Source organism: Lissotriton vulgaris, unplaced genomic scaffold (assembly GCF_964263255.1).
Source record: "Lissotriton vulgaris unplaced genomic scaffold, aLisVul1.2 SCAFFOLD_9369, whole genome shotgun sequence".
NCBI lineage: Eukaryota > Metazoa > Chordata > Amphibia > Caudata > Salamandridae > Lissotriton > Lissotriton vulgaris.
In genome coordinates, this window is record NW_028254685.1 from 1 (window position 1) to 62,156 (window position 62,156).

General features: G+C 47.0%; 1 protein-coding gene across 2 annotated transcripts; it reads left to right on the forward strand.

Annotated features, from left to right (window-relative positions):
- Positions 1-9,242: 9,242 nt before the first annotated feature.
- LOC147659459 (uncharacterized) lies at positions 9,243-45,922 on the forward strand. 2 transcript variants are annotated; one of them, XM_086951740.1, is made up of 5 exons: positions 9,243-9,772; positions 34,555-34,651; positions 37,817-37,907; positions 39,654-39,804; positions 44,599-45,922. In XM_086951740.1, exons 1-4 carry the CDS (start codon positions 9,557-9,559, stop codon positions 39,784-39,786), a joined length of 537 nt encoding a protein of 178 aa, XP_086807866.1. In that variant the 5' UTR covers positions 9,243-9,556; the 3' UTR covers positions 39,787-39,804; positions 44,599-45,922. The 2 variants fall into 2 exon arrangements, with proteins under 2 accessions (XP_086807866.1, XP_086807865.1); XM_086951739.1 differs by lacking the exon at positions 9,243-9,772 and adding an exon at positions 29,676-29,951.
- Positions 45,923-62,156: the final 16,234 nt, after the last annotated feature.

Consider the following 62,156-nt stretch of genomic DNA (forward strand, 5'->3'; position numbering starts at 1 on the left):
CCATGATGTGGGTTCATATTTCTGGACTTCTTCCTGATTTTGTTTCTAACTTCTCTCATAGGCTGTTGGTATCCTGCCTATTTGGTATTGTTTGTAACTTAAGAGTTACTTGCAATGGGACGTCTTCTCTGCTCGGATGCACCATAGGAAAGATGCCATGTACCAGAGTAGGTGCTCTGGGTAGTAAGGAGTAGATAGCTATTTTATGGTTCTCCTTACTGAGCTTATAGCATTGTTTTAGTCAGTAGACTCAAGTGAGCCTCATATCCTGGGACATGGAAAGGATGCTACTGATTTGAGTTAATTATTTTCATTTAGGTCTAGCGGTGCCCATTATTGTACAAGCCTATCCATTATCAAGTGGTTTTACTGTTCTTACCTCTAGGCCTTCGCGCGATATTTTGAAGGTGTGTGCTTACTCATTAGGTTCCTTCATCTTGGCATGCTATCATGTTAATCCCACTGATTTTCCATCTTTTTAAGCTGAGTTGCTGTTAATAATACTTGTTTTTTTAATTCCATTCTGAGCCCCCCACTTCCTGTGCATGCTAACTGCTCTACTTGCACTTCTCTGTCCACTGCTTGCAAGCGTCTTTCATATGTACCATCACCTCTCACTCTGAATGGCATCTTCTTCTGCTTGCGATACTAAACTTCTATATTAGATTCTTGGTATATGTTACCTTTGCATGCCAGACTGTTTCTCCTCCTGCCTCCCTGCATGCCAGTTTCTCTCCGTCTACCCCCACATTATGTGCAGATCACCGTTATGTGTCAGCCAGCCATTTGTGCTAGACTAACTGGCGTTTCCTCTGCCGATCTTTAAGCTAAGGTGAAGTTACTGGATCATTGGCGCACATTACGTGGAAACGGCCCCTCTTTTCCCTATTGTACCTTTTCTTTTAAAACTATAGGTACGTGAATCAACAAAAGCTCCTGCCTAGCCAACACTGTTGTGTTTACTTTTGATGAACAGCAATATCAATGTGGATATTTGTCCTGATAAACTGCCAGCGTCATGCACTGGAGTACGTTTTAGAGCTGCTATTAAAATCCCGCTGGTTCACAGAGCTGGACAGGAAAGTGATATTATTTGTGGGTAGTTCTTATAAATGCATGTTGTTTGCTACTGGAGTCTAATTCCCTATTGGCAATGGATCATAGTGACCTACAAGCTATTTCAGAAAAGGCCAATGTCTGTTAGAAATGGTTTGTTGAGCAAAACACAGTAACCCTTGCTTGTTTGAGCGGACTCTTTTGCCTTAAATAAGGTGCATGACAGCACACAGGATGCTAATATAGCTCTGAAACTCAAACGCTGAATCCTTGCAACGTTGCTGTACTTTGTGACCGTTTAGAGAGCGGCAGGTTTCAGCTCGGCTGTCTTCTGGTTGAGGCAGAGTTAATACCTACATTAATCTGCAACTCAGCACTTGTTTGTCTAGTTGGCAGACTCCGCTGAGAGGCCAACATCTGAATGGGTGCGTGCGAACAGTCAGATAGCCTGTACTTCTGCCACACACTTTTCTTTCTAATGCTTACGGAGCAGGCAGCGCTAGTCTCTCACTCGCCTCTCTGCATGCATGCTTAGCTTCCTTTGTTACTTTCTCTTGGCCGGACTCTACCGCCCTCACTCTACCACTCTACCACCCTTCCTCTACCAGTCTACCGCCCTCACTTTACCGCCCTCACTCGACCACTCTACCGCACTCACTCTACCGCCCTCACTCTACCACTCTACAGCCCTCACCCTACCACTCTACCGCCCTCACTCTACCACTCTACCGCCCTCACTCTACCACTCTCACTCTACTACTCTACCACCCTCACTCTACTGCCCTCGCTCTACCACTCTACCGCCCTCACTCTACCTCCCTCACTCTACTGCCCTCACGCCATCTACGGCCCTCACTCTACAACTCTACCGCCCTTCCTCTACCACTCTACCGCCCTCACTCTACCGCACTAACTCTACCACTCTACCGCCCTCACTCTACCACTCTACTGCCTTCATGCCCTCACTCTACTGCCCTCACTCTACCGCCCTCACTCTACCGCCCTCACTTTACCACTCTACCGCCCTCACGCCCTCACTCTACTGCACTCACTATACCACTCTACCGCCCTCACACCCTCACTCTACTGCCCTCACTCAACACTCTACCGCACTCACTCTACCGCCCTCACGCCTTCACTCTACCGTCCTCACTCTACCACTCTACCGCCCTCACGCTACCACTATGCCGCCCTCACTCTACCGCCCTCACTCTACCACTCTACCACCCTCACTCTACCGCCCTCACTCTACCACTCTACCGCCCTCACCCTACCACTCTCAGGGCTCGACAAATCCACTCGCCCGCTCGCATTTGCGAGGGAGAATGAATGAGGGCGAGCTATTTTTAGGTCCTACTCGCCCTTTCTGGCGAGTAGGAAGACAAACTAACTTTTGTCCTCCGTCTTGGAAAACGGAGCAAAAGTGACAATATAACAAGATTTAAAGACATTTTTATTGCTCACAAAGGGGCTAAGCAATAAAGATGCCTTTAAATCTTGTTAACTTGTCACTTTTGCTACGATTTCACAGACAGAGGTCAAGTAGGTTGCACTTGGGTCGAGGGGATTTTCCAAGTAACTAGACCTGCAGGACTAGTACAATTTTTCAGATTTGTCGAGCCCTGACTCTACCGCCCTCACCCTACCACTCTACCGCCCTCACTCTACCACTCTACCGCCCTCACTCTAAGACCCTCACTCTAACACCCTCACTCTAACACCCTCACTCTAACACCCTCACTCTAATGCCCTCACTCTAACGCCCTCACTCTAACGCCCTCACTCTAACGCCCTCACTCTAACGCCCTCACTCTAACGCCCTCACTCTAACGCCCTCACTCTAACGCCCTCACTCTAACGCCCTCACTCTAACGCCCTCACTCTAACGCCCTCACTCTAACGCCCTCCCTCACTCTAACGCCCTCCCTCACTCTAACGCCCTCCCTCACTCTAACGCCCTCCCTCACTCTAACGCCCTCCCTCACTCTAACGCCCTCCCTCACTCTACCGCCCTCCATCAGTCTACCGCCCTCCATCACTCTATCGCCCTCCCTCTATCGCCCTCCCTCTATCTATCTATTGCACAGCATCACTGAACGCCACAGAATCACTTGTCGCCAAAAACAACATCACTCAGCGCCACCACAGCATCAATCTGTGAAACCATTCAACAACAACTGGTTCAAATATTTTCTTTCAATGTTTCAAGCTTTATTACAAATGTCATAAAAAGATGTTAAATGTTTTCACTTCTGTTCTTGTTAAAACATTGTGATTTGTCAGATCAATACATGTAAGACAGGGGAAAACTAAACATGTACCTTTACTAATGCTATAGATGTAACATTTGCTAATTTTATAACTATTGGCATTTCTAATAACAAAATTAATACTTTTATATTTTGAAAAACATAAACAAAAATTAAAAAATAATTACATTTTCCACACCAAAAGCTCACACGTTTCTATTGCGAGACCTATTGCATTTCCAATGCTTGTTTTTATTTCAGATTACACACAGCAGTGGGTAATTGATATAATTGGAGTGACATATAACAGTAGAATGTCTCTTTTTGCGCTGGGAGTTGAGGGTTCTCAAATAATTGTTTACATTGCATCTTAGTGACCCCTGAAGAAGGAAGGGCAAGTGAGCCCGAAATGCATTTGGTCTGAACAGTTGAACTCGAGTTATGAAGAACAGTGAATTTGTTTATGTTATGAAGAAAAGCCTGAAGGGTACTGTGGAATATAGTGTTGAAAAAAGTAAAGCATGGAAAATGAATGGACAAAACTGAATTGCGTATGGATTAAACGAAGACTAAACCTGAAGATTTCACTTGAACTCTGTCGACTGATTATGTACTGGTTGTATGTACTGGTTGTGTATCCTGGGTTTGGGAACCTGATGAGGCTCCTGTTTCTAGAAACATATTGACAAAGCATTTTCATATCCATACGTCCAATAACTTACATCCCCAGCCACTGTGTATTTCAGGCGACATTAAAATAAGCAATTCTGATGGATATTTCCCCCCATCCCGGGGCGCCAAACTGGGTCTGGAGATTTTGTTCCTAGCAATTCCTTTGTGCATTAGTAGATGGGGTTGTGCCGCTCCGTGTCGACTTTCTACCACCCTGGAAATGGCAACAGAGCCACATATAATTGGCACCTCTGCATGCTGACGTTAAAACCTTTTTTTCACGCCTTAAGATGTGATTCCAGAGATCACTCCCTCGACCTTTCTGCTACTTGACAGAATTTTTTTGTCAACATTTCCAAGTGTGCAAGGGATATATCTCCTATAAAGACTACAGTGTAGCAGGGATTTCTGCTCATATACAGAACTGTGCATAGAGACTTGGAACCTCAGTGAATTAGGGTGTGCCAAAACTCACCTCAGCATCCAAAATCCCCTACCAGACTAGCTATCAGTGTCTCATTGGTTCTTACCGACCCCCAATGATTCAGACAACCCAGAACATGGACTTAGAACACCTCAAGAAACGTGGAACACATGAACACTCTTTCGTTATACTAACATATCAATCCAGAACGAGGAGTCAATGAGGACACGTGCGAGTTTGAAATGTTTATTTCTAATGCAGTGTTCTCAAGCGCAGTATCTTAGCTAATACAAGCAAACATATTATAAGGAACAAGGTTAACAGCATGGTTACTATTCCATAAAATACAAAGGGTGAAAGCATGTTAAAATGCTAAAGGGAATAGGTCTAAATAGAACCTCGGTTTACCCTCCCTAGCTAGTATATTATATTATATCTACAGAAGGTCTCTTCGGGTTTGGAAGGGCGGGCCCATACCATTGGGTTCAGCAGAAATGGATCACATCATCTCCAGCACCAGCTCTCTGCATACGGATATTCATCAAGTGTGTGTGTCCTGCTTCACGCAGTGCCTTATTAGTCGCGCCTAAACCCAAAGTTGGCCGCAGCTGCATCCATATTATGTCTACTCTGTGCAATGATCAATCCAAACAATAAGCACTGTCTTGAGATAACCTTGAAGGCCTCGGCACTCACTGTACAGACATAGCATACCAAGCAAGGCTGATATTATAAGCAAACACGTTATTCTCGTGTAAAGCAAAATACCTAACTAGGCGAAAAGCTATAATAACAAAATGTGTTGTGTGCAGAGGCAGCAGGAAAGGAAAAATGGCGTCTAAATTTCTAAAAAGCTCATGCTAACTTAGCACAGTGCAAAGGTGAAACCAATACACAAGACAGCAGGATTTAAACTTTGCAAGGACTGTCACAAACAGATATCTGTGACCGACTCCCACCTGGTTTGTCTCTGGTGCCTGGTTTTTATTGCCTAGTTTTTATTGCACAACTCAAAGTATATATGTTGTTATCGGCTTTTTGAAAGCATAATACAGCAACACAGATTGCATTACTGTAAAATATGGAGCAAGGTGTTTCCATGGACCATCACAAATCAGGTATATCTTTCTTCTGCTTATCATTAGATACAGCTTGAACCCCAAAGCAAACAAGCATTTGCAATGCAATAGGTCTCGCTTTTACGCGACTTTAAGCTATTGGCATTGTAAATGACTATGCCTTTTATTTATGTTTTAAAAGGAAACCAAAATAAAAGGCATTATCATTTGCAATTTCAAAAGCTCAAACTTGTTTTTAATAGGCTTTTGTGCTTTTCATTTTGCCGTTAGCAAAATACTTTTACCCTACATACTCTCCACGGTCTGCACACATGCCTTCCAACACTTATCACTGCACTGGCAGTGTTACAATAATCTTCTAACGGAGCATCACCCCACGGGGTAGCGTACTACCCATTTGCTAATACGCTTCTGCAACTTTAATTTTTCCCATAATAAATAATTTTGCCTTGTTTAAACTACCAAACAGGGGAACGGAGGAACAATTTTCTCGCTTGCATTGGGGCACATTGCGCTTTTGTCACAGCTCAGAGTTAAGTTAAGGGAGCCTCTCTGATGGCGTTTGTGCCGCGCTGTCCTGAAAATTTTTTTTTCTTGGAGCCTTGGTTTATTAATATGTGGAGGAGTTGTTTTAAGATAATTCCAGTAAAAATGGGAGTGCTTAGTTGAAATGCTTGGAATGCATTACAAATAATGGCACTATGTTTTATTGTAATCTCTTGTTAAAATAGTGATCTATTGATAAGCACAGCTGACCTGCTTAATCCGCTGACACTGACCGTGCTAATATTCATCGCAGACTGCGGTTTTCTGGATCAGGGACGCCATGTTTAATGGAGTAAAAGGCTCTACATTGGATAAACCACATGATTGTTAATTTTGATCCGGAAACACTGGGTCACCTCAGAATGTCATGGCCCAGTCTCCAGCCCCTGACATTTATTCCCTCAGTTCCACTGTGAGTCTCGTGCCGCTCCACTTCCGTCATTCGGCACATTAGCTGATGTACGAACATGACTCATTGTAGAATGTTGGAATTCAAAGTCAAGGCAGTGTTCCGTTGAGGTAAACAAAAAAAAAAAAAAACGAAAATCAGTGTTGAATATTTAACAGTTTTCCAATATGAGCTCGTTCAAGATGGTGGACGGACTTACAGTGCCCTGTGGAATACCCGTGCCAGTAGCTGTTACTTGTGAGTACAGGCGGGAGAATTCACAATGTGGCACCTATTGCTGGGATGAAGTAGGAGATGGGGACATGTCCCCCTCCGGTGCGCATGAGCTCCCTCTGCATATGAACCCTCATGCGCATATGAGCCCCTCCGGTGCAGACGAGACCATTGTTATGCGTGTGCTGCCCCTCCTGTGCGTGTGGCGCCCCTCCTGTGCGCGTGCTGCCCCTCCTGTGCGTGTGACGCCCCTCCTGTGAGTATGGGCCTGTCCTGTGCTTGTGAGCCCCCGTGTGTATCTCTACTACACTCTACTACACTCTTCTCACTCTACTACTCTCTACTACTCTCTACTACTCACTCTCTACTATTCACTCTCTGCTACTGTCTCTGCTACTCTCTCTACTACTCACTTTCTAATCACTACTACTCTGTACTACTCACTCTCTACTACTCACTCTACTACTCTCTACTACACACTCTCTACTCATTCTCTACTACTCCTTACTCCTCACTCTCTACTCATTCTCTACTACTCCTAACTACTCTCTCTCTACTACTCACTTTCTACTACTCTCTACTACTCACTCTACTACTCTTTGCTACTCACGCTCTACTACTCACTTTCTACTACTCACTCTCTGCTACTCTGCTACTCTACTCATTCTCTAATACTCTCTACTCATTCTCTACTACTCACTACTACTCTCTCTATAACTCTTCTCTCTAATACGCTCTACTTCTCACTCTACTACTCTCTACTCACTCTCTATTACTCTTGCGCTACCTCTCGCTCTACCTCTCTGTCTGCCTCTCTCTCTACTACTCTCTACCTCTCTACTCTCTACCCGCACACATATGCGCACACACATATATATATATATATATATGCATTTATATATATATATATGTATGTGTGTGCGTGTGTATATATATATATATAATCTGCATATCTATATAAATACAAATATAAATACATGCATACATATACATATATGCATATGCAACAGGTCTCGCATTTGCCAGAGGTTAAGCTATTGGCATTGTAAATGACAATGCCATTTATTTATCTGTATTCAAAACCAACACATAAATACAAATGTTGTCATTTACAATGCCAATAGCTCAAACTTTTCCAAAGGCGAGACCGTTGCATTGTAAATGCTTGTTATATCTATGTTCCGCATTTTATTTACGAGTTTACAGATGCGATTTCCTGCAAAATCATCCATGCCAGTGGTTGAGTGCCATCATTTCCTGTGAGATCATGGATATGCAAATGAGTTCTCACACCCAAGAACTTTGAAAGCTGAGGGCTTTGCATTTGCTGGGAATCCATCTAGGAACTGCAGTGCCTCTTCCAATGGCTTACTAGGAAATGTAATTAAAATTTCACTGTAAGTTGTACCAGACGCCAAACAGCCGGCGAAAGTCATGTATTTGAGGGGTAAATATATTTGCATGTTACCACTTTCGAAGACTTGCTTTTGAAGCAAGAAGCTGGGCTGGAGGGAGTGACATTGGGAGACCAAAAACATTTCGAGGTGACCTTGAACCCCTTGCAATCTGAAAGGAAACCGAAAGGGCTGGAAAAACCCACAGGAAGGGGAGGGCCGGGGCAGTGGTGGGGCCCCGCCTCTTCGGTGTTTCCCTTCTCTTGAGCTTTCATCCAGTTTCGTTTTTCCTGAGTTTCGTTTTCTTCCTCTCGTGGCCGATTCCCGCCCCGAGTTTCGTTTCTTCTTCTTCACTCATCCCTGTTGTCACTTGGTTGGGGGAGGGGTGGGAGCGGTGCAAGGCGAGACCAAACATCACTTTTAATTAATTGGAAGATTTACTACTGAGGCTGCTCCCACTCGCCAGACTAGTGGGTGAGACAGTGACAGTGAGTGAAAACGTGTGAGACCCCATTCGAGTGGTGTCTGATCAGCAGCCTGTGATTCTGGGCGAATCACGCCGCCTCCCCGCGCCTAAAACACACGAATGCGTCCTCGTGCAATGCACCTGGTGCTCCTGTAAAGCGCCCCGATACCTCCGGGTCGAGTGAGCGCTATATAAAACTGCAAGAAAAACATACGTTTGTGAGACCAGTGAAGACAAGTGAGACTCCACTGCGGTCTGAGGCCAGTGATTATGAGTGAGACTCCACTGCAGTGTGTGAGGGCAGTGACAACCGCCCGTCTGTACCTCGTGTACTCAACCCCCCGTCTGTACTCTGTACCCCGTCTGTACTCTGTACCTCGTGTACTCAACCCACCGTCTGTACTCTGTACCTCGTCTGTACTCTGTACCTCGTGTACTCAACCCCCCGTCTGTACTCTGTACCTCGTGTACTCAACCCCCGTCTGTACTCTGTACCTCGTGTACTCAACCCCCCGTCTGTACTCTGTACCCCGTCTGTACTCTGTACCTCGTGTACTCAACCCCCCGTCTGTACTCTGTACCTCGTGTACTCAACACCCGTCTGTACTCTGTACCTCGTGTACTCAACACCCGTCTGTACTCTGTACCTCGTGTACTCAACAACCGTCTGTACTCTGTACCTCGTGTACTCAACCCCCCGTCTGTACTCTGTACCTCACGCACTGAACACCCCCAGTCTGTGCGCAGTCCTGGGCAGGGCCCCATGGCCTGCACCGTGTACCTGGTGCTTTGCTGCCCGTACCTCAGATAGTTAATACTCGGGCTGCACGTGCCCCGAGCTCCGTCCTGACATGTGATCTCCCGCGACGCTGCCCCATCGGGGATTTTTGGAGAAGGAGGGGTGAGGCCGGGGGTGGATCTTAAATCTTGGATGAATACAGCAAGGCTGGGGTGGTAGCCTTGGTCAGAGCTCCACCCCAGCAGCGCCTGGCATCAGCCCAACCACTGCCCCCCTCTGCCGGCCGCATCCCGACCTCATCACCGCGGGATGAAGCCCAACGCCAGGGTGTCCCTGGCCGTCATCAGCGCTAGCGCCCTGGTCCTCCTCTCGGCGCTAGGCTTCGTCATGTACTGGAGCCTCACCTGCGAGGGCACAGACGGGGGGGACCGGAGCCTGGAGCATCGACTGCTCCAGGAGCTGCAATCTAGCGCTGCGAACCTGGAGCGCGCCCACCGGGAGCTGGGCGCCTCCCGCAACCAGACGGTAGGTGCCCACCATATACTTGTATCTCTGTGCGCCCCCATCATGGCCACGCCCCCAACTGACCCCATCTCGGAATGCAATTTAATGTAATGCCAGGAAGAAACCTCAGGCGGTTGACGCACCTGCAGCTGAGATCTGTGTGCACCTGCAGAGAGCAGGTCTGACACCCACAGGGTCGCTCTGAAGACACCCTAAGCCCTGGGGGGCGGGGGCCCAGTCTGAAAGTCCCAGGCCAGAGGCCCGGAGCACTGTATGCATTGTCACCGTATTAATGGTTAGTTTAAGATTTGTTTTGATCTGAATAATGGAAAAAAAATATGTAAAAATAAAAATAACAAGAAAATCACGCATTAGTAATAGATATCAATATGAATTAATAAATATACCGATTGTTAAATAAATAAGTGATATAGAACTAGATAATATGAAATAAGATAAAAGAGAACAATTCATGGAAAAAAGGAAAGAAGAAGTAATGAGAGAGAAGGAAAAATAAAAATAAGAAAGAGAGAAGGAAATTAGCAAATAAAGACAAGAAAGTAAAGATGTTTAACTAAATAAAACAGATCATGAAATGTGCTAATGTCTTAACACCGAATGAGATAAAACCATCCGTCTGGAGGCTAACATTGGCGTGCTCCTATATCGATACCACAATATGAACTAGGAACATATAACCAAGGTGCACCAATGTGGAGCAGGGAGGAATAAAATATATACTTACTCACCCGGATAGCAGCCTAAGCTACATTGCCCAAAATGTGTACCTATAGTCAGTCAGTCAAATAACTTTATTCGGTTTAAAAAAAACATAAAAGTAAGACATTCGTACACAATATATACAAATATTTAATGTCAAGTTAATACAATAAAATGTTATTTGACTCAAATAAACCACAATTTCTCATAAAATTATTAGAATACAGAACTCTAAAATTCTACAAATATAAATGGGAGACTTCAGTTTTGTTTATGATTCATACCGTTTCCTTATTATGAAAGCATTCCTGATAAAATGTATGACTACAGTGCAAATTGCTTCATTCGATAAGGATAATAAAAGATCAAAACCCTCCTAGTAGTTACAAGGACAAGCTTTTTTTTAAAAAAGGAATAAGAAACCGGGCCCCTGGATCCCTATAAAGTGCACAGAATAGAATAAGGTGCAAGGCGCTTTGTTTTGTTGAACTGTCGCACGGACAAGGAGGGAGGTTATTGCACCAACCGGCCTGTTTGGGGAAGGCCATTAAAAAGTGTAAAGTGCAGAGCCGAAATCTAGTCAAGAAAAATCAAAAATGTGCGTTAGTGGTAAAAGACAGGTAAAATTGGGGATGCAAAAAGCGCTGGTTAATGTATGGTTGCAGCCCAACTATCCTCCTGGGTTTATCATGCTCTTTGCGAAATGCATTTTTAATGGTTTGTTTCGCGTTTGAGTCATGCTGTCCGGATTGTCATAATAATGCCCAGGCCTATTTCTTTGAACTTTCCCTGTATATAACGGAGCCATGGAATGGCCTCGGCATTGTCCAACGCCATGCATTCCCTGACCATCTCTTTTGTTAGCGTTAAGTCTTCTGACAGCCAAACCTTCGCCCAGAGGATTAATGGGGCAATATTAATCCGATCCGCAATAAAATCAACCCCTAGCTCAGTATGACAAAATGCTGAAGGGGCGCTTTGGGGAATCATCAGTAGTCTCTTTAGGAACTTATTCTCTAATATCTGGAGTTTTGTGCTTTGATAGTATCGACATACTCCCGCCCCATAAGTGGCAATAGACAAACATTTTGATCTATATAAAGTTACCAGTTCCACTACCGGCTTATGGCCCAATTTACTCGCAAAGCGGGAGAGACTCTCCACTGCACGGCTAGTGTTCTGGACCCTGGATGTAATAAGCTGTTCCCAATTCAATTTTTCATTAGGTTCATTTTGCCATAGAAAGTATGATTAGTGCTGCAGAAAGAAAAATTAGGGCACATTTTGAGTGACTTCTCAAATCCTCTGCTACTTCATTAAAATTTTTTGACATGCAGTCTCCCAAGATGGCCACCAGAGACAAAAGAGCCCAAATGTAGCCCAAATATCACCCAGATGTAGCCCATGTATAGTCCAATGACAGAATGTCCCAGAGTGTTCTAAAGAACAACTAGAGCGCTAACAGTCTTACTTATGACAAACGTATGGCACACCAGAAGCCATCTTGATTGGAATGAAGTGGTAAGTCTGAAAACATTTAATTTAAAAAGGAACAAAATGAGGGCGTTCATTTTGCCATAGAAAGTATGATTAGTGCTTCAGAAAGAAAAATTAGGGCACATTTTGAGTGACTTGTCAAATCCTCTGCTATTTCATTAACCCCTTCAGCGCTGATGACAAGGCCAGCTCGTCATGGGTGTTACCTGCCCTGCGCTTATGACGAGCTGGCCTTGTCATGAACAATGGGAAATAAGAGCAATCAGCACCCAGCGGGAAAACCCTTAGCACCCAAGGTGTTAAAAAATTCTGACATGCAGTCTCCCAAGATGGCCACCAGAGACAAAAGAGCCCAAATGTAGCCCAAATAGCACCCAGATGTAGCCCAAGTATAGCCCAGTGACATAATGTCCCAGAGTGTTCTAAAGAACAACTAGAGCGCTAACAATCTTACTTAAGACAAAAGTATGGCACACCTGAAGCCATCTTGATTGGAATAAAGTGGTAACTCTTAAAACATTTAATTTAAAAAGGAACAAAATGAGGGGGTATTTTTTGCCATAGAAAGTATGATTAGTGCTGCAGAAAGAAAAATTAGGGCACATTTTGAGTGACTTCTCAAATCTTCTTCTATTTCATAAAAAAATTCTGACATGCAGTCTCCCAAGATGGCCACCAGAGACAAAAGAGCCCAAATGTAGCCCAAATATCACCCAGATGTAGCCCATGTATAGCCCAATGACAGAATGTCCCAGAGTGTTCTAAAGAACAAATAGAGCGCTAACAGTCCTACTTATTACAAAGGTATGGCACACCAGAAGCCATCTTGATTGGAATGAAGTGGTAAGTCAGAAAACATTTAATTTAAAAAGCAACAAAATGAGGGGGTTCATTTTGCCATAGAAAGTATGATTAGTGCTTCAGAAAGAAAAATTAGGGCACATTTTGAGTGACTTCTCAAATCCTCTTCTATTTCATTAAAAACATTCTGACATGCAGACTGAAACATGCACTTTGAATACCAGCAGCAGACGTCCCTGGTGAGCAGTAGCTTTACTACAGTGGTCTAATGAGCAACTAGTGTGCTAACATTCAGAATTTATGGCAAATGTGTGACACATCTGAATGCCTTCTTGATGGAACCAAAGTAAACAAACATTGAAAATGCAATAGATCTCGCCCTCGTTTAAGTTAAAGCCATTCTGTTTGTAATGAGGTGGCTTTTTAGCTTTGCTTTTATTAGTGTATTTAAAACTTTCATGTAAATAACATGCATATGTATGCATATATGTATATGTATGCATGCATTTATATTTGTATTTATATAGATATGCAGATTATATATGTTTATATATGTATGTATATATATATATATACACACATACATATATATAAATGCATATGCATATATATACATATATATACGTATATGTGTGCGTGTAGAGAGAGGTAGAGAGGTAGAGAGGTAGAGGTAGAGAGGTAGAGGTAGAGAGGTAGAGGTAGAGGGGTAGAGACTAGTAGAGAGAGAAGTAGAGAGAGGGAGAGAGTAGAGAGTGAGTAATAGAGAGTTGAGAGTGAGTAGTAGAGAGTAGTAGAGAGCAGTAGAGAGAGTAGCAGAGAGTGAGTAGTAGATAGTAGTAGAGTGAATAGTAGAGTGAGTAGTAGAGAGTAGTAGAGAGTAAGTAGTAGAGTGAGTAGTAGAGAGCAGTGGAGAGTGAGTAGTAGAGAGTAGTAAAGAGTGAGTAGTAGAGAGAAAGAATAGTAGAGAGTGAGTAGTAGAGAGTGAGTAGTAGAGAGTAGTAGAGAGTGAGTAGTAGAGAGTAGTAGAGAGTGAGTAGTAGAGAGTGAGTAGTAGAGTGAGAAGTAGAGAGTGAGTAGTAGAGAGTAGTAGAGATAGTAGTAGAGAGTGAGTAGTAGAGAGTAGTAGAGAGTGAGTAGTAAAGAGAGAGTAGTAGAGAGAAGTAGAGAGTGAGTAAGAGAGAAGTAGTAGAGAGTGAGTAGTAGAGAGTAGTAGATAGTGAGTAGTAGGGAGTGAGTAGTAGAGAGAGAGTAGTAGAGAGTAGTAGAGTAGTAGAGAATGAGTAGTAGAGAGTGAGTATTAGAGAGTAGCGGAGTAGTAGAGAGTAAGTAGTAGAGAGTAGTGGAGAATATTCCAAAGTTTGGCACAGCACCACTTGCACAATAAGTCCAATCAAATCATATCACTTAGAGTCGTTATTGAAGCGCTGAATCTTGGTGTATATTCAAATGCTTTTATTTTCCTTAAATATATGTACCACAGCCAGCCGACGCGTTTCGTTCTGTACAACAGAACTTCTGCAGGGCGTTCTTATTTCCTTCAAGTTATGTCGGTATCCTGTTGTCATATAACTAGATATTTCTTCCAAATGTTAGACGAGACGTAAGTACATTATTTTTTTCTTTATATATATAATTTTTATTAGGAAAACCTCAGTCGTAGCATTACAGGAAATTGCAGGCACAGGCCAAGGAATCATCGGACAACAACAGAAAGAATTCAAGCCTCGCACAGCGAAAGGCAACAATACTGTAAAGTTCGACGTAGCCCTGTAAATCAGGATTGATGAATTAATTTGTCCACAATGTTCCAGGATGTGGGAGGATTCCAATTTATAATAAGGGTTTGAGGATCTTATAGCATGCGATATTGCAAAAATCAGAGACTGAGCAAATCTCAGAACAGGATAATAGTCTTCTATGGGGGTTCACAGAATGGGAAACAAAATCAGGATGTAAGGTAACAACCACTATGTACTGGACCACCGCGTCCTACTCACGAAAGCAAAAGGCCGCAGCAAAGTTATATAGGTACACGTTACATGAGACTCCCCAATGAAACCGGACCCCAATCCCTCATCTAATAGAGAAGTATACAGGAAATGGAGAAAAAGAATACAGAGAGAAGAAGAAAAAAGGAAAAAGTAGGGCCATAGAAACAAAGAAAAACATAAAACACACCCCGTACCCCAACCCCCCACCCTGTATACCAGCAGAAGGCCACGGCCCACCCCCCCCTATAGGCATGCCTGTCGCCCCAGTGAAAACCCCGAAAGTGGGAAAAATTGGAGGAGGGCCTTAGCTCCAGCCCCAAGCACACCCCCCCCCCCCACACCCAAAAGCATAAGCCCACCAAGATGAAAGGTGAGCATCAATGTACGTTCATCCCAACCCCCCAAGGTCTCAAGCACAAGCCATGTTCCATTTCGGCACCAGGGTCACCCAGGAAGTATCATGAACAATCAGCGTTCAGCCCTGGCCAGTCCGAGCAGCAGTCGACAATCTCCCCAGTACCGAAGCAAACAAACTCAATGGTCCAACAGTATCAGTAGGGGCCGCCCTGGCCCTGGGCAAATACCACGACAATGACTCAGAATCAATCCTCCAGGGTACATTTATCATCATCGATAAGGCAGGACGCTGGTGGTTAGGAAGCGAATCAACCGGCAGGGTTGAGAAAATGGCAGCAGACACACAGTCCCGGTCATTGTGTTCATTAATCCCGCAATCCAACACCACACATCCCTGGGAGTCCTCGGCAACAACAACCTGAAGTGGGTCGGGCATCCAGTCCTCCGTGCAGCTGTCCGCATTTATCAGTCCTGTGGCAGGAGAAGTGGCCGACTGCGAGGCATTTATGACCATCCACCGACTTTTCAGGGCTGAGTGTAAGTCTCTGATAGCCAGCAAAACTTCTCTCACTGTAGGTGCCATCCCTCCTCCGCCAACGTACACAGAGCCTCTTCTCCCCAGGGACAGATAGAGAGCCGGCTCGACAGGCAATCGGGATCCGATTAGCAACTTTCAGTAAGCGAAGGGGTCATGAGGTAGCACACTCGAGCCCACAGACACGCACAATGTCGCTCTCCGCTTACCGCACTCCTGCTGAAAGTCCGGTCTGGGCAGTTCACCCTGCCTCGCAGCCTATTGTCTCCACAATCGCAGGCACCAACAGGAAATCTGTGCCGTGGAGCTCGGAGGTCCAGCGCCGCGACGCGCCTGTTACCCTCAGCAGTGTGCAGTTTCAATTCCCAACTCGGGGCACCGGACCATCATGGCCGACCGGGGCCGATGTTTATCACTTCCGAGCCGGCTGCAGCGCCACCCGAGGTCCCGGCTCGCCAGCAGGGAAGGCCGGAAACTTCACGACGACGGTTCTCGGTCGTCCGGGGTGGTATACGAACCGGAGTTGCACGATCGGGCCCCGCCTTCGCTCATCTGCACGGGGCCACGGCTGGGATGCAGGATCATTAGCAGGATGTTGCGGGAGGCGAGGGCGAGCGGCGGAGCCGGGCGTCTATGCGGCCATGTTGGCCGCCGTCTTGGCTCCTCCCCCCCTAAGTACATTCTTATTCAAAGTGACTAAGTATCAATTTTACCCACACAATTCGGGCAGACTTGAGTAATTTATAGCATCCTCAAAGTCAGTCTTGCAAAAATTCCAAAGTATAGGACATGATAATCCATCCAAATGTTTCTCAAGAAAAGTCATTTTCAATCGTTCGGAATATCGGCGTTTGGGCAGATATGACCCAGCGACCCCCAGTATGCAAGGGGAATTAGTCCCCCTCTGCAAACGCGCCAGTGTCCTGCATTGCAGAAAGGTGTAAAAAGGGGCATAGCCTCATTACACCTCTGTGCAATGCAGCCCCCTGGCGCATACTGGAGGCTCCAGGTGGGCTAGTTGGCCCCCAGGGACCCCTAGTATGCAAGGGGAATTAGTTCCCCCTCTTCAAACATGCACAGGGGCTGCGTTGCAGAGAGGTGTAAAAAAGGGTGTGGCCTCATTACACCTCTCTAAAATGCAGCCCCCTGGCGCATACTGGAGGCTCCTGGTGGGCTAGTTGGCCCCCAGGGACCCCCAGTATGCAAGGGGAATTAGTTCCCCCTCTGCAAACTCGCCAGAGGGCTGCATTGCAGAGAGGTGTAACAAGGGGCCTAGCCTCATTACACCTCTGCAATGTAGCCCCCTGGCGCATACTGGAGGTTCCAGGTGGGCTAGTTGGCCCCCAGTATGCAAGGGGAATTAGTTCCCCCTCTTCAAACATGCACGGGGGCTGCGTTACAGAGAGGTGTAAAAAGGGGAGTGTCTTCATTACACCTCTCTGCAATGCAGTCCCCTGATGCATACTGGAGATTCCTGGTGGGCTTTCAGGTCTTATAAAGTTAGGAATTAGCATTAAAAAAAGCTTTGAAATTCACTGAAAAAAACATAGGTTTCAGGCCTTATATAGTTAGGAATTAGCATTTTAAAAAACCTTGCAAATTCACTGAAAAAACCATAGGTTTCAGGCCTTGTATAGTTAGGAATTAGCATTTAAAAAACCTTTGAAATTCACTGAAAAGACCATAGGTTTCAGGCCTTATATAGTTATGAATTAGCATTTTAAAAACCTTTAACATTCACTCAAAAAACTATAAGTTTTAGGGGTGTTAGAGTTAGCTGGACATTTCACTCATACAAAACCATTGAAATTTCTCCTATATAGTTAGTTGTACTAACTATATTTCGCGCACCCGCAATCCACAGCTGATGATGTCACATATTACATCATTCATGACATGGTCAGTGACATCACTGATGACATCTCAAATGACATCACTGATGACATCACTGATGACATCATCCACGTGACAATCACATACACCTTTTCATACACTAGTAACATCTTTCATCACTCTTTGTAAAATACAGAGTATCATATTTGAATCCATTGTCACAGCAATACAAGTATCTAAAAACCCACTCAGTGATTCATAGATGTATGCACACATCTAACTACCTGTAGATTCACTCATACATACTGTCAATGAACAATAGAAAACTATCAAAAATACTTATACACCTAAATCGACATTACACACCAGCACACATCCTATTCACATATGAAGTCATCCTACTCACTTATGCAAACAATGGATCATACTTACATATTTACTTAGCTACACACTTATACAAACACAACTTCATCTATTCATTTAGATAGTAAGTCATACTTAGTGAATTATAAAATCATTATTACAAGTATAAGGTTATCCATACAGTCACTCACACAATCATTGAGTCTTATGTATACTTATTTATATACAACAACTGACACATACACTGCCTTTTATTTTTCTAGTTTGTTGGACATGTACCATTGAAAAATATATTTGCTCATCACCACACCCATAAAGATATTCACTCACCCAAGCAACTGTTAGAACATGTACTTTTAACTTCATATATCTAGTGAATCAACTATTCACACATCTTTGGGCAGTCACACACCCCCCCACCGAACCCCACACACATTCACTCTCCCATACAAATACTCAGTTAACTAAACAATAACTAATATAGACTTTCACATAGCTAGTAACCAACTGGAGAACCAGTTTACACAACTGACAAAGTGATACAGATATTCAAACAGTTTAGTCACTATTCACTATATTTAGTGAGACACTATAAATTGGTCAAGTAAACAGTCAATTACACTGCTACTAAATCCTCCATCCAAATATTTATTTTTATATATCCACTCATTCTTCAATGCAAATTGCTATATATATAATGCATATTTAAATAACGAAGCAAACCACATTCACTGGATGATGTCATCAGTGAGGTCATCAGTGATGTCATTTGAGATGTCATCATTGATGTTACTGACCATGTCATGAATGATGTAATATGTGACATCATCAGCAGTGGATTGCGTGTGCGCGAAATATAGTTAGTACAACTAACTATATAGGAGCAATTTCAATGGTTTTGTATGAGTGAAATGTCCAGCTAACTCTAACACCCCTAAAACGTATAGTTTTTTGAGTGAATTTTAAAATGCTAATTCCTAACTATATAAGGCCTGAAACCTATGGTTTTTTCAGTGAATATATATATATATATATATATATATATATATATATATATATATATATATATATATATATATATATATATATATATATATATATATATTCTGCATATCTATATAAATACAAATATAAATGCATGCATACATATACATATATGCATATGCAATAGGTCTTGCATTTGCGAGAGATTAAGCTATTGGCATTGTAAATGACAATGCCATTTATTTATCTGTTTTCAAAACCAACACATAAATAAAAATGTTGTCATTAACAATGCCAATAGCTCTAACTTTTGCAAAGGCGGGACCGTTGCATTGTAAATGCTTGTTATAGCTATGCTCCGCATTTTGTTTACGAGTTTACAGGTACGATTTCCTGCAAAGACATCCATGACAGTGGTTGAGTGCCATCATTTCCTGTGAGATCATGGATATGCAAATGAGTTCTCACACCCAAGAACTTTGAAAGCCTGGGGGCTTTGCATTTGCTGGGAATCCATCTAGGAACTGCAGTGCCTCTTCCAATGGCTTACTAGGAAATGTAATTAAAATTTCACTGTAAGTTGTACCATTTAACCCAAATTCTACAAACATTGCAAAGAATGAGACGCCAAATAGCTGGCGAAAGTCAGGTGTGTTCCTTTGCTTGTTGGCTCAGTGCATTTGAGGGGTAAATATATGTGCATGTTACCACTTTCGAAGACTTGCTTTTGAAGCAAGAAGCTGGGCTGGAGGGAGTGACATTGGGAGACCAAAAACATTTCGAGGTGACCTTGAACCCCTTGCAATCTGAAAGGAAACCAAGAGGGCTGGAAAACCCCACACGAAGGGGAGGGCCTGGGGCAGTGGTGGGGCCCTGCCTCTTCGGTGTTCCTCTTCTCTTGAGCTTTCATCCAGTTTCGTTTTTCGTTTCTTCTTCTTCACTCATCCCAACTTGTCAGTGGCGTGGGGGAGGGGTGGGAGCGGTGCAAGGCGAGACCAAACATCATTTTTATTAATCGGAAGATTTACTACTGAGGCTGCTCCCACTCGCCAGAGTAGTGTGTGAGACAGTGTAGTGAGTGAAAACGTGTGAGACTCCATTCGAGTGGTGTCTGCTCAGCAGCCTGTGATTCTGGGCGAACCATGTGACGTCATCTCCCCGCGCCTAAAACACACAAATGCGTCCTCGTGCAATGCACCTGGTGCTCCTGTAAAGCGCTCCGATACCTCCGGGTCGAGTGAGCGCTATATAAAACTGCAAGAAAAACATACGTTTGTGAGACCAGTGAAGACAAGTGAGACTCCACTGCGGTCTGAGGCCAGTGATTGTGAGTGAGACTCCACTGCAGTGTGTGAGGGCAGTGACAACAAGTGAGACTCCAATGCAGTGTGTGAGGCCAATAATGAATACTAGTGAGACTCCACTGCAGTGTGTGAGGCCAGTGACGACAACAAGTGAGACTTCACTGCAGTGTGTGAGGCTGGTGATTATGAGTGAGACTCCATTGCAGTGTGTGAGGGCAGTGGCAACAACAAGTGAGACTCCAATGCAGTGTGTGAGGCCAGTAATGAATACTAGTGAGACTTCACTGCAGTGTGTGAGGCCAGTGATTATGAGTGAGACTCCAGTGCAGTGTGTGAGGGCAGTGGCAACAACAAGTGAGACTCCAATGCAGTGTATGAGGGCAGTGGCAACAACAAGTGAGACTCCAATGCAGTGTGTGAGGCCAGTGATGAATACTTGTGAAACTTCACTGCAGTGTGTGAGGCCAGTGATTATGAGTGAGACTTCACTGCAGTGTGTGAGGCTAGTGATTATGAGTGAGACTCCAATGCAGCGTGTGAGGGCGTTGACAAGTAACACCATTGCAGTGTGAATGCCCAGTGATTACAACTAGTCAGACCTCACTACAGTTGTGAGGCCAGTGATTGTGAGTGAGGCTCCAATGCAGTGTGTGAGGCCAGCGACAATAACGATTCAGACACAATTGTAGTGTGTGAGGTCAGTGATGACAACCAGTGAGACTTCACTGCAGTGTCTGAGGCCATTCAGGATGAGTGAGACTCTACTGCAGTGTGAGAAGCCAGTGACGACCCCTCGTCTGTACTCTGTACCTCATGCACTGAACACCCCCGTCTGTACTCTGTACCTCATGTACTCAACACCCCGTCTGTACTCTGTACCTCATGTACTCAACACCCCGTCTGTACTCTGTACCTCATGCACTGAACACCCCGTCTGTACTCTGTACCTCATGTACTCAACACCCCGTCTGTACTCTGTACCTCATGTACTCAACACCCCGTCTGTACTCTGTACCTCATGCACTGAACACCCCCGTCTGTACTCTGTACCTCATGTACTCAACACCCCGTCTGTACTCTGTACCTCATTTACTCAACACCCCGTCTGTACTCTGTACCTCATGTACTGAACACCCCCAGTCTGTACTCTGTATCTCATGTACTGAACACCCACAGTCTGTACTCTGTACCTCATGTACTGAACACCCATAGTCTGTACTCTGTACCTCGTGTACTCAACACCCCGTCTGTACTCTGTACCTCATGTACTCAACACCCCGTCTGTACTCTGTACCTCATGTACTGAACACCCACAGTCTGTACTCTGTACCTCATGTACTGAACACCCACAATCTGTACTCTGTACCTCATGTACTGAACACCACCGTCTGTACTCTGTACCTTGTGTACTCAACACCCCGTCTGTACTCTGTACCTGATGTACTGAACACCCACAGTCTGTACTCTCTACCTCATGTACTGAACACCCATAGTCTGTACTCTGTACCTCGTGTACTCAACACCCCGTCTGTACTCTGTACCTCATGTACTCAACACCCCGTCTGTACTCTGTACCTCATTTACTCAACACCCTGTATGTACTCTGTACCTCATGTACTCAACACCCCGTCTGTACTCTGTACCTCATGTACTGAACACCCATAGTCTGTACTCTGTACCTCATGTACTCAACACCCCGTCTGTACTCTGTACCTCATGTACTGAACACCCCCAGTCTGTACTCTGTATCTCATGTACTGAACACCCCCGTCTGTACTCTGTACCTCGTGTACTAAACACCCCGTCTGTACTCTGTACCTCATGTACTGAACACCCATAGTCTGTACTCTGTACCTCGTGTACTCAATACCCGTCTGTACTCTGTACCTCATGTACTGAACACCCACAGTCTGTACTCTGTACCTCATGTACTGAACACCCACAGTCTGTACTCTGTACCTCATGTACTGAACACCCCCGTCTGTACTCTGTACCTTGTGTACTCAACACCCCGTCTGTACTCTGTACCTGATGTACTGAACACCCACAGTCTGTACTCTGTACCTCATGTACTGAACACCCATAGTCTGTACTCTGTACCTCATGTACTGTGAAGAACCGGGTTTTAGAACCCAGCGGCGCCAGGGATAACTTTATGCCTGATGTCTTCGGATTCCCCTGCCTCGGCAAACAGAGACACGGGACACTTCTTGATGACGTCAAAGACCGAATTTATTGGCTGCAACCAGGAACAGAGGTCTACGTAGCACAACATGGGTGGTTCGCTAGAGACTGCACAAATTCATAGAGCGGAGCATCATCTTTTATGCTAAAAATCACATTCCTGACTAGCATCAATTACATACAAACTGACCAATAGAACAAGCATTTACAATGCAATAGGTCTTGCATTAGGAAAGTTTGAGCTATTGGGCTATTGGTATTGTAAATGACCAATTTTTTATTTATGTGTTGGTTTTGAAAATAGCTAAATTAATAGCTTTGTCATTTACAATGCCAATAGTTTTAACTTTTGAAAATGTGACGCCTATAGCATTTGTAATGCAATATGTGTTGTATTCATGACTTAGATGTATTGATATTACAAATAACAATGGCTTATACATTTTTTTAAATAATTAATACTTAAAGAAAAGTGATTGTAATTTATAATGGCAATAGCTTAAACTTTTGTAAATAACTTTTGTGAAGATTATGTTCAGTGTATTTTATTGTGACAAAATCCAAGAACAGAAGTGAAATATTAACATCTTTTTGTGACATTTGTAATAAGGCTTGAAACATTGAGAGAACATATTTGAACCAGTTGTTGTTGAATGGTTGCACAGAATGATGCTGTGGTGGAGCTGAGTGATGTGGTGGTGGCGACGAGTGATGCTGTGGCGTTCAAGTGATGCTGTGGTAGCGCACAGTGATGTTGTGGTGCCCCTGAGTGATGCTGTGGTGGTGCTGGGTGATGCAATAGATAGAGTGAGTGCGATAGATAGATAGATAGAGTGCGATAGATAGATAGAGTGCGATAGATAGAGGGAGGGCGATAGATAGATAAAGTGAGGGCGATAGATAGATAAAGTGAGGGCGATAGATAGATAGATAGATCGATAGATAGAGGTGTAGAGAGAGGGGTGTAGAGAGAGGGGTGTGTAGAGAGAGAGAGAGGTGTAGAGAGGGAGAGGGGTGTAGAGAGGGAGAGGGGTGTAGAGAGAGAGTGGGGTGAAGAGAGAGGGGTGTATAGAGGGGCGTAGAGAGAGAGGGGTGTAGATAGAGGTGTAGAGAGAGGGGTGTAGAGAGAGGGGTGTGTAGAGAGAGAGAGAGGTGTAGAGAGAGAGAGGGGTGTAGAGAGAGAGTGGGGTGAAGAGAGAGGGGTGTATAGAGAGGGGCGTAGAGAGAGAGGGGTGTAGAGAGAGAGAGGTGTAGAGAGAGAGAGGGGTGTAGAGAGAGAGTGGGGTGAAGAGAGAAGGGTGTATAGAGAGGGGCATAGAGAGAGAGGGTTGTAGAGAGAGAGAGAGGGGAGTAGAGAGAGAGAGAGAGGGGTGTAGAGAGAGAGGGGTGTAGAGAGAGAGGGGGTGTAGAGAGAGAGGGGTGTGTAAAGAGAGAGGGGTGTAGAGAGAGAGGGGTGTAGAGAGAGGGGTGTAGAGAGAGAGAGGGGTGTAGAGAGAGAGGGGGTGTAGAGAGAGAGGGGGTGTAGAGAGAGAGGGGTGTGTAAAGAGAGAGGGGTGTAGAGAGAGAGGGGTGTAGAGAGAGAGGGGTGTAGAGAGAGAGGGGTGTAGAGAGAGGGGTGTAGAGAGTGGTGTAGAGAGAGAGAGGGGTGTGTAGAGCCCACACTGATTGAACTTCACAGCAAAACGCGCCATTAATAGTACACTCTCGAACACGGGTCGTTTCTCAATACATTCACGACCCTTAGGGCAACCCATGTCATCAAGGAAGTAAGTCCCTTTTTCCATTTCACATTATTTACTTTATCTTGCAGTCACTCTGATTGTTTACAATTTACAGAGGTCTTGTTTTGTAGATTTTTCATGCTACGCATGACTCTTCCACAGAGCATGCACTGAACGGAACCTCTAGATGTCTAGATGATGTCAGGTCATGAGTGGGTGTTCATCAAAGGCCTCCATTAAGCAAGGCGTGTTTCATGAAGGGATGCAGATTGAATGCTCATGCAATTATTGGCCTCTCAGAGCGATGTTCGATTGTGTGACACAGCGCGAGTCTGTTGCATGTGTTGTTAGTCTTTGTGTGTGTGTGCAAGGGCATAGTGAAGGGGTGACACAGGTAAGAGTCTGAAAAAGGTCAGAGTGACCAGACCGTGATGAAGAAAAGGGAGCTGATGTGTAAAATATGCAGTGGCGCATTTCAGCAAAATATGGATGCAACCGAAAGAGAGAATGCATGGAAAGAAGGAAGAACTGGAGGGAATGTTTAACTCCTAATCTGCCTCCGACTTCCACAGAACTGTAAAATTCAGTGTAACTGAAACATCTTCTATTCTTGTTATTCACAACGTTGTGACTGGTGCTACTCATTCTATGATACTGGCAGTAAGCATTGGTAAAGTCAATAGATCTGGCTTGTGTTAGGTGCATGCCATTGTTGTGCGATATATCATATATTTGATGCAATTAAAGAAAACTCTGGTACTAAATCATGATCACGGGGCGCACTGTCTCAAGAACAGGATTTTAAAAGCTTTTTGGAAAGTAATTCTCGCTATGCTTTTGTTAGCCATGCCCCCTTTGGACACCCAGCCCCCACCTTTTTGATCCCTCTTAAAGCACTGAGAATGGGGGCAGGACAGAGATCACTTAACCGCATGCGTGCGGGCGTTATTTTTGCCGTACGCGGCTTTTTTAAAAAAGCCGCGTTACATGACGAGCTCAGCTCGTCATCAGCACACGACCACCGTGGCTGATGACGAGCTGAGCTCGTCATCAGCATCGAAAGGGTTAAAATTCTAAAAATTCCATCTGTGGAAGAAGCCTTTACTTGTACATTTCTGGCTGGGCTCTATGTTGACCAGGGTGCATGCAGCTGGGGGCAGCACTGGCAGTGATTGCACACTGGCATCACCATGTCTCTGCGAGGCAATATATTACGGTTGGTAACTTTAGAAAAACATGGAGCACCCACGCCAGTCAGTTCGCTGTTTTCAGTTAATTATGGGGCAATTACTTGTCATTTCCAAGTTTCCTTCTAAAGGGAATCGGGTCTAAATGTGGGACTTTCGTACATGACTTATGCTGGCAGCATAAGTTAAAACTTACCAGGCCCATTTTTGTTGCAAAAGATAGGTGTTCGACAACATCCCTCCTGGACGAAAGCTAATTAAAGAAAAATATTAAGCAATGTTGGCAATAATATTATAATAATATTGTAAGTTACTGTTGTACTTATAAGCATTTTGGTAGTGCATAGTGATGCATAGTGAGGTTGTGGTGCCCCTGAGTGATGCTGTGGTGATGCGATAGATAGATAGAGTGCGATGGATAGAGTGAGTGCGATAGATAGTGAGGGCGATAGATAGATAGAGGGAGGGCGATAGATAGATAGAGGGAGGGCGAAAGATAGCTAGAGGGAGGGCGAGAGAGAGATAGAGGGTGTGCGAGGAATGGAGTGTGGGCGATGGATGGAGTGTGGGGCAAGGGATGGAGTGTGGGGCGAGGGATGGAGTGTGGAGCGAGGGATGGAGTGTGGAGCGAGGGATGGAGTGTGGGGCGAGGGATGGAGTGTGGGGCGAGGGATGGAGTGTGGGGCGAGGGATGGGGTTGTGGGGCGAGGGATGGAGTGTGGGGCGAGGGATGGAGTGTGGGGCGAGGGATGGGGTTGTGGGGCGAGGGATGGAGTGTGGAGCGAGACTGTCCCATTGTTCGGGTGCTCGAGGCGAGTTTGGGGATAGGGAGCAAGATTCTGCCCTGCCAGAGAAGACGGCACCTGACTCCGACCGAGGTTGTCCCGGCCTCGGAATGAGATCGACGGGTGTACTGAGGCCCCCCTGTTGACAGCCTCTCCACACTGTGCTTTCAGAGGGCAGGGTGGCCAGACAGCATCTGGAGCCGGAGTTCTACTGCCTAGTGCCGCCTGCAGACCACCCGGCGCTGCACAGGGTCTGCAGCTGGATAACTCTTACTAAGCGACCTGGATAAAAGGCGGAGTGGCGCCTATGACGATCACCTTACTCAGCTCACTGAGCAATCTTTGGCTGTAAAAGTCTCTGCCTCGGATTGCACAGGCGGATCTCTGCAGCAGGAGCACGAACCCCCAGAGCTGTGTTATATTGCAGGATTCCGGATCTATGTAGCGGGCATATTGTTCATTGAGCTGTCTCACTGGGAATCTCACGCTCTGCAGAAGCTGCACTAACACACTGAGCTATCCCACTTGCATTGCACCTAGTGGCTAGGTCTCTGGGGAGGGAGCGTAGACCGGTTGAGCTGCCTTCCTGGGACTGGAACCTGTACACTGCACGCTCTGCAGCAGGTGCATGACTCATCTGAGCTGTCTCACTAGATTAGGGACCCGAGCACTGACTGTCGCATCTACATCTCTGCACACAGGTCTTTAAAATATTGAGCTGTGTGACTGAGGTTGGAACTGGCGCCCTGCTTCATGCACACGAGCTCCGCTGAAGCATTAACCCACCGAGCTATCTTACCTGGACTCCCTGCTGCACGTGCACACAAACCTCAGAGGGTGCATCCGAGCTGTTTTCATTGGTTTGCAACCTTTCATGGTAGTTGCACTGAGATTTCTGCAAGGGGTGCATTAACCCCCGAGCTGCGTTGCTAGCAAAAGTTAATAGCTGAATTGTAACAAGGAATAATATAACTTTGCAAAGTGTTCCAGGGCAGCGCGTGACTGACAGTCCTCAAATGAATCACTTTCTGAACTGCAGTTCTCTTTGCCGGGTGCCGTCTGAAATCACACCCAGCCTTCACTGTATGTAACCCTGTCTTGAAAAACAAAATAAAAGGGTTGAAATACCTCTTCTCCCATTGAAAGGCGGCAGCTGCCTTGCCAGCGTTAAGGCGACCAGCATAAGAACCAAAAACATGCGTTGGTGTGTGTGAGGTCAGAACACCGCGGGAGCAGACGTAACAGTAACACACACAGACGCACAGAAACACAGACACACAGAAACACAAACACCCACACACAGACACCCACACACAGACACCGAGGCACACACAGAAGCACACACAGGTATACACACAGAGACACACCCAACACAAACACACACACACACACAGAGCGCCAACACAGACAGCCAGACTGTAACTCTGTACCCAGGAACAGCATTTCATGGGAAGTTCATCGCCTGTTACTAGAACCCTATGTAGACCAATACAACTAAATACATTTTAAAAAGAACATTCGAATGAAAACAGGAGCTAAAGAAAACACAGGCACATGTTACACCTATGTCACACCTTCTGGTAAAACTCCCCGTGATGAAATGCAGTGACAGGAAGCAGGTGCTCGCAGCCTCTGCTTGGCAGAGACGCAGGCCCCGGTCCAATCCCACTTTCCGTTGTCCAGCCCACCAGAGATGACCAAACAAAATCCAACATTCCTGTTCGAACTCATCATAAAGACCTCAACCCAAATCAATGATTAAGCCATAAAGGAAGGAACAGAAGCAGATGAGAAGCAAGATAGAAGGGTGTGTGCGTGTACCATAAACTCAGCAATGTCCTGCTCTTTGATCTCTATCTGACCTTTTGCTTAACAAGGAACTGGCTCAGCGAGGTCAGCCTCGGGCAAGGGAGTCAGTTCCAGGTCACATAGAAGTCAGCTAAGGTGTACTGTCCCAAAGACTCGTACATACCACTCATCATTTGCGGTCCGCTGACACCAAAATCGACTATATCCGACGACCTTCGAACCACAGACCCTCCGGGTCACAGAACCACAACTGAACACCCCCGTCTGTACTCTGTACCTCATGCACTAAACAACCCGTCTGTACTCTGTACCTCATGTACTGAACACCCCCCGTCTGTACTCTGTACCTCATGCACTGAACACCCCCGTCTGTACTCTGTACCTCGTGTACTGAACACCAACAGTCTGTACTCTGTACCTCGTGTACTGAACACCAACAGTCTGTACTCTGTACCTCGTGTACTCAACACCCCGTCTGTACTCTGTACCTCATGTACTGAACACCCATAGTCTGTACTCTGTACCTCATGTACTCAGCACCCCGTCTGTACTCTGTAACTCATGTACTGAACACCCCCCTCTGTACTCTGTAACTCATGTACTGAACACCCCCCGTCTGTACTCTGTACCTCATGCACTGAACACCCCAGTCTGTACTCTGTACCTCGTGTACTGAACACCAACAGTCTGTACTCTGTACCTCGTGTACTCAACACCCCGTCTGTACTCTGTACCTCATGTACTGAACACCCATAGTCTGTACTCTGTACCTCATGTACTCAGCACCCCGTCTGTACTCTGTAACTCATGTACTGAACACCCCCGTCTGTACTCTGTAACTCATGTACTGAACACCCCCCGTCTGTACTCTGTATCTCATGCACTGAACACCCCAGTCTGTACTCTGTACCTCGTGTACTCAACACCCCCGTCTGTACTCTGTACCTCACGTACCGAACACCCATAGTCTGTACTCTGTACCTCATGTACTGAACACCCACAGTCTGTAGTGTACTGAACACCCCCATAGACTGTACTCTGTACCACATGCACTGAACACCCCCGTCTGTACTCTGTACCTCGTGTACTGAACACCAACAGTCTGTACTCTGTACCTCGTGTACTGAACACCAACAGTCTGTACTCTGTACCTCGTGTACTCAACACCCCGTCTGTACTCTGTACCTCATGTATTGAACACCCCTCCGTCTGTACTCTGTACCTCGTGTACTCAACACCCCCGTCTGTACTCTGTACCTCGTGTACTCAACCCCCCGTCTGTACCCGTCTGTACTCTGTACCTCGTGCACTCAACCCCCCGTCTGTACTCTGTACCTCGTGTACTCAACACCCGTCTGTACTCTGTACCTCGTGTACTCAACACCCGTCTGTACTCTGTACCTCATGTACTCAACACCCGTCTGCACTCTGTACCTCGTGTACTCAACACCCGTCTGTACTCTGTACCTCGTGTACTCAACACCCGTCTGCACTCTGTACCTCGTGTACTCAACACCCGTCTGTACTCTGTACCTCATGTACTCAACACCCCCGTCTGTACTCTGTACCTCACGTACTGAACACCCCCAGTCTGTGCACAGTCCTGGGCAGGGCCCCATGGCTTGCACCGTGTACCTGGTGCTTTGCTGCCCGTACCTCAGATAGTTAATACTCGGGCTGCACGTGCCCCGAGCTCCGTCCTGACATGTGATTACCTGCGACGCTGCCCCATCGGGGATTTTTGGAGAGGGAGGGGTGAGGTCGGGGGTGGATCTTAAATCTTGGATGGATACAGCAAGGCTGGGGTGATAGCCTTGGTCAGAGCTCCACCCCAGCAGCGCCTGGCATCAGCCTCACCACTGCCGGCCGCATCCCGACCTCATCACCGCGGAATGAAGCCCAACGCCAGGGTGCCCCTGGCCGTCATCAGCGCTAGCGCCCTGGTCCTTCTCTTGGCGCTAGGCTTCGTCATCATGTACTGGAGCCTCACCTGCGAGGGCAGCGCCCCCCCGGCGGGCACAGACGGGGGGAACCGGAGCCTGGAGCAGCGACTGCGCCAGGAGCTGCAATCTAGCGCTGCGAGCCTGGAGCGCGCCAACCAGGAGCTGGGCGCCTCCCGCAACCAGACGGTACGTGCCCACCATATACGTGCCTCTGTGCGCCCCCAACTGGCCCCATCTCGGAATGCAATTTAATGTAATGCCAGGAAGAAACCTCAGGCGGTTGACGCACCTGCAGCTGAGATCTGTGTGCACCTGCAGAGAGCAGGTCTGACACCCACAGGGTCGCTCGGAAGACACCCTAAGCCCTAGGGGGGGGGGGGGGGGGGGCAGTCTGAAAGTCCCAGGCCAGAGGCCCGGAGCACTGTCTGCATTGTCACCGTATTAATGGTTAGTTAAAGATTTGTTTTGATGTGAATAATGGAAAAAATATATATGTAAAAATAACAAGAATTAGAAATGCAATAGGTCTCGGATTTTTTTGAGTTGGCGCTAATGGCATTGTAAATGGCAATGTGTTTTCGCCATGTGTTATGGAGTGTATGCATGTGGTGTGGAGTGGAAAATGTGTGTTGGATTGGAATAGTAGGAATGGTGGCATGCTGCGCTTTAGATGAATATGTTTAAAAGTTAAGTGCAACACACAAAAAAGATAGATTAGGGTCAGAGGCCAACATTTAAAGACTAACTGGAATATGTAGCCCCAAACTGACATGTACATACAAAATATACTCCAGCGTCTAAAAGATAAGAGAACAAAAAGAGGAAGTTCTTACTAAGAATCAAAATTGTGAAATGGCAAATAGACATAAAAATGTATGTATATGGATTCCCATCATTCACCAAGCCTGGTGATCAGCTTCATCATTTGGGTATCCTTTGATGTAAACAATGACAGACTAGCTCTATAAATATCAGAGCTTACGAATGTCTGAAAGGTATAATTACCAAGATGAGCAAGATAGAAGATGTGGGAACAAGATTTTTTGAAAGATGCAATCTTTTAAAAAATCTTTAAAAAATCTTAAAAAATCTTTCAATCTTTCAAAAAAATCTTTCAAAAAAAATCTTGTTCCCACATCTTCTATCTTGCTCATTGCCCAAAATGTGTACCTATAGTCAGTCAGTCAAATAACTTTATTCGGTTTAAAAAAAACATAAAAGTAAGACATTCGTACACAATATATACAAATATTTAATGTCAAGTTAATACAACAAAATGTTATTTGACTCAAATAAACCACAATTTCTCATAAAATTATTAGAATACAGAACTCTAAAATTCTACAAATATAAATGGGAGACTTCAGTTTAGTTTATGATTCATACCGTTTCCTTATTATGAAAGCATTCCTGATAAAAATGTATGACTACAGTGCAAATTGCTTCATTCGATAAGGATAATAAAAGATTAAAACCCTCCTGGTAGTTACAAGGACGAGCTTTTAAAAAAAGGAATAAGAAACCGGGCCCTTGGATCCCCATAAAGTGCACCGAATAGAATAAGGTGCAAGGTGCTTTGTTTTGTTGAACTGTCGCACGGACAAGGAGGGAGGTTATTGCACCAACCGGCCTGTTTGGGGAAGGCCATTAAAAAGTGTAAAGTGCAGAGCCGAAATCTAGTCAAGAAAAATCTAAAATGTGCGTTAGTGGTAAAAGCCAGGTAAAATTGGGGATGCAAAAAGCGCTGGTTAATGTATGGTTGGAGCCCAACTATCCTCCTGGGTTTATCATGCTCTTTGCAAAATGCATTTTTAATGGTTTGTTTCGCGCTTGAGTCATGCTGTCCGGATTGTCATAATAATGCCCAAGGGCTATTTCTTTGAACTTTCCCTTTACATAACGGAGCCATGGAATGGCCTCAACATTGTCCATCTTCATGCATTCCCTGACAATCTCTTTTGTTAGCGTTAAGTCTTCTGACAGCCAAACCTTTGCCCAGAGGATTAATGGGGCAATATTAATCCGATCCGCAATAAAATCAACCCCTAGCTCAGTATGACAAAATGCTGAAGGGGCGCTTTGGGGAATTATCAGTAGTCTCTTTAGGAACTTATTCTCTAATATCTGGAGTTTTGTGCTTCGATAGTATCCCCATACTCCCGCCCCATAAGTGGCAATAGACAAACATTTGGATCTATAAAAGATACCAGTTCCATTACCGGCTTATGGCCCAATTTACTTGCAAAGCGGGAGAGACTCTCCACTGCACGGCTAGTGTTCTGGACCCTGGATGTAATAAGCTGTTCCCAATTCAATTTTTCATTAAAAACATTCCCCAAATAGTTAAAATTTAAAACCTTGTCAATTTTCTTATCATTTACCATACAATTTCTTGATTTGGTCTGACTAGGACCACAGACCATAATATAAGATTTATTGAAATTTACCTTTAGATCCAAGGCTGACATAAATTTATTAAAAACATTCAATGTGACTTCTGTAGGCTATTAGCGGTTAAGGCCATTAAAACAGTGTCATCCGCACATGACAACAACGGAATTACTTTCCCTCCTATTCTTGGCAGATCTAACTCCTCGCTTTTCAGGGCAGATTCAAGGCTGTTAGTGTACAAGAGGAAGAGGAAGGGGGCCAGTATACACCCCTGACGTACTCCTTCCGTAGAGATAATGGGCCCCGTTCTTTCACCCCCTGGACCATACCGTATAGACACTGTGGTGTACCTATAGATTATAAGCCTGTCAATGCAGTAGACACCACCTCCTACCACCATCGTAAAGTGACCCGAACCTGCAGGTTACACCAACCTCTCTACTGCAGGTGCATTAGCCCTCCGAGCTACCTTGCTCATACTCGAGCCTCTGTCTGCAAGCTAAGCACTGGTTTCTGCGGCACACTGGTTTACCCTTTGGTATTAAACCTGCAACCTATAGGTTGCCAGGATTATTCTTTTGATGTTAAACCTGTAACCTACAAGTAACCAACGCTGTTCTTTTAATATTAAACCTGTAGCCTATGACTATAAGTTGTCAGAGCTATCCTATTGATATTAGAGCAGTAACTTATAGGTTGGCAGGGTTATCCCATTGCTATTAAACTTGTAACCTACAGGTTACCAAAGATGTCCTATTGATATTAAACCTGTAGCCTTAAGGTCGTCAAAGCTACCCTATTGATATTCAACCTGTAGCCTATAGGTTGTCTGGGCTATACTATTGAAGTTAAACCTGTAACCTACTGATTGCTAGAGCTATCCTATTGATATTAAACCTGTAACCTATACGTTGGCAGAGTTATTCTATAGATGTTAAACATGAAGTCTATAGGTTGCCAGTGCAAAAACAATTGATGCACAGAATGCAGAACAATGTCATAAATTCACCGCAGTACAGAGATCTGGGCCTAAATCCATGATTTTTTTGCACTCCACACCACCCTAGGTCAGACATGGCCATTTGCAAATCAGCCTTGACCCTGTGCCTCATGGGAACAGCCAAGGCCGAACTGCCAAGCCATTTTTTCCCTGGACCGGAAACAAGCATCCTAGGACCGGTTCTTTAGCCAGGATAGCTTGACTCCAGTGGTATGGAGTGCACGGGACTCACGTCTGAGCATACCAATCCCACTCCGGGTGACAAATGCAAAAATAACAATTGATGGACAGAATGCAGAACAATGTCATACATTCACCGGTCCTAGGATGCTTGATTCCGGTCTGGGAAAGGCATGGCTTGGCAGTTCGGGCTGGACTGTTTCCATGAGGCACGGGGTCAAGGCTGATTTGCATATGGCCATTTCTGAACTGGGTGGTGTGGAGTGCAAAAAACGATGGATTTAGGCCCAGATCTCTGTACTGGGGTGAATGTATGACATTGTTGTCTTTGCTATAGGTTACCAGGGCTGTCCTATTGATATAAAACCCGTAACCTGTGCCAGAGCTATCCCATTGATGTTAACCTTAACCTACAGGCCACCAAATCTGCTCTATTGATAATAAACCCGTAGTGCCTATAGGTTGCCAGGGTTATCGTATTGATGTTAAGCCTGTGACCTATAGGTCATCAGAGCTGCCCTACTGATATTAAACCTGTAGCCTATAGGTTGTCAGGGCTATCCTATTGATATTAAGCCTATCCGTTTTCAGGGCTGTCAAATTGACATTAAACCTGTAGCCTATCGGTTGCCAGGGTTATCAGATTGATGTTAAGCCTGTAGCTTATAGGTCGGTCGTCAGAGCTACCCGATTGATATTAAACCTGTAGCCTACAGGTTGGCAGTGTTATCCTATTGATATTAAACCTGTAGCCTACAGGTTACCAGGGTTATCGTAGTGATGTTCAGCCTGTACCCTATAGGTCATCAAAACTATCCTATTGTTATTGAACCTGTAACCTATAAGTTGTCAGGGCTATCCTATTGATATTAAACCTGTAAGCTATAAGTCGTCAGAGCTATGCTATTGATATTAAACCTGTAGCCTATTGGTTGCCAGGGCTACCCTACTGCTGTTATACCCGTCACCTATAGGTTGCCAGAGCTATCATATTGATGTTACAGTTGTATCCTATAGGTTGTCAGAGCTTTCCTATTGATATTGAACCTGTAGCCTACAGGTTGCTGGTGATCTGTGCGCAAAAATGTGTTCTCGTGGGCTCAATGCCACCATAAACTAGAGGTCGGCCATGTCTGCTGCTCTCGTGCACACGGGAAGCTACACACAGATGCCCGCCTGCCTGTCTTCATGTCTCCCCTCTCACCCCTTCTTCTTTAGGAGGTCCTGAAAGGGACCATCGCGAGGCGGCTGCAGGAAGTCCGCGGTCTTGAGCAGACAGTTAGGAACCTGACCAGCGAAAACCAGAGGCTGCAAGGTGAGTGGAAAACCACAGGATACACGGATCACTCATGCAGAACTGAACACAGGCTGACGCTTCACCCGCTGCTCAGCTAAAATAGGTTTCATCATCAGCCAACCCGATGAAATGTGTTAATAAAATGAGATGAAAGGTTGAGTTATCTCTCCTGTATTGAAACTACCTGACCTGCGGGTCACACGCTCATCCAATCTCTGCAGTTTATTGCGTGTAATTGTTATGTTATGTTATGTTATAAAGCTCTTTTATAGCGCGCGGCTACTCACAAGAGTGTCCCGGCGCTTTGGCAAAGAGGAAAAAAATCAGTACATAACACAGTGCTCTACGCAGGTGGCAAAGATATTACTGGGTGAAAAGCCACGTCTTGAGCCCTGTTGTAAGACTCTGCGTCTATGTCTGTGCTTGGGGCGCCCTCCAGTGGCGCGGTGTGTGCTCTGCAGCTTCAGCTTCTTGTAGATAGTTTTCATTAGGTCTGCTGCTGTTAGGAAGACATTTTGATTTACTAAAATTATAGGAGTTATAAACTGATGGGGGCTTTCAAACGACTCTCTTCATCCATTGGTCCGTAGTTGCGTCATTCACACATTTTCTACCTCCAGCTAAAGCGCACAGCACGGGGCAAACAGGCCAGCCCCCTCCCGTCCCTGGCCACCTTCCCTGTGAGCGACGCAGTCTGCCCCTTCGCAAGGAACGCACACCATGTACTCAGTGCCATGACTACTAGGGCAATGCCTGCTTTTAAAGACTAAAACAGATGTTGCTTTCGGACATTATTCTAATATTAATGGCAGCCCAGAAATTCTCCAACAATAGCATTTTACAAAAGAGCATTTGTAAAGCCAAAAGGCTGGAAGCTGAAGCCAGACCTATTTTGGTTGTAAATATCCATCTCAGATGAGACGCACTATAGTTGAAAGGAGGAGAAGTAAAGGCTCACGGTTTTAATGATACTTGGCCTCAAGAGCAGTCGTTTACACACCCAAGTGCAACTAAGGTAGGCAGAAAACATATTTTGAGGATACATTTTGAAGAACAAGTTACTTACCTTTGGTAATGATATATCTCGGGTAATTCTAAGGTAAGGAATCTATAACTAATAATCTCTTTCAGATTTTCTATTTAGTGATTCAGGATTGGAAATGTTGATTGGCTAATGGCATTTAACGGCGCATAGAACAATTTTCATTCATGGTGATTGCATTTGTATAGTGCTTAACCCCTTCCATGCTGATGACGGCCGGGAGCCGTCATGGCACACAGTGCTCGTGTGCTGATGACGGCTCCCGGCCGTCATGACTGCACCCGCGATCCGAATGTGCCGCACAGGTGCAGAATCGCGGCCGCGACCAAGGGGTTAATATCCCTAAAGAAGCGCTGAAGCGGAGGGATAGCACGCTACACCGTGGGGTGTTGCTCACAATGTTTGATTTGCTTTTGATTTGTGAGAAGACCTGGGTGCGCCTACCTGCTTTGATAGGCGTATGACAACAAACTGTAGGCTTCTGGGTAACCACATAACTCGTGTTGGGAGGCTCACACCCTGTAAACAAATGAAAATGTCCCCTGTTATCTAAAATTTACAAATTAAACTACAGCAGGAAATCTACTTCTGTCCTAGAAATCTTGAAATCCTCACTTGATCTTCTAAAAGTCAGAAATGTGCTCCAGAGATATAGATACTTCTATGGGTACACATTTCTGACTGGTGACACACTACCTTTGTGAATCAGCTCACTAGAACTTGAAATCCTCGCCCTGGTTTGATAGGTAAGTGAAATAACGTACATGGCCATAATGCGAATTGCCCAGGGTCAAACAACTTGTTTGAATGTGGATTCTAGGCTTAGAAAAATGGTCTTCTGCTTCCATGGCTATGACACTGGCTGGTAGATCACAACACTTACACTTCTTTGCTCCTTACCCCGATATCCTTCAGGATGTTCTAGCGGCTTGTTCTCGCCATTTCATTGGGACTCTGTTTATCGCAGCAGAGTTGTGTCTAGAGTTTAATGGGGAACAAGGTCTGTGATAACTTCAGCACACTGGAGGACAGGCCACTGTACTTAAGACCCAATACGTCTGGCACTGCAGCCCAAACACATTCAAATTAAACATGGAGTCTGATGAATGACATTTTCAGGTTTCATAGAATCCTACAAAACCGGAGAACCACACTGCGTAGGCAAACCTTCAGATCATATGAACACCCACCAGAGAGTTGCTCCCTCCAGAATAAAAACTCAAAAAACAATGGAACCAGATCAAACTTCTGACCAGTGGCTGGGCTGGTTCCTCGGCCCCTGAGCTCCTGGTCACCAATTAAAAGGAGGAATCCACTGGTCTGCTCCACAGAGGGCCTCTCAATCAACCCTCGAGGCTTGCTCTTGTCCGCACTATCCCAACGAACATGATGAAATCCCTGGTGCTAAGGACCCTCTGAGACCCTCTGCGGTTCAGGAAGGAGCGAGGGCCTGACTCTTTGCCAGCAGAGGATGAAGGGTTGGACTTACTGAGCGCTAGAACCGCCCTAGGACAGATCTTCCACCCAAGGACAGAAGAAACGATAGATGACGCAGGGACACACCCTCCCAAGAACAAAGCGAAGCCTTCCTCATGAGGGTGGTAGACACCATCACACGTGGAACCCATCGCTTGCTGTGATTTGTCTCACTGCCCCCATAGGCCCAGCTTCCTGATCAAAGAGACAACGAAACACTTCCCACACAGGCCACACCACCAACTCACACCCTTCCCACCACACACAAGACACTGAATAGGGTACTATCTATGTGCCAAGGCGCTTAGGTGCCTCATCAGGGGTATGAAGCGCTATATAAATGCTAATATCACCATCACTTACTGGAGATCTGTAGAGCCAGAGGGGCCAAGTATAGCCTAACTCTGAGGCTCAGAGGCACCGCAGCGCTTTGAGGCGGCTGGGAGGCAATATATCCACATTCTACAGAACCCCTAAAGGAACAAAATCCATCCAAAGTCATAAAATGGCTAATAATATACGAATGAGAAAGAAAACTCTGATTTAAACTGCAAGTTAGATCATAGTTTGTGCAACACAAGTGCCTAACATTAACATTACTATTAATATATTAATGATAGAATAATTTTTGTTATGCTCTCTCTCTCTTTATATTTCTTTACTAGATGACCTGCTGAGCTGGAAAAAGAACCTCTCATCCACCTCAGAGGAGCTTCGCGAAGCGAAGAGCGCTCAGGAGGAGCTGCAGAGGCAGAAGTAGGTGGAAGGGTGGCAGCGGGCAGTGGTGCACAGGTGGGCCGCGACCCCTGCATGTGATGTGAGAGACTCCCAGAGAAGTGTGTACAGGGAGGCAGAGAGCTCAAGTTTTTCATGGTTGATGTCAGTAGCTAACCAGGACCTTTCTTATCATTGCATTCTGGGTCTTGCAGTTTGCACCTCTTATTATAAATCCTGGACTCCAAGTACCAGAATGCAAAGGAAAAACATGAGAGTAGATGTGTTCACCTGCATGAGACTAAGTCACATGTCTGTGGCCCATGTGTGAGAGGGTGATGTCTCAAAAGACGCGGAGGCTTACGTCGATGAAGACTTTTACAGTCTGAGTCTGGCTTCCGGTGTGCAGCCCACTTTGGCCTCAGTAGGTATATTTTTATTTGTGGAACACTTGTGATATCACAAATGAGGGACATAAATTTGACACTCACTTTTCAGTGGTCTTTCCATACAACATGCTCCAGGGACACAGGCTGAACGATGATTGCACGATCCCGCTTACACTATCGATAGCCAACAAGCGACCTGCACACAGCAGATGTACGCAGCATAGTTTGCACATTTTCAAAATAATAATAATTTTAGCTGGAGTTCAGAAAAAGCAGTAATCACACCAGCTTGCCAAGGCCAGGTGCATTGGCCTTGCCAATACTTGTTCTCCTTACTTTACAAACTTTCAGAACATCTGCCTAAGCCAACAAAAATTCTATTTATACCTATGCATGTTGCGGCTCTAGGCTTTCTGGAAATGTGAACACCGTTCACCAAATCCTTCCATTTGAAGACGTTGGACCAAAATGATTTCCTCCTGTCATAGTAGCAGACCAGATCCACACATTCATCAACAATCCAAGCAGCCGCCTAAGTCTTTAACCCCTTCACTGCGGTGGCTATTCCGCCGCAGTGCTAAGGGGGCGGGGGGAGGCTGCGCGGCGCGCCCATGCTGGTGACGGAACCGCTCCGTCACCAGCCGCGGTTGCGCTGTGCTCATGACGGAGTTGTTCCGTCACGGCCCCGCACGCTCTATGGAACGCTCAACGCAGGCGCGGAATCCGTGCAGGCGCAGACGCGCCAAGCGGGCCGTGACGGAATCGCTCCGTCATTAGCACAGCGCGACCGTGGCTGATGACGGAGTGGTTCCATCACCAGCAGGGGAGGGGTTAAGAGAGAATTAAAACATCTGGCTTGGATTCCAACCAACTACGAATAGTAGTATCCGTGTAGTAAACCTCTGCGGATATAGGGCTGGAGGGAGGAGGACAAACCTGCAACCAGACGGCAGTCGCTAGTTACCAGATTAAATTCCTAATCCCATTCAACATTAAATCTATCCATTTGACCCCTTTAATCTTGGTAAATAAATGTTTCCAGCTAGAAGAGGCTTTAATAGCTCCAGTGTCTCATCTTCTATAAATTTATGAGGGTCGGTGTATGTTCTATGTCAGAACACTGAGGACAAAAATTTGTGAAGCCAAATTATAGAGACCTTAATATCAAGGTCCAAAATCTGGTGATGGTAAGTACCTATACATAAGTAGAGATTTACTCTTCTTGCCTCCATTTCTCCATACCTTATATACATAGTCATGGTACACATTTGTGAAGTAAAGCACTGTAAATGTGTAGGTACCCGTATATACTTATCCTCACAGTACTTTGGTTAAACCACTAGATTTGTAGTCCTTGTTTCATGGGGCCTAGAGTGATTCCATTTCTGTTTTTCCACAGCAATGAATATCAGGAGAGACTTCAGCAGATGGAGTCGCTGTTACACAATGGAAGTGGTCGACCAAAAAGTGTGCGCCTCTTTGGCATGGAAACGTTGACGGTTCTCTTGACGCTAATCTTTTTGGTGTATTAATCAAGGATAGAGTAAAGTGTAAGTAAAAACCATGCAATCAGATGGCAGTGGGTTTCGACTAATAATCTTCAGTCTTATAAAATAAATTGTCAAGTTAAGTCAATGTGAAGTTAAGAATAGTAAAATTGAAGTTACCTATATATATATATATTTTCCTTTCCCATATTCCGGCTGTCGAAATTTTTGCATTCTAAAATTCCAGTCTTGACATTCTGGTAGTAAACTGCCTGTACAGCCTTGTAGAATCTAGTAAGTAGGGTGTACGATAAGATAGTTACTACTCCTTTGTCTAGGTACGAGTATAGGAGCCAGACAAGGTAAGAGTAGGCGCAACTCTACCAGAACCCATAAAACGTATAGCAATATCAAGCCTGCAATAGCATTGCTAAAACATTTTCCCTTTACACATCAACCTGAATTACATCTATTGCAAAAATATACCCCCCATACATTTGTCCAGGCAAAACTGTCCTAAAATAAGTGGGGAGTGAGTTTGGCTGGATTCAGAAATTATTTGCACGTTAAAATGTCTGTAGAGGGATATGAATGCCAGGTCGAGATTATGGGAGTCTACAATTTGGAGAATAACGTCTGGAAAATAATTGCTACATTCTACGGAGTCTATTCGGGGAATATTCATATTCAATTAGCACATATAGAAAGGACTGTGCCCTCTTCGCATTTTTAGGTCTCGCCTTTTCCATTGGAAAATGGCGAGAATTCAAGTGCTCAAAATGCTCGTGAAACCAAGGGTTTCGTTCGTGCAGTTTTCTTTAAGTTCACGTGAATCACGTGACCAAACAAGCACGAGCATTAGCCTCCCTCCCTCCTAATTGCATTTTTTCACGGCCGCACAGCACATCAAAGGGCTTCTCCCAGCGTGTGCTGTGCGGCTTCTCCTCCCCTAATTATTAATGGCTGGCCGGTGGCCGGCCGTACTTTCAGTTTCCCTAACATCTCACGCGACAGCCTGCATCTCCCCTGCTCTAGGATATCAAACACTTCCTCCATCTAATGTTGCCTAATTCTGCCTTTTGTTTCAGGATTCAATCTCTTTTTCTGTGTCCTGTGTCACTTTATTTATTTCTTGTTTAAACTGGGTGACTTGTCCCGTGACATATTAGGAGGCCGTTGCAATTCACGCTGGGCGTCGATTTTTAAAATTATTTTTATAGTTGTGTGCCTGACTGCAACCACCGCTTGTCACCGAACAGCTGCTTCATGATTAGCACACACTTCCACTTCATTTTCTGGTGTTCCCCGATCCGGCGTGACATTTCCTCCGACTACATTACAGGCGCGGCTGCAAGTGAGTCAGTCATGCCTGTGGTGGTGTTTGAAAAATCTTGTACCAACGTTGGTAAGTATACGTGATAAAATGTAAAACCGTGACGTGCAATGCCCAGGATCACACACTGTCCAAGTGAAAGCGCCGGGACTAGAACACAACACCCTTTGTTCCATAGTCAGCAATTCACCTAATCACTTGAGCAAATCTATTCCCGAAGCCGTTCAAAATGTTGGCAAAACTTTGTAAATACTGTTCAACACCAGCTATGGAACCCTCTGTGGATCTGTACCGTCGCCTTCCCTGGACTGTAAGCGCACCTGTCTGAACCCTGGCTCCGTGGTGGCTCTCTCCAGGTGAGTGCAGCGGGGGTTGGATCTTGGGGTACCCCTCAGGCCTGTGGGCTACGGTTCTTAATAGCTGGCCTGGCACCGGACACTGCGGGGTACGCACCCACCTCCGCAGCAGGCGCGTTCTCCCGCCGGGCAACCTTCTTGTGGAGCTAACTGCACATCTAGAGGGGAGAGCCCTCGTGCCAGGAGCCTGCTGGTGCCAGGAGTGTGGGCCGCTGCTGGTGCCAGGGAAGCGGCTTTCAGTGTGAGATGAACCCGCCGGGCACGGGCCGGCCGCCGACTCACTGGAGGCAACACGGCCAGGATTTTTGTAAAGCGCTTTTGGACACAGGGAGTGTTAGGCGCTAGAGCACCTTGGAATGCAGTGACCGTGAGAGCCCTTTCAAGCGCTACGGGTGACGTGAAGTACTGAGTGGCTTAAAAAAACGAGTGAAGTGCTTTGCAATCTCGTATGTATGAGACACGTGTAATGCGCTCCAATGTACTGTGGTTTCATGGTGTATGTAAAGTGATCTGGGGTACTGTGTATACAAGGGGCTTGTACAGTGCTTTGGTGTACTGTGTATGCAAGGGGCTTGCACAGTGCTCTGGGGTACTGTGCATACAAGGGGCTTGTACAGTGCTCTGGGGTTCGTTGTATACAAGGGGCTTGTACAGTGCTTTGGGGTACTGTGCACAAACTTATTGTAATGTGCACAGTCACGCGCAAGGATACCTTGGCGCTGTGACTGCGGGATCAGGGTACAGAGGCAGAATGCAGCCTGTCTCTGTAAATACGTGCTTTTATAAGAGACAGCACAGCCTGTCTCTGGAGATGCGTGCTTTATAAGAGACACCAGAGCCTGTCTCTGTAGAGTGTGGGATAGTAGTTTATTGTACGGTTAATAAGAACCTTAACAAACAGACGTGGGGAACACAGGCATTCCGCATACACAGTTAAAAGGACCCATAAGAAGGCGCAGGCCTGGGTTCGGTGCAGAAAGGTTGAGCCGAGCCATGGTTACAGCGGAAGAACAGGATTGGCAGCATTTCGAAGGCTAAAAGGCCCTGAGCAGAATCACAGAAGCAGCACAGACAATACCGGCCCGTTTGAGGCTCACCGCGCTGGCAGTGGTGCCATGGGCGACGGAATAGTGAACTTTTGAAACGTAAGATGCATCACAAATGTTTGCACGCGCAGGCCAGCAGTATCCGCTGCACGGGTGACAACATTTTAAAGACAAAATCCAGTGTGCAGGAGAGAATAGAAGGGGGCTTAAGCCGCGCCCCTGGATGTTGGATGGTTAGATCACGGATGGGAGAAGCATCGTCCAGGTTGGCCGCAGCCCCCTGCAGAAACTTTACAGTTTAAACGTTTAATAAGGAGTTCACAGGGTCGGGCTGGTTGTCACTGCCCATCAGCAGGGAGGCGAATAAAGTCTGACCGGAGAAGGATTTTCCTTTACTACAGCGAACAAGGGCAGGTGCATAGGATATGGATTAAAGTTTGTTTTTCCTGACCACAGAGACGGCATCTTGTATCGTGGGGATGTGAGTGACGTCATGCTGGAAGGTGACCTCGCAAGTTCCGCTCACCCAGCCTTAATGCCACTGACGGCCTTAATCCGCAGGGGGCATGTGCAAGGAATGTCGATCTGCTGCTCAGTAGAGGAGCCTGTCATTGTGGCGACGAGGCTAACCAGTCTGTCACTGCAGGCACTGGGTGTATCAGTCGCAGCGCAGCCTGTCGCTGCAGACTGCTGCTACACCAGTCGCAGTGCGGTTTGTTGCTGCAGACACCTGGTACACAAGTCGCAGCACAGTCTGTCGCTGCAGATTCCTGGTACACAAGTCGCAGCAGTCTGTCACTGCAGACTCCTGGTGCACCAGTCGCGGCACAGTCTGTCGCTGCAGATTCCTGGTACACAAGTCGCAGCACAGTCTGTCACAGCAGACTCCTGGTGCACCAGTTGTGCCACAGTCTTTCGCTGCAGACCCCTGGTACACAAGTCGCAGCACAGTCTGTCGCTGCAGACTCGTGGTGCACCAGTCGCATCACAGTATGTCTCTGCAGACTCGTGGTGCACCAGTCGCAGCACAGTATGTCGCTGCAGACTCCTGGTGCACCAGTCGCAGGACAGTATGTTGCTGCAGACTCCTGGTGCACCAGTCGCAGCACAGTATGTTGCTGCAGACTCCTGGTGCACCAGTCGCAGCACAGTCTGTTGCTGCAGACTCCTGCTGCACTAGTCGCAGCACAGTCTTTTGCTGGAGACTCCTGGTGCACCAGTCGCAGCACAGTCCGTCGCTGCAGACTCCTGGTACATACGTCCAGAGTACAGTACAGCCAGCACTTCAGTCTGCCAGATCAGGCACTTGGGGTGCGGTCTGCTGCTGCAGAGACGGCAACACAGAGAGAGGAGAAAGAAAAACCCTGCGCTGCGCCTGTAAAAGACACTGTCCCATAGAGAGTTTTAAGAGTCGCCTAGTGTCAGCCAGGCCGGTAAAGACCTCTCGGATACAGACAATGCCTCCCTCACTGTTACTAGAGTACTGCATCTGAGGTACTTCAATGTTAAGCTGTTCAGCATAAGTATCATTCAATGCCACAGTTCTACACCACACAATCCAACTTCACCACATAATTCGACCACAAACCAAAGCCAAAAGGGCGACAGCCAATGCCAGGCCTATTGTCCTTGCAAGTGGTTGTGTAATAAACTCTTGCATCTTTTCCAACCATGACTTGTTCCTCTAGGCACAGAAAAGTTGTCCTGAGAAAGAATCACTTGCCAATAGGTCTTGCAGTAGGAAAGTTGGAGCTATTACAATTGCAAATAACAATGCCTTTTAATTTTTTCATTTTAAAAACATAAAGGGCTTTGTCATTTACAAAACCAATAGCTCCAACTTTCCTACTGCAAGACCTATTGGCAACGCCAGTGCTTGTTAATAATAGGGGGTTGAATGTTTTGGGGCCAGTTCACAAAGGCGTGCAGGAGTATGTAAAACAGTAGTATTTCTAACCATAAATGCTTTCGTGAATTCGAACCCCATTGGGGTCACATTTAAACCGGGCGAATACAACTTGGAATATTGTACCAAATTACAACCCGTAGCACAGCAGAGCCTTTTAGTAAAAAAAAGTGTTATACATATTTTTTAATTATTTTTTAAACTTTTATCCTGCAGGGCTGCTGTGAGGACGCGAGGTACGGTGCGAGAAGCAGGAGTTCCCGATACCCAAGAAATTCTTGGGGAGCCCTGCAACTCTGGAGCTTTGTCATGTTTCACCAATGGGAGGAGACGATGCTGATGTCACTGAGGACATCACCGCCATGCGCTCTATGCGCCAATCGGATATCAGCCTACGTTTCAGGATTATTCATGACACTCTGGCACTAAGGAGGAGGAAAGACCACAAAAAATGGGATTCTGGGGTTTAGGGGGATCAGCAATTGCAGATTGAATGACGGGGAAGCTTTGCTTGCACGTATTTTAAAACAATCAGATTATGATTTCACATTTACTATGCACTGTCTCAGTCAGTAATTCATTTTTATCTTAGGTGATTATTTGTATATCCATTGCCTTATATTTCATTTACTACTTTAAGATCAGTTGATATATCAAGTTTTGCTGCAGAACGGTTCATACCTCAGTTTTCTTTCGTGGTGATTTTTTCTTTGTATCCACTTCCTCCTACTGAATTGTCATTGATTTTTTTTTTGCACTAAGGTGTGTCAAACTGTTGCAGATGGGTTCTTTCCTCTCACTGTTGGCATTGTTATTGTTACAAGTACTTTCACTTGAATATTATCCCTTCCTCGTCGCCAAATGTACTATCCCTGTTCATGTTTTACAGCTAAATGTATGTCTCTCATGCTGTCCAAAGAAACACGTGGGCCCATGAGCCTTTGGACACTCTTCGTACAGACAAACCAATCCCACACCTGAGGCAGGTTCTGCTAACACACTTCTGAATCTGGGAGATTATCACACCTCAGGTTTGTCTTCCTGAAGCAAGATCTGTAGCCGTTGTCTTCACGGCCTCATGCACTCTCTTCAGCCTTCAGGCGGACTTGGTCCTGCGGGTACCAGTCAAAGACCATAAACAGATTTTGAGACCGGTCCCCACTGAGCCTACTAGTTCTAGCCTCATCTCGGCCAATTTTGTTTCATGAAAAGAAAAATTATACGTGAGGAACAAAGGCAGGTCCTTCAGAGGTAGGGTACAGGTGAGGGTTGCTATAACAGGTCCCAGGTGCTACTTTGCGGGTAAATAAAATGTTAGTGATGGACATGTATGTGCACTGGCATGTGCAGGCCAGAGCTCCCGTGTAAGTGTGACGTGAACTTCTGGTAATTCGTAAACACATGCTGATTGAGGTCACTGGTTTTTAATTTTTATTTTAAAGAACACTCAACATTCAATTAGAGTACAGAGTTTAAGCTATTTATTTTGCTTTTCTTTCCTGAAATTAACTATTTCCATTAAATTTCTTTTGATTTTCAATAACTCATCTATGGCGTTTTCATTGCAATATAAAATAATCGTTGCGTTGTCCGATATGCACTTGTATAGTTTGTTACCATAAGTATGCAAAAGAAAGGTTGTTGTTGATTTAAACGATTGAGTTTGTTGTGTGAATGTTGTGAACGTATCTAGGATCCTAATTAAATATTCCCGATTTTTGCCCTTATGTGGTTATAACAAATCATATCCTTATAAAGGCATAAGAATCATATCCATATTTAGTAATAGCCAATGGAGTCCAAATACGGCAAGGCTACTTCCTTAGACTCTTAGAAAGTACAACAAGTTCTTTAAACAAACCAAACCTCCAGCAACCCGGAAATTCCCCCTGCTTTTGTTTTGATTTGTCCTAGAACTCCTGCGAGTCCTGAAAGAACTGCCAGTTCTTAGTGACATCTCTTATTGACGTCTTATGTCCAAACCTTACGTCAAACACGGCACCTTCCAGGTATAAATATACCAGCATTTGCCTTAAGCAAGACACTGTGGTTTGGAGCAGAGCGGCTATCTACTTACCCAAAGCCCAGCTGATGCGAGAGCCGAAGGAAGCCGTCCCTCCCATTTGATGCACTGAGAAAGACGCTGTCTTTTCTCCTGCCGAGAAAATCCAGCTCCAGTGTTTCCAGTTACCCTTGCGGGTTACTGGGAGATCGAGTCCTGAGAACGAGATACAAGACCTCCTTCATTCTAAAACCAAGGTACGGAGCTGATTAGACCCTTAGAGAATTCTTGATTCAGATTCTTGGCAAAACTAACTTAACTTAAACTGCAACTCCCTTACTCCTTCCCACGTACTAGGCTTAGGTTAGGTACACTGGGGTAGGCGTATCTTAGAAGCACCAGTTGAGTATGTTTAGTTAAATTTTATCATTGTATATAATTGTATATATTTTATCCGTTTTAAGTATCATATGGCTCAGAAACCATATCAATGCTTTTACAGTATTATTTCATAATACTCCTTTTACTGTACGCTCTTTACTTTATGACAAGTATTTCAACTGTGGCAATTCATTTCTCTTGCATGAGAAAGAAGACTGCTCAATAAAAAACACCTTTTAGTGAAAATGCCCGTCTCTCTAGTTCTCTGCACTCTGGTGAAACTAAGCATGCACGATTGACTGGGGTGAAATAGCTATCTATTTTTTCTGCGACTCTAGAGATATACTCCTTATTCTGGGGGAGCAAAGTTGTCATGTTTATGCGGTTGTCAGAAGCTAATCCCTTCTTGTCTAATCAGGGAAGTTAACTCCTCCCTGTTCATTCGAGAAAGTTTCTAGTGACCTCTGAGCTAGCTGGCATACCTAATTAAGTCTAACATATTCAGTACAGACCTAGTCGACCTCAGTCCTACGTCTAAACTACCGTTTATATTATTCCAATGCGCAGAGCCTATTGGGAATATAGGAACTACACTACATGATGTTGCGTGTTGGTGGGTTTGTTGTGCGATGTTGCGTTTTGGTGGGTTTATTGTGCTATGTTGCGTGTTGGTGGGTTTGTTGTGCTATGTTGCATGTTGGTGGGTTTGTTGTGCTATGTTGCATGTTGGTGGGTTTGTTGTGCCATGTTGCGTGTTGGTGAGTTTCTTGTGTTATGTAGCGTGTTGGTGGTTTTGTTGTACTATGTAGCATGTTGGTGGGTTTGTTGTGCTATGTTGCGTGTTGAGTTTGTTTTGCTAGGTTGCAAGTTCATGAGTTTCTTGTGCGAGGTTGGGTCTTGGTGGGTTTGTTGTGCTAGGTTGCGTGTTGGTGGGTTTGTTGTGCTATGTTGCGTGTTGGTGGGTTTTTTTGTGCTATGTTGTGTGTTCGTTTGTTAGTTGTGCTTTTCTGAGAGTGAGGTGGGAGGCAGGAGAGCTAGAAAAGAGGGAGCCGGAGGGATAGGAGGAGAGCGCAGGACACTGGGAATGAGGAAGGCACTTTGTGAATGGAGTGGCCCCCTCCAGATAGAACAACAGGGCCCTGTGAGTGTGCAGCCTCTGACTGGACATGTAGGAAGGAAGGACGCGGAGGAGGTGTGAGGGAAGCGAGCTCCATGGGCAGGAGGGGCGCAATGAGGCAGAACTCAGGGGTTACGGAGCAGGCATCAGACTTAGTTCTGGCCTATAGACAGTTTTAGGTATTTTAACACTCACTTAATGGGAAAAAAACATAAATAAAAAATACTTGTAGAGGCTTTGTTGCAGCCGCCTTCATCCATTGGTCCACTGAACTGACCTTCACATTATGATTTGCATTCTGACACCCAATAACGGGGAGGGCGGGGTCCCAGCCCGCCCAGCAAATGCAGATGAGGCGTAGAAAGCACTCTACTGAGGGGCGTGAGAAGAGCAAGGCTACAGCAGGCCAAACGTCACCCAAGCAAGCCCCAAATCCACATCCGGGTCATTTCTAATCAGTTTCATATTTTCATCATAGCACGAAGCCCACCTTTCAGTCGGTTCTAGGGGGCCCTTTTGCAAGGACCCTGCAGTAGGCAAGGGACACTGGGAAGACATGATGGGTACATTGGCTGAGGGCTGCCTCTCCTGGGACACTTTCAGCAAAGGACAAAACCAAGCTCTTTTCTTCTGAGCACACATGCCAACCATGGACCAGCACTCTTCCATGGAGAGCACTTTGGGTACACCCGGGTCTCACCCCTGTAGAGAGGCGCTGACCTTCTTGGGGCAGAGACGTATATGTTTCGTCCCGCCTTGGTTCCTCCATGATCGCCCTTCTTCTGAGCAGCATCTCTCTCATGCAAGGTCATCTCCAATGTCCCTCCTGAGCAGTCGGTCAGTTCCTTCCTTCGAAGCAGAGTCCCGGGAGTCTTCCCGGGCAGGTTCAAGCGAAGTCCCCAGGTTTCTGTTCCTGAACCTGGCAAGGGGAGATGCCAGAATGTCCTTCAACTCGCAGCTTAGAGGGTTTTTCATCACCATCCTTGGAAAAAAACTGGGCAAGATGGCTGGAAGCACCCGTCCCATCTTTATGCCAAAGTTGCCGGCATCAGTTGTGTATTCCGGCTGTCACTTCTGATTCTGGTTGGGGGGGGGGGTAGCTCTGCTGTTTTGTTTCACTCAGACTGGTTCAGCCAAAGTCTTTGCCAGAAAGCGTGAGCAGGACAGACCATGTCAATAACTAAACAACGATTTCCAGAATGCAAGATGCAGCTGGCTAAAAACCCAGGACTGGCTGAAGGTGCCACACATGGCGCGGATTATTTGGCAGGTAAGTATCTCCGTGTAAGACGCAGGCTTGGACTCCCAACTGGGGTGAGCGAAATGTGCGTAATTACAAGAAATTTCGTCAAAATGACACCTAATTATGCTAAATGCCCATCCACCATTTCTCGGTATACTCTGGCATGAAATAAGTCCTTGCATCAACGTTTCTTGCGAGGATTCGTTTTGAACTACTAAAAAGTGGAAAACAACTAAAGCATCGCAAACAACACCTGCTCGCGTTCTGTTGTTATCCTTCATTTATGGAAAACTTTTACCACGAATTTCACTTTCACAGTACATTTCGATCTCAAAAGTTTGTAATTAAGCAAGAGGTGCATAATTTCTGGTATTTTGTGTAACAAGCGTATCGTGAATACCCCAAACTACGTGAATTATACCTGCTTAGTTTCATAGAAATTCCAGGCCTTTTAAGTTCTGCAGGGTCTACCATGCCTTTCTTACTTATGAGCTTGCCTGCTGAGATTTGCCAGACGAGTGCTTATGAACTGCGTTTATAAGGGCCAGGTACTGCCAGGTACCCAGCCGCCATTTGCATTCAGGAACCCAATCCTTATGCGTTTCTTTAAATCACAAAAGCTGTCTGCAACAGAAGAAGTGTCCTGCTAAACTCAGCTCTAGAAAGAGGTGTTTTTTTCTTATACTTGCTAATAGGGCAGAATGTGAACACCTACAGTGAAGTGGCCCTAAACCACAAGAGAAGCAGCCCCAACGTTTTTAATGCGGCCGGCGACATCCGGCACGCATTAAAAACCATAAATCTGAACGTTCAAAACCAGCCGGGGCCAGTAGAATGCTACTGCCACACTCCAGTGGTGGACACAGCCATTCACTATTTATACTTTGAGCAGCAGCGCCCACGTCAGAGCGTACTTCAGGCCTGGGAATAGCGCACCCCCACCCTACCTGCAGAGAGACCGGTGTAGTGTCTTGGTATTATCGTGAGTGTGACGCCTGAGGCCCCCAACAGACTCTGTAGTCTAGTGGTGTAAGTGATTGGGTGTGGTTAATAAAATTCATGACGCAGTACATTTCAGTGAACGGTTGCACTCTAGAGAATAAAGACGTGTAATACCGAGCTCCACGTGGGGCGAGATTCATTTACATGGTACGGGGCTGGGGAGAATACTACAACTGGCGACCAAGCCCATGACCCGGAAGCAGTTCTTTCCCCAGTTGGTGGAAGCCGCAAGCAAAGGCATTGTTAGCAACAGAAAATGTGGGGGCTCCAAGCTCTGTGGGAGTACCAGTCCCCTTAAAATTGCACTCTCTCCATGGTGGGGAGGAGTTTGTTTCTAAAGGGAATCCTCAGTGGAGTGCAAAGCTGTCCCAACTCCTGTGACCACCTCCAGTGGCACCAAAGGTTTGGAGGGCTGAAGAGCGCCTGTGCAGGGATGGAGGGGTCAGCACATCCAACACCAGACATGGTGGGCGTGGGGAGGTTGTCCTTTGCACATTTGCTGTTATCCCCCTTAAAAAAGCCACTTTTTTTAATGTCCTGGAAGGTTCTAAGTGCTGTTCAAGGCAGGGGGTTGGGACAACACTCTAATAAACACCAGGTTTGCCAGAAGCTCTTCCACCCGAGTTCAGCAGCTTCCCCCTCCCTGGACTGTGAGCCTTGTGATTTTGGGCAAGGCGGCCTGTTTTTGGCAGCTTCTACGCCTCCTCAGGAAGCCAAAAGGAGAAGTGGACGGGTTTGCATCCGAGAGAGGGGTGGACATAGCAATTATGCTACAATTGGAAGCACAGCCGTCAGAGTCGACCAACCTTATATCTCTGGTGGTTCCAGGGCAGATCTCACCTTCCTTTAGTGTCTGCGGAGAAGGACAGGTTGGTCGGTGGAGGTGGCCAGTCAGCCAGGGCTCCTCCACTCTCCGCCATGAACCCTTCCAACGTCAAGAGCGCTCTGCGGCTGCTGGGCCTGTCCATAGTGCTCCTGCTCCTGGCCACAGCCGTGGTGGTCTCGGTGGCCGTGGTGGTGTGGAACTCAGACGCGGCATGGCAGTGGCGACAGTGCCAGGCCCGTGCCAAGAATGAGACGGGCAGGCGGGGGGAGCTGGAAAAGGACGCAAGGACCCTACGGATGAGGCTGGAGGAAAGTGCGAGGAAGGAGGCCCACCTTCTATCTCAGCTCGACCAGGCCAACCAGGGTCTGAGGCGACTCAACGGCACGCTGGCCGTCTGCCAGAACCAGGCGGTAAGGCTCCTGAAACATCATAGTCTATTCTATTACCAAAAACATCAATGAAATGGCAAGAAATGTATATGTATTGGGTGCACACCATAATTAGGACTGCTGCGCTCTCCAAGCCGGTCAATTGCATCCAACTGAGGAGCAGCAAAAAAAGGCAAAAAAAGTCTCTGATTGTTGAACATTGTTGAGACAAAGTAGTTGTGGCATACAAAGAGATGCTTAACTTCACACTGGTGTAAAAAATGAATTTTGATGCTTTTGATTGTAAAGTTTTGACGCTGAAATGAGATTGACACATTTTCCACAGAGCAACTGGGTAAAGGACGAATAAAAATGAACAATATATAGAATGTATGCCTTGGCTCTAGGTTAATAACGTCAAGAACACTTAAGTCTGCCAATGCTGGTAAGCAGTCTCTTCTCCCCCTGCCTCTCCTCCCTTCCCCATCCCAGCCCTCCATTTCCCTCTTCTCCCTTCCTCTCCTCCATCCTGCCCCTCTCTGCATCTATAAACAATCGCTTTGCCCAAAAAATAGCGATTTGAATATAAAGAACTAAATGCAGGGGATAAACATATCTGCTCAGTGAATATGAATTTTGTTTGGCTCGGAGCCTAGATTCACATTTCGCTTTTTGCAGATAATAGAAACCCTTCATTCAGCCAGCCATCCTTCTGCGAGGGGTTCTGGGGCAGCTTAGGGGGTGCACTCTGGGGGTGTGATCTGTCTCCCCCCCCCCCCTCTTATCAAACACCCAGGTCTTTCACCCACACATTATCCACCGAGGCGGCAGTGTCACTCAACATACAAACACACACATTCACACTGCTGGCTTCACAACTTCACAAGGCAAAACAGACTCCGCTCTGGGAAGAAACCCTCACGCCTGCTTGGAAAGACTATTGAAAGCGCTGCGATGCTACACCAGTGGCAGACTAGGCGCTATGCACATGCCATTAACATAACATGACATAGCAAAGACACCGATAAAGGAAAGCCAGGACTGGAATAATGCATCAAGCAAACTTGAAGACATAGTGGGGCCTATTCTGGGCTTTAATCCTTCAAAGTGGGACGGGGGTGGGCTGCAGGGGATGGGGTTCTGCATGTTTATGGGAGAGGCAGCAGGAAGGATTACAAGGCTGGAGGTCTTCGACAGACACTACATTCCTTTTCTGCCCATGTAAGTGAAGGGACGGCTGGTTTTCACCAGACCTGAACTCTGACTGACTCTATGCCAGCCCCACTGCCCTTTCTGACACTGGAGTGACAGTTCCAATCCACCACAGTCGCTTTTTTCAGTTCTGGGATTACCGCCTAAACATTTTTGCTATCAGGCATCTTAATTTAATTGGATCAAATCAAGACTACATCACCCAGAATGCATTAGGTGGCCACATTCATGCCAGATGTTTGAGGTGAAAGAGAGTGAGGTGTGTGACCAGAAGGAGGCACAAGCGTGTCCTAAATTCTCTAAGTGTCCTTCTAGCAGCCCACCTCCGTCGTGGCCGGACATTAGGACCAGCTGGGACTCCTTGTCAAGGGGACACACATTCTCCTGGTCTGGGATTCCTTTTACAAATCATCGTTTTAAGGATTGTCAGTCTGAATTGTTCACTTGAACTGCACCAAGACTACAATTCCCAAAATGCACTGCGTTAATGTCATATCCAGAACTGGCAGCAAAGTGCCACCAAGAACACGGAGCCAACAGGAAACCTGAGCGCAGCCCTGTTCTCTGGAGCTGCACCTAAAATGTTGAAATTCTCTCTCGTCAGCACTGTTTTTTTTAATTATAGACACTGCAAACACCCTCGCTTCCCCGACAAGCCAGTTGTTTCCTCCTCACGGGCCAGCTCTGCGGTTCAGTGCCCCAGGACGGAAAGTATATTTTTAGCCAGAGAAGAAACCGGTATAATTAGAGCTGGGCAGGTAATAAGCAATGGTGGTTTTTCTGGTTTCGACACCAGTCATTACTGTCGGATTCCATTTCCAGGAACAGAATATAGATTCAAAGGGGGGGGGGGGGGGGGCTCTCTACAGGGGGCGCAGTAGCTTGCCCCCGTGTCCACCTGTTAGTGGAGCTGCAGTTTAGATACATCAGTAGGTTGTGTGGTTGCTGTAGAGATTTGTGTTTAAATTATGTGCCAGGGATCGAATTCCAGAGGACTTTCTTGATCAAATGAGTACTAGTGAGTTGATTTATATACAGTATAAACTGCCCTGTGCCACACATTATTAGGGTATTGGCAGTCACTGGGGAGTTCCATGACCATATAGAAGAGCGAGGCCGAAGCCCTGTTCTTTTATAAAGCCACGGAAGTGTGAAGTGACTTGCAATATCCTTTAAGTGTATGGCAGGGGGTATTTTATTCCTTATAATACATAGTCACACCATCACCATTCCCAGAAACCTCTTAAGTCGTTAGGGGCATATTTATGAGGAAGTTGCAGAGTGTGGCATTAGCCTCCTTATCTTAACGCTGCTCTCCGCCACTTCTGAAACGCAGGGCTGCACCGTATTTACAAGGATACGGTGCAGCCCTGTGTTTTCCCCTGCACTTATGCCAATTTAGCCACCTAGAGCCAATGCAGACACCCTTGCACCATAGTGCAAGGATGCCTGCGTTGCAGGGGAAGACTGTTTATGTGCAGGAAGGTGTCCCTTCCTGCACATAAACAATCTGAAATAGTGTTTTGTAACTTCAATGTGTGCTGCTTAATGCAGCACACATAGTTCAAGTTCATCATTTATATAGCGCACTACTCTCCCAGAGGGTCTCAAGGCGCTTGAGGGAGGGGGTATGTTACTTATCGAATATCCAGGTTTTTAGTTGTTTTCTGAAGGAGAGGTGGTTCTGAGTGAGGCGGAGGTGGGTGGGGAGAGAATTCCAGGTTTTGGCTGCTAAGTAGGAGAAGGATCTTCCCCCCATGGTGGATCTATGGATGCGTGGAATTGCGGCGAGGGCTTGATTGGACGATCGAAGTTGGCGGGTGGGGTGTAAAAGGACAGGCGCGTGTTGAGGCATTCGGGTCCTAGGTCGTAGAGGGCTTTGTGTGCGTGGGTGAGGAGACGGAACGTTGTTCTCTTGTTGACGGGAAGCCAGTGGAGGTCTTTCAGGTGACCGAAAATGTGAGCTTGGCGGGGGACGTCTAGAATGAGTCTAGCTGAGGCGTTTTGGATGCGTTGGAGTTTTTTCTGCAGTTTGGCTGTGGTTCCGGCGTAAAGGGTGTTTCCGTAATCCAGTCGGCTTGTGACCAGTGTGTGGGTGACCATCTTTCTTGTTTCGGTGGGGATCCAACGGAAGATTTTTTTGAGACGGCGTTGACTTGTCTGGTCATCGAGAGGGAGGAGTCCAGGATGAAGCCCATTTTACGTGCGTGGTCCGTAGGTGTGGGAGCGTTTCCCAGGGCCGGTGGCCACCATGAGTCGTCCCAGGCAGAGGGGGATGATCCTAAGATGAGGGCTTCCGTTTTGTCAGAGTTTAGTTTTAAACGGCTGTTCTTCATCCATTCGGCTACTTCTTTCATTCCTTAGTGTAGGTTGGTTTTGGCGGTGTTTGGGTCTTTGGTGAGGGAGAGGATCAGCTGGGTGTCGTCTGCGTAGGAGATGATGTTGAGGTTGTGTTGTCGCGCGATGGATGCGAGGGGACTCATGTAAACGTTGAAGAGGGTGGGACGGAGAGATGATCCTTGTGGTACGCCGCAGATGACTACGGTGGACTCTGATCTGAAAGGGGGGAGGCGGACTCTCTGGGTTCTTCCGGCGAGGAACGAGATGATCCAGTCCAGTGCTTTTCCTTGTATTCCGACGTTGCTGAGGCGTTGTACAAGGGTGCTATGACAGACTGTGTCGAAGGCTGCGGAGAGGTCAAGTAGGATGAGGGCAGTTGTTTCTCCGTTGTCTAGTAGTGTTCGAATGTCGTCTGTTGCAAAACGTCATTTTTTTTCAATGATTGTTTATGTGCAGAAAGGGACACCTTCCTGCACATAAACAATCAATGGCATTTTGCTGTTTCTATGTGTGCTGCACAACGCAGCACACATGGGAGCAGCAAAAATGAGGATAAATGAAACATTTCTCCTTGTTGGGCCAGGGTGAGACCAGGTGTTCCCTGGTCTTAAATCTAGTGCTGCCCTATATTTACGTGACCCTTGTAAAAATGGGGCAGCGTCAAAATCAATGGGTGTTGTGGCAGAACGCCCACAGCAACACCCATTGCCCTCCCCTTTCCCGCTAAGTACAGTGTGAAAGGGGGCCGTATTCACAAGGCAGCGTTAAGCCACATTAAGTGGCTTAACGCTGCCTTGTAAATAAGGCGAGGCCCCTATCGCCACCACAACGTCAGAAAAAGTGACGATGTGGTGGTGATAAAGGCTTGTAAATATGCCCCTTAGTGTCTTGCTGGTGATACAGGTTCACTTGCAGCAAAAAGACTAGAAGGTAGAATATGTACCACAAAATTAAACATGCTAAAGATGTCAGCAATTTTGGCCAAAAGACATTAGGATCAGTTTCTTGTACGTTGGGATTCTGAAAAAAATGTGGTGTTGAAACAAGCAGAGATTCTGTCTTTCCTTTCAATTAGCTTGGAAATAAAAGAACCACTTGTCATAACTATGTCCCTTCTGCTGATCGCAGCTGTAATGATGCCCCATGAACGGTATACAACGTTTACAACAAAGTTTTTACCACGCACTACCACTACAACGCAGGCATTACCACGCATACCATTACAACGCATTGCACTGGGGGGCGCTCTAGGATAGGGAATAAGTATAATTTTATATCCAACACCTTCCCTAGTGTCCACGGGGACTGGAGTTGGAATATAAAATTATACTTACCACTATCCAGCACCTCTAAGCGCTATGCGTTGTAACAGTATGCGTTGTAAATACCGCGTTGTAATGGTATGCGTGGTAAAAGTATGCGTTGTAACGTCATACATCCCCCATGAACTGCCGTTCCCATTGGCTGCTGGCTCCGGCAGCAGGCTTTGTGATGTCAGAACTTACCTGTAATAAGTTATTACAATTGAGAGGCTACATCATTGATTAGATGAGCTACAAGCTGCATGTAATAAGAAACGAAAGACAGTCATGTATACAGGGATAGGAAGCTCTCTTGTATTACGAATCCCCTCATTTAGTGCCGAGAGGAAACTCAGTAAGTGATTTAAGGTAAAAGGGCCAATATTATATTAGCACCTTTAGCCCACTCGGGATTGGCTACTATCCAGACATTAACAGCAGTTAACGCCCTCTGCAAAGGGAAATGTGGCATGACAGAAGGTGGCCTGTGCTAACCAGGTTCCTCACCGAGGGATACCAGATCCCAAACGCGATGAGCCGATTGGCGCATTCGTCGCTTGCACCAACCAAGGTGGTTCTTGCTCCTCAGATCTGCTGCCCCTCAGCCCTTCCAAGTTTCCCAAGTCCATGCGTGATAGGCTGCTCCAGTCCAGCTTTTTTCTTTGCTTTCTGGGTCTTCTAGTTGGTTATTCCATAAGGACTACAAGTCCCAGAATTCAAAGAACAGCCCTGGACTGGCGCTGCACATCATGCACGGACCTGGGAAACTTGGCAGCTATGTCCCCTGGCCCCTAGTGCCTACCGCCCCAGACAGCCATAAGGGTGTCATCACCAAGCCACCCACAATCCCGGCCATGCCCCCGTGCCTCGGTGTCCGTGCCTTGCCCCGGCATCACTCTTGCCTCATGAATAGGGTGACCAGGCGTCACGGATTTACCAGCACTGTGCTGGTTTTTCACCAGCTGTCCCGGCAGATTTCAGGAAATTTAGCTCATGTCCCGTTTTTAGAGAGGGTGGACTGAATTCGGCCGGAGGTTCTTTTTTTAATGTTTTACAAAACAGAGATGGTTAGCACCTGTTTCAACAATGCAATTTAATTAATAGGTAAGCTAATGGGTTTAAAAATTGCATTTTACTTATGTTCTTACTGCCTGTTCAGCAATTCTCTGCTGTCATTCCCTACGCTCGCTTGAAGTAAAATTGTAGTCCTTCTTCAATTTTACTTAAAGTCCCGTTTTTAGGGCTCGCCTGCTGATGCGCTTCTGCGCATCGCTGGCGAAGCTCTATTACGGCTTATCCAGTGTTGATCCACCACTGGCGATTCCACTGGCGATTTCTTCAAGTGCATGTGCTTTTTAGGTCATTGCGCAAGCGCAAGCCCTAAAAAGCGCGTGCACAATGCCACCAGCCCCCTGCCTGCCTACCTCGCATTACCAGATCAAAGGCAGCCCAGCCCCCCTCCCACAAGCTTCTCAGCGTGTGCTCTGCCTCAGGCCTGCATTTCTCCTCCCCTCGGGCAAACAGATAGCCGCAATAACACCCTCCCTGCTCAGCTTTTTTTTCTCAATTTCTCCCCGTCTACACTTCCCATTAGGAGCCCTTCCTCCCCCCAGATAATCTATCTCCATAAGAGATAAGCAGCTCTTCCACCATCTCAAACCCGTATTAGTGCTCCTCACTATGCATGTTTTTACTTAGACAATCAGCACAATGCAGCAGTGTGACATCAAGCCAGGTTCATCGACATCACTGCAAAAGTAAAGTTTTTATTCCCCATTTCCTCTTCAAGAAAGTGACTGCGCATCAGCCTCTACGGATCAGAAAGCGGAGCCCCTCCACTGACCGGGCTGCGAGTCAAATGGCCATGTTTCACAAATTATGGTTTTCGTGGTCTTATTCTGGAGTAGCCCTGTTGGCAAGAGAGGAAAGAGCAAGGCTCTGACAGTCAGTCCTCCTCTGCTTCATAGTATGCCGCGCCACTATAGTAAGTTGAACAAGGGATATTATTTGACAGAAAGAGGCAACCTGCATCTATTCACGGAAATACATTGAGCAGTCTACATTTTTATTTTTTAAAGCTACATACAATGCACCATAACTATTCTAGGTCTACAAATGGAAATACATAACAAGCAATATTTTTATTTATTTTTTAAGAGGTGCATACTTAAAAAAATGATTACAAAAATTAAACATCAACTAGTAATTAAAAAACCTAGCAATTAAGATATGCCACGTCAAATAATAACTTTTGTCGCCAATTAATTATCAGTGTCTGGAATGGATATGGTCACACCCTCACTCACCCTCAACCCCTCACCCTCACTCACCCTCAACCCCTCACCCACACCCTCACTCACCCTCAACACCTCACCCTCAACCCCTCCCTCACGCTCACCCACCCTCACCCTCACTCACCCTCAACACCTCACCCTCACTCACCCTCAACCCCTCACCCTCACTCACCCTCAACCCCTCATCCTCACCCTCACTCACCCTCAACCCCTCACCCTCACTCACCCTCAACTCCTCACCCTCAACACCTCACTCACCCCCACGCTCACCCTCACGCTCACCCACCCTCACCCTCAACACCTCACCCTCACTCACCCTCAACCCCTCACCCTCACTCACCCTCAACCCCTCACCCTCAACCCCTCACTCACCCTCACTCTCACTCATCCTCTATCACCCTCAACCCCTCACCCTCAACCTCTCACCCTCACTCACCCTCAACCTCTCACCCTCACTCACCCTCAACCCCTCACCCTCACTCACCCTCAACCCCTCACTCACCCTCAGCCCCTCACCCTCAACCCCTCACCCTCACTCACCCTCACCCTCACCCTCACTCACCCTCAACCCCTCACCCTCACTCACCCTCACTCACCCACCCTCACTCACCCTCAACACCTCACCCTCACCCTCACTCACCCTCACTCACCCTCAACACCTCACCCTCACTCACCCTCAACCCCTCACCCTCACTCACCCTCAACCCCTCACCCTCACCCACCCTCACTCACCCTCAACCCCTCACCCACACCCTCACTCACCCTCAACACCTCACCCTCAACCCCTCCCTCACGCTCACCCACCCTCACCCTCACTCACCCTCAACACCTCACCCTCACTCACCCTCAACCCCTCACCCTCACTCACCCTCAACCCCTCACCCTCACCCTCACTCACCCTCAACCCCTCACCCTCACTCACCCTCAACTCCTCACCCTCAACACCTCACTCACCCTCACGCTCACCCTCACGCTCACCCACCCTCACCCTCAACACCTCACCCTCACTCACCCTCAACCCCTCACCCTCACTCACCCTCAACCCCTCACCCTCAACCCCTCACTCACCCTCACTCTCACTCATCCTCTATCACCCTCAACCCCTCACCCTCACTCACCCTCAACCTCTCACCCTCACTCACCCTCAACCCCTCACCCTCACTCACCCTCACTCACCCTCAACCCCTCACCCTCACTCACCCTCAGCCCCTCCTCAACCCCTCACCCTCACTCACCCTCACCCTCACCCTCACCCTCACTCACCCTCAACCCCTCACCCTCACTCACCCTCACTCACCCTCACCCACCCTCACTCACCCTCAACACCTCACCCTCACCCTCGCTCACCCTCAACCCCTCACCCTCACTCACCCTCAACTCCTCACCCTCAACACCTCACTCACCCCCACGCTCACCCTCACGCTCACCCACCCTCACCCTCAACACCTCACCCTCACTCACCCTCAACCCCTCACCCTCACTCACCCTCAACCCCTCACCCTCAACCCCTCACTCACCCTCACTCTCACTCATCCTCTATCACCCTCAACCCCTCACCCTCAACCTCTCACCCTCACTCACCCTCAACCCCTCACCCTCAACCCCTCACCCTCACTCACCCTCACCCTCAACCCCTCACCCTCACTCACCCTCACCCTCACCCTCACCCACCCACCCTCACTCACCCTCACTCACCCTCACTCACCCACCCTCACTCACCCTCAACACCTCACCCTCACTCACCCTCAACACCTCACCCTCACTCACCCTCAACCCCTCACCCTCACCCACCCTCACTCACCCTCACTCACCCTCAACCCCTCACCCTACACCCCTCACCCACACTCACCCTCAACACCTCACCCTCAACCCCTCCCTCACGCTCACCCACCCTCACCCTCACTCACCCTCAACCCCTCACCCTCACTCACCCTCACCCTCACTCACCCTCAACCCCTCACCCTCACTCACCCTCAACCCCTCACCCTCACCCTCACTCACCCTCAACCCCTCACCCTCACTCACCCTCAACTCCTCACCCTCAACACCTCACTCACCCTCACGCTCACCCTCATGCTCACCCACCCTCACCCTCAACACCTCACCCTCACTCACCCTCAACCCCTCACCCTCACTCACCCTCAACCCCTCACCCTCAACCCCTCACTCACCCTCACTCTCACTCATCCTCTATCACCCTCAACCCCTCACCCTCACTCACCCTCAACCTCTCACCCTCACTCACCCTCAACCCCTCACCCTCACTCACCCTCACTCACCCTCAACCCCTCACCCTCACTCACCCTCAGCCCCTCACCCTCAACCCCTCACCCTCACTCACCCTCACCCTCACCCACCCTCACTCACCCTCACTCACCCTCACCCACCCTCACTCACCCTCACCCACCCTCACTCACCCTCAACACCTCACCCTCACCCTCACTCACACTCAACCCCTCACCCTCACGCACCCTCAACTCCTCACCCTCAACACCTCACTCACCCCCACGCTCACCCTCACGCTCACCCACCCTCACCCTCAACACCTCACCCTCACTCACCCTCAACCCCTCACCCTCACTCACCCTCAACCCCTCACCCTCAACCCCTCACTCACCCTCACTCTCACTCATCCTCTATCACCCTCAACCCCTCACCCTCAACCTCTCACCCTCAACCCCTCACCCTCACTCACCCTCAACCCCTCACCCTCAACCCCTCACCCTCAACCCCTCACCCTCACTCACCCTCACCCTCAACCCCTCACCCTCACTCACCCTCACCCTCACCCTCACCCACCCACCCTCACTCACCCTCACTCACCCTCACTCACCCACCCTCACTCACCCTCAACACCTCACCCTCACCCTCACTCACCCTCACTCACCCTCAACACCTCACCCTCACTCACCCTCAACCCCTCACCCTCACCCACCCTCACTCACCCTCACTCACCCTCAACCCCTCACCCTCAACCCCTCACCCACACTCACCCTCAACACCTCACCCTCAACCCCTCCCTCACGCTCACCCACCCTCACCCTCACTCACCCTCAACCCCTCACCCTCAACCCCTCACCCTCACCCTCACTCACCATCAACCCCTCACCCTCACTCACCCTCAACTCCTCACCCTCAACACCTCACTCACCCTCACGCTCACCCTCACGCTCACCCACCCTCACCCTCAACACCTCACCCTCACTCACCCTCAACCCCTCACCCTCACTCACCCTCAACCCCTCACCCTCAACCCCTCACTCACCCTCACTCTCACTCATCCTCTATCACCCTCAACCCCTCACCCTCACTCACCCTCAACCTCTCACCCTCACTCACCCTCAACCCCTCACCCTCACTCACCCTCACTCACCCTCAACCCCTCACCCTCACTCACCCTCAGCCCCTCACCCTCAACCCCTCACCCTCACTCACCCTCACCCTCACTCACCCTCAACCCCTCACTCACCCTCACTCACCCTCACCCACCCTCACTCACCCTCAACACCTCACCCTCACCCTCACTCACCCTCACTCACCCTCAACACCTCACCCTCACTCACCCTCAACCCCTTACCCTCACCCACCCTCACTCACCCTCACTCACCCTCAACCCCTCACCCCCTCACCCTCACTCACCCTCACCCTCACTCACCCTCACTCACCCTCAACCCCTCACCCTCACTCA

What these genes read in the sequence shown, in the direction of transcription:
- LOC147659459 (XM_086951739.1), top strand. Translation starts at nt 29,715, where the DNA reads ATGAAGCCCAACGCCAGGGTGCCCCTGGCCGTCATCAGCGCTAGCGCC. An exon ending in GCGCCTCCCGCAACCAGACG is followed by an intron (nt 29,952 to 34,554) that starts GTACGTGCCCAC and finishes CTTCTTCTTTAG; the next exon opens with GAGGTCCTGAAAGGGACCAT. An exon ending in GAGGAGCTGCAGAGGCAGAA is followed by an intron (nt 37,908 to 39,653) that starts GTAGGTGGAAGG and finishes GTTTTTCCACAG; the next exon opens with CAATGAATATCAGGAGAGAC.